Below are 70,434 nucleotides of genomic sequence, written 5' to 3' on the forward strand. Positions count from 1 at the left end.
ACTCCTTAACAATGCCTGGATAACAGAAGAGATCAGAGAAGAAATAAAGCATTTCCTACAACTCAATGAAAATGAAAACACCTCACAAAGAAACTTGTGGGACACAGCAAAAGCAGTCCTGAGGGGAAAATTTATTGCCCTCAGTGCCCACATCAAGAGAATGGAGACAGACCAAGTAAATAATCTCATGTTGCAATTAAAACAGCTAGAAAAACAAGAAAAAATGGGACCTAAAGCTACTAGACGAAGCCAGATAACCAAATTAAAAGCAGAAATTAACCAATTAGAAAATCAGAAAACCATAACCAAAATAAACCAAACAAAAAGCTGGTTCTTTGAAAAAATAAACAAAATTGATGGCCCATTGGCTAGATTAATTTAAAAAAGAAGAGAGGAAACCCATATTAATAGGATTAGGGATGCCACGGGAAACATCACAACACGTACCCAAGATATCCAAACAATTCTAACAGACTACTTTCAAAAGCTATACTCTCTAAAGGAAGAAAATCGGGCAGAAATGGATGCATTTTTAGAGAAATACAAGTTGCCCAAACTGAGCAAAGAAGAAGTTAACCAATTAAATAAGCCAATATCCTATAATGAGATACAGGAAGCTATCAAAAGTCTTCCAACAAAAAAAAGCCCAGGACCAGATGGATTCACAGCAGAATTCTATAAGACTTTTAAACAAGAACTAATACCCATACTCCTCAAGCTCTTCAGAGAAACAGAGAAGGAGGGAGCTATCCCAAACTCATTCTACGAAGCCAATATCACACTCATCCCCAAACCAGGCAAAGACCCAACCAAAAAGGAGAATTACAGGCCAATCTCCTTGATGAACACAGATGCAAAGATCCTTAACAAGATTCTAGCTAACAGAATCCAGAAACACATAAAAAAAATAATTCACTATGACCAGGTAGGCTTCATCCCAGAGACACAGGGATGGTTTAACATACGTAAGTCAATAAATGTAATCCAACATATCAACAGAGCCAAGGTCAAGAATCACATGATTATCGCCACAGATGCAGAAAAGGCCTTTGACAAAATTCAACATTCATTCATGCTAAAAGCTCTGGAGAAAATAGGAATAGAAGGAACATTTCTAAAAACAATAAAAGCCATTTATGACAGACCAATAGCCAATATTATACTTAATGGGGAAAAGCTACAACCAATTCTCCTAAAATCAGGAACAAGGCAAGGATGCCCACTGTCTCCACTCCTCTTCAATATAGTCCTAGAACCCTTAGCCAGGGCAATAAGGCAAGAAAAAGACATTAAAGGGATCCGCATAGGGAAAGAAGAAGTTAAGCTATCCCTTTTTGCAGACGACATGATACTATACCTCCACGATCCCAAAAACTCCATCCCCAAACTCTTAGAAATCATAAATCACTTCGGCAAAATAGCAGGATACAAAATAAACCCACAAAAATCAGTTGCCTTCCTATACACTGATAATGTACAGGAAGAGAGGGAAATAAAGGGAGCAACCCCATTCACAATAACCTCCCGAAAAATAAAATATTTAGGAATTAACCTAACCAAAGATGTAAAAGAACTATTTAATGAGAACTATAAAAAGTTAAAGAAAGAAATTGCAGAAGACACTAGGAAATGGAAAGACCTCCCATGCTCTTGGATAGGCCGACTTAATATAGTAAAGATGGTAATACTTCCAAAACTAATATACAAATTCAACGCAATTCCTATTAAAATCCCAATGACGTACATCACTGAAATACAGAAAACAGTCCAAAAATTCATATGGAACAACAAAAGACCTAGAATAGCCAAAACAATTCTAGGGGATAAAGACAATATGGGAGGGCTATCCATGCCGAACTTCAAACTCTACTACAGAGCTATAATAACAAAGACAGCATGGTACTGGCACAAAAACAGACCCGAAGACCAATGGAACAGAATAGAAGATCCAGAAATAAATCCACAGGCCTACAGCCAGCTGATATTCGACAAAGGAGCCAAAGACATACAATGGAAGAAACACAGCCTCTTCAACCGCTGGTGCTGGGAAAACTGGGCAGCCACATGCAGAAAACTAAAAGTGGACCCCAGCCTATCACTATGCACCAACATCAACTCAAAATGGATTAAAGACCTTAACATTAAACCTGAATCTCTGAAACTACTGCAGGACAGAGTAGGAGAGACACTTGAACTAATAGGCACAGGAAGGAACTTCCTGAACAGAGTCCCAGGGTCACAACAAATTGGAGAGAGCCTCGACAAATGGGACTACCTTGAAATAAAAAGCTTCTGCACAGATAAAGCTATTGCAACCAAGCTAGAAAGACAACCAACTAATTGGGAAAAAAATATTTACCAGCAATATATCAGACAAGGGGTTAACATCCTGTATATACAGGGAACTCAAGAAACTAATCCCTCCCAAACCTAACAAACCAATTACTAAATGGGCAAGGGAACTAAAGAGGGACTTCTCAAATGAAGAAATAAAAATGGCAAAGAAACACATGAGGAAATGTTCATCATCCCTGGTGGTGAAGGAAATGCAAATAAAGACAACCCTGAGATACCACCTTACCCCAGTCAGAATGTCCCACATCCACAAATCAGCCAACGACAAATGCTGGAGGGGATGTGGAGAACGAGGAACGCTATTACACTGCTGGTGGGAATGTACACTCATACAACCACTTTGGAAAGCAGTCTGGAGGGTCCTTAGAAAGCTAAAGATTGACCTCCCTTACGACCCAGTCATACCACTTCTAGGCATCTACCCTGAACAACAGGAACCAATATACAAGGACACGTGCACCTCCATGTTTATTGCAGCACTGTTCGCAATAGCTAGGATATGGAAACAACCTAGATGCCCCACCACAGATGAATGGATCCAAAAATTGTGGTATCTATACACAATGGAATATTATGCAGCCATTAGAAATGACAAAATAATGGCATTTGCAGGGAAATGGATGGAGCTAGAAGGAATCATATTGAGCGAGGTAAGCCAAGAACGAAGAGACAAACAGTACATGGTCTCCCTGATAAGTGGATGATAAATTCAAAATGTTAGGTGATATGACAAAACTAACAGGACTTAAGAAACAAAGAACTCCCACTCATCTGGTTGAACCACTACCAAATATCCCCATGCTGCTGATCACATATATGGTATATAACATGTGAGCACCGTTATATATTACAGACTGTGATAGACAATTTGCTCCAGGAAAGTTAGAATGAACTTGTGACTTTAAACGAGCATCATTATTCCACAATACTGTGAATTACCGGAAATTAAGTAATCACTTAATCACAATAAAAAAAAAAAAGAACCTTGGGGAAGGGAGGGAGGGAGGGGATGGTAGGGGGAAAACAATGGAGGGGGTAACAATGCTCAAGAGGAAGTGTACTCATTACCTCACTCATGTAACTGTAACCCTCTGTATAGTATCTTTACAATAAAAAAATTAAAAAAAAAATTTCTGCAGTGGTCTTTCTTCTGTCTCTGCCTGTGCTCTTCAGCTACTAATAACCCATCCTCCTTTTCCTCTCTCCCTCCCCCTCCCTCTCTCCCTCCCTCCCTTCTTTCCTCCCTTCCTTCCTCCCTCCCTCCCCTCTCTTGTTCCCTCCCTCCTCTCTCTTGTTCCCTCCCTCCTCTCTCTTGTTCCCTTCTCTCCCCTCCCTCCCTTTTCTCTTTTCTTCCCTTCTTTCTCTCCCTCCCTCCCTCTTTCTCTCTCCCTTTTCCTTCTCTCCCTCTTCTCTCATACTCCCTTTCTCTCTTCCTCCACTCCATTCCTCTTTCTTCCTTTCTCTTTTGTCTTTCCATTTTTCTCTCTATACTCCTTTCCCTTCCTCCATCCCTCTCTCTCTTCTCTTCCCTCCCTCTCTCCCTCTCTCTCTTCCCCCTACTCCCATCTCTTACACACACACACACATACTCACACACCCTGGCTAGCCACATGGGCCGTCATGCCTGGAGGCCAGGCTGAGAGAATGGTCCCATTGTTTCTGAGCGGAATTCCCATATCCAGCAGGTATGTGTTGACTGGGCTGTCCAGTGCCCAGGAGCTGGCCACAGCTGGTGGGGACATACTCTTCTTCCTTCCCCAGAGAGAGGAGAGGGAAGGGCCCCAGTTCCTCCTGGATGTGGGCAGGGGGAGCCAGAGGACCCCCTTCACCCTCCACTCTGCCTCTGTCTCTTTAAAGTGTGTGTGTGTGGGGGGTCCTGTCCACGATGGTCTCCAACTGGCACCTCTAAGCCGAGAAGCTGAATCAGGCCACGAATGGGCCCAGGTGAGCAAAGGCACCATTTGTGCCTGCTAGTCCCTTCACTCCCTTGCTGGAGTGGGTGTGGATGTCTCAGCAGAGGGGGCAGTGGAGGCAGCCCCTAGGGGAGGGCAGAGTAGCAGCTCCCCGCCAGATCCACTCCCCCCCCTGGTGTTCAGACTCCCAGTGGTATGTGCATGTGTGCGTGTGCGTGTGCTGGCATTCTATTGAAGCTGATCAGCCTGCTGAGCTTCAGGATTCCTTAACCAGGCCTCAGGGATGCCTGGAGTCTTTGCCTCCAGATCGCCCACATCTGATGCCTGCTATTATTCCCAGGGAACATTCTAGAACAGCCTTCTCTTCCCCAGCCAGGGCTGTGGAAAGGATCTCCAGGAAGAAAGGCCCCCATGAGCAAGAGGCAGTGAGGGACTGAGGTAGTAGAGCAGGATGGGGCCGGGTAGGCCGGGGAGGGGGGCTAGCTGGTGAGGGCTGATCACTTAAGAGGCCCAATGAGCTTCAGGCTGCTCCAGGTAGCTTGTCTCTCTGGAGTACAGGCCAGAGCTCTGGTGGCCTCTTACACAGTCCCAGGACCCACAGAGATAGCCTCCCTCCCTATTCCTGACCACAGGTCTGGGAAAGGAGGTCCGGGGCCTTGCCTTGGCCCTTGCAGGCTCTGAGCTGGACCGTATGTGCTGCTCAGAAAGGTCTAGTGCAGGCCAGGGGCTTCTGTGGGCAGGGGCACGCACGGGAGGGAGCCAGCCCTGCCAGGAAGCAGCCTCCTCGCCATGGAAACAGCTCTGCAGAGGCCTGGGAATTCCCCAGGATGAGAATTTTAATTGCAGCCCACGGGTCCTGTGCTGCTGTCCGCCCCCAAATTCCATCACCTCCTCAGCCCTGGGGCCTGCAAGATGCTCAGTGTATGCAGCCTTCTGTGACTCAGGTCACTGTGTCTACCTCCTCGGGCCCCTGAGGACAGGGATTCTGGATCTGTCATGGTGGGAGGAGGGAGGGAACAGCAAGGGGTCAAGAGGAAAGGGAAGTTAGGGGCTGCTCAAATTGGAGCTGGGACAAAGGCCCACCACTCTGCAGCTCCTGGGTCCCGAGGACACCCACAGATGGCCCTCGCTAGGTCTGTGTGCTCTCAGGCCACAGGGCCAGCATCTGGGGATGGTTCACTTCAGAGGTTGGCACAAACACCCTTCGCAGAGGGAAGTGGACATCTGGCCTGATTCAATCCCTCTTTTCTCCTGGGATCTGCTGGGCTTGGCCAAGACTCACCACCGCCAGAGCTGGCTGGATAACGGAAACTGGAGGAAGGAAGGTGGAACCCGGAGAAGTGGGGAGCTTCTCTGCCCATCACCGACATGCTACCTTCCCACCAGGCCAAGAAAGGCCAAGAGCTGACTGGCCAGGACAGTCTGGGAAGCAGGCCCGTCATGTGGGGGTTCAGATCCTGGCCTGAAGGGAAGAGGGTCCCCCCAATTAGTACCTGGAGCCTCTGCTTTACCTGGAGGAGTGTCCACAGGAGATGAATAGTGAAGACAGAATGCATCTCGAACTTACCTCTGGACTTGGATTGGAGGCTGGGTTAGAGCTCACAGACACAAACAGAAAAGCTGTGTGTGTGTGTAGGTGTGTGTAGGGGTGTGTGTGTGTGTGTGTGTGTGTGTGTGTGTGTGTGTGTGTACTCTAAAGACCGAGGGCCTGTGTCCCTGCTTTGGGGTTTTTTTTCCTAGGATGCTGGTGAGGGAGAAGGGGGGGTCCTTCATGTAGCCTCCTCTGTTTTGCTTTGGTTCTTCCTTCCCTTCCTTCCCTTCCTTCCTTCCTTCCTTCCTTCCTTCCTTCCTTCCTTCCTTCCTTCCTTCCTTCCTCCCTCCCTCCCTCCTTTCCTTCCTTCCTTCTTTCCTTCCTTCTCTCTCCCTCTCCCTCTCCCTCTCCCCCCCTCCTTCCCTCCCCACCTTTCTTTCTTTCATTGGTACTGGGACTTGAATTCAGGACTTTGAGCTTTTGTGCTCAAGGCTGGCACTCTACCACTTGAGCCACAGCTCCACTTCTGGCTTTTGGGTAGTGAGGTGGAGATAAGAGTCTCATGGCATTTCCTGCCTGAACCTCAATCCTCAGATCTCAGCCTCCTGAGTAGCCTAACCCCTTCCCCCCACTTTTTTTGGTGACAGTCATTATGTAGCTGGTCTTGAACCCTCCATCCTCCTGCCTCTGCTTCCTGAGTACTGGATCACAGGCTTGGGTGGCAAGGCCTGGGCCCTTTGGCAGAGCACGTGAGAAAGGGCCACTTCTGGGGAATGGGCAGGGCTGGGAGCCACAGGAGGTATACTCTGAGTTATTCACCAGAGCCCCTGCAGGGGGAGTAGGAGGCTGCTTTCCCAAAGCCTTGCCCAGAGGACCTGAGGGGCAGGAAAGGGCTTTCGGGAACAGACCTGGGCCTCTGAAGCCTCATGCAGAGGGAGGCCTCGCACACAACCTCTGGACTCAGTGACAAGACATGGCCTTTTGCATATCTGAAGGTACACTGTGTTAGAGGTAAGGCCTCAAAACCTTGTTTCATTTCGGCCACAAAGAGACCCATGCCCCTTGATTTACCCAGAAGGGCAATTCATCTCTAACAGGGCAGAAGAGAGGGACAGGAGGATGTAAGAGACCTTTTACTCAGGAAGCTGGAATCTCCACCTGTGTGGCCTTGGATCAGTGACTTGACCTCTCTGAGCCCTGACATGCTCACCAAAGCACTCTCTTACCGAGTGCTCTTCCTGGAGGCTCCCTTTATCACTGGTGGGCTAGGCCTGCTGGCCTGGCTGCCCTGACCCAGGCTTTTCAGCCTGGAACTTTCTGTACATGTACTGGGTTCTGGGGCTGCCTCACAACAGCCAGGACCTATACCCTCTGGCCCCTTGATCCTTGGGAGACTGCAGAACTGAGGACTATAACAGCAGATCTCAAGCCCAAGCTTGGGACTGAAATGAACAAGGTAGCTGGCCTAGTCAGCCAGCACTGAACGGTAGGAGGATATCAAAAAGCTACAACCCCCAAGACCCCATATCTATAACAAATCCCTAACTGCCCCAGGGCCCTGCATGCTGGAGGAGGAGAAAGAAGGTCTCATTTCAGACCTCTGGGAGGACCAGGGGCGGCTAAAGTCCCCTTCTGCCTACCTGCCTCCTTCCTGCCCCTCCCCACAGGAATCCCCTCCCTGGGGTCAGGCTGGACCCATGGGGCTCTGTGGGAGCAGCTGGTGTGCCCCTGGCTCCACAAACCCCCGGCAAGTTGGTGTAATCCATTTGCCACTCGGTTTTTCCGTCTGTGAAATGGGAATGGCAGTACCTACCGGACAAGTGTTGTTTAGTGAGTCAAAGAAAGTAATCCTTTCCAAGCAAGGAGCCCAGAGCTAGGCTCAAGGTGAGGCAGGCCCACAGGGGCCTGTCACGAGCGAGTCCCATCAAGCCCTCGTCTCTTTGTGTGTGGGGGCCAGTCCTGGGGTGTGAACTCAGGGCCTAGGTGCTGTCCCTGAGCTTTCGTGTTCAAGGCTAGTGCTCTACCACTTTGAGGCACAGTGCCATTTCCAGCTTTTTGGTAGTTAATTGGAGAATAGAGTCCCATGGACTTTCCTGCCTGGGCTGGCTTTGAACCATGATCCTCAGACCTCAGCCTCCTGAGCAGCTAGGATTATGGGCGTGAGCCACTGGTGCCCCAGTGCTCTTTTCCTTGTATGTTCCATCCTTCTGGTAAGCTCGCCAACTTCTGCCTCTTCCTCCAGGAAACCTTTCCAGAATGTTCGGGGTGGGGGGCGGGGGCAGCCTCTGCCTTCAGTTTTGAAGGCTCTGCTTTTTTCTTCTTCTGGTGTCTGATCCCATTCTCAGTAGCCATCATTTGCGGCTTCGTTGTGTGGGAATACAGTCTTTCCCTCCTGCCCACCCCCTTGTACCTTTTGGTGCGAGGCACACAGTAGGTATGTCAGCAACACTTGTGCTTGCTCTGTGGGGACCCCGCCCTCCCCCCCAAAAAACCTACACCACACTGGAAACAGAATCCTGGCACTCCTGAGACTGGATCTTTTGTCTATTTTTAGAGTTTAAATGTTCCTCCAGGAAAAAAAAATCCCTGGTTCCACTCCATCTTTACATTACAACCACACCATTTTTTTTTTTTTATGTCAGCCAGATGTACATTTCCCTCCTCTCCACCCGAAATACACCAGAATTTGAAAAATGAGGCGCTGGATCTGAGAGTAGGGAGATAGAGGCTGCTCTCTAAACCCTGACTATTCTTGTCAGGCTGAAACTTGGACAGGATTAGCGCTGGATGAAGGAGAAGGTTCTGGCTTGCCTGGGGTGGTTAGAGCTGGGGCTTTCTATGGAAGGATAGGCAGGCTTGCAAACTGAAGTTCTGGAAGGTCATTGCTCTCCCTGGGCATCTGGGAGCATGGCCACTCTGTGTGTGTGTGTGTGTGTGTGTGTGTGTGTGTGTGTGTGTGTGTGTGTGTGTGTGTGTGTGTGTGACAGATCTGGGCACCTAGAGGTGAGGATGAGGGCTCTGGCTGCAGTGGGTGGGGCAACTGCTATAGGCAAGCATGTTGAGGCCCTGTTGGCTGCTCCAGCTGTCTGGGGCTTGGCTACTGGCTCCCAGGAAATCGTGGGAGAGAGAGTTTGTGATTATGAGTTTGCAACTGTGACCAAGATAAATGAACATTAGGGGCTTCTGGGACCCGTGGATCAGGGAACTTCATGCCATGTGATTCTGGGTGAAGGGAGATTCTTCCGATCATGTGAACTCCTGGCCCACTAGAAGCACAAGATAGCATGCTCTCCTCTTGGTGAATGAGAGATCTTCTCCCAGTACACCAACCAGTCAGTCACCCACGCTAACAACATGGTGCAATCATTAAGCACTTACTGTGTGCCAGACACTGTGGTGAGTGCTTTTCATCATTTTTTACCATCTGGTGTTCAACACCCCCCCCCCCAGGAGGTAAGGACCAGTATCTCTGTCTTCCTGACAAGGAAATAGGCACAGACAGGTTGCATCCTTCACAGGAAGTCACACAGCACACTATGCAGGCTCCTCTGTGCCTGCCCACGGTGGTCAGTCTGCCACATGAGAGGCAGCTGCTGGCTCTCATGCAGTGAGGAGGCTTTTCCTGATGTGGTCCAGGAGCCATGGGCAGACAGACTGTGGCTGCTGGGGAGAATCCATAGCGGAGCTGGCTGCTCTGCGGCCTCAGGGACCATTTCCTGGTCAGACCTCAGGCAGCAGAGATCTGGCTTGGCAAACCATCCTCCCATTCTCCTAACGGACAAACAGCCCCCCAGGGGATGCTACTGGCCCAATTCAGGGGTTGTGATGAAGGACCCTTGCCCTCTTGTCCAGCCCAGGGGCTACGGATCGCAGGGCATGGCTGTGTCTGTTTACCTTGCTTCTCCTCTGCCTCTCTAGGAGGGCAGGGGTCCCGTTGATGGGAGAGGGTTGGGGGGAGGAGAGGAGGGATGCTCAGTGAATATTGGCGCTGGGCCTCTGGGGTCTGCTGTGGTCTCCGCACACAGGGCGGCTCCTGGGCAGTGGCGCACCCCGGTGGGCCAGCGGCAGAAGACATCGGATGCCCACCCGGCCACCACCCCTTGACCCTATTCAGGAGCAACAACTGCATGCAGGCAAATGATTCATTTCCACACTGGGCCAGAGAAGGCGCCGGGCGGCTGGGTCCGGGGCCCGGCCGGGGCTGCAGTAGCACTTTGGGGGCTGGAAACGGGGAGCTCAGGTAGAAGAAGGTTTTGGCTGCCGAGAGCGCCGTGCCTAGATGAGGGGAGGGGAGCATAGGGAGGAAGGCGCCCGTGGGCGGCCCGCCTCCTCGCCTGGGGTGGGCGTGGCCGCCCCCCCCCCCGGCCCCAGGGGGGTGTTGGGAGGGGGGGCAGCCCCGCCGGAGGTGTCCCGGGCGCTCGCGCTGCTGGGGCAGCCGGGAGGCGGGCGGGGAGCTGGGGGAGGGGGCGGGCGGCGCTGGGGGCGGAGCCGGGGCCGCGGCGCCCGCCGAGCGCAAGGCACTGGAGGAGCCGCGGCCGCCGCGGCCGCTGCTTTGCGCTCTGGGCTCGGGGACGCGAGGCGGGCGCTCTCCTCCGGCTCCCGGCTCCTGGTACTGCGGCGCCCCGGGTCCCAGCTCCTGGCCCCGGCGCCTCTCGGTGGGAGGAGGGGGGTAGGGGGACCCGCGCTTGGGCCCCGGTCCCGCGCCCTGCCCCAGACCACGCACGCCGAAGCTCCAGCCGCGCCGGGCTTGCGCCCCCGGGCCATGCAGAGGGGCCGGTGAGGGGCGCGCGGAGGCGGAGGAAGAAGGAGGGAGGCCGAGGAGGAGGCCGAGGAGGAGAAGGAGGGCGCGGGAGGCGGAGGATGTCGCCGCCGCCGCCACCGCCACCCCGGGGCCCCCGGCGAGCCTGACTCCAGACCCCAGGATGGAGCCAGTGCCGGGCGCTGCAGCGGCTCCCCGCACGCCCCCGACCAGGTATCGGCCGGGCCCCCGGAGTCCCCCGGGCGGGCGGGACCGGAGGGGCGCGGGCGGGGTGGAGACGCCCCTCAGTTGGGGTGGGGTGGGGATCGTGGCGGGGACACCGGCGGTGTGGTGGGCGCAGGAAGGAGCTGCCGGGGGCTGGGGGGCGGGGGACGGGGGCGAACGCCGCGATCACCCCAGCCCTCCCCGCCCTCCCCCCCCCCGCAGGGGAGGGCGCAAACTTGGGGCGCACGGCAGCCGGGAGGTGCCTGGCTGCGGAGCGCACTCGGGGGCTGCGGAAAAGCCTGGAGACCCCGAGATCCCCGCGCCCGCTCCAACTTTCCAAACCAGGGCTGCACCCTGAGGCCGGGGCTGCCCGGGCCGCGTCTATAGCTCCGGATCCTGCCCTGCAACCGACTGTGCTATAATGACCGGACCCCGTTGGGGATGGAGCTCCCCGAAGGTGCAGAGCCCCCCACCCCCGCCCCACGAAGCCACATAACCCCCTCCTGTTCTCTCAGTAGGATGGGAGAGCACCCCCTCCCAGGCTTCCTTCCCCCCTCAGTGCTTGCTTTCACGGGACAAGCCCTACAACAGATGCCGGGGGTTAAAAGGCCAAGCCGCAGGGAGGAAGGTGAGACCCCAGGGGCCTCTTGTGGGGGCCCTTGGCCTGATGTCAGATGCCACCGTGTGGTGTCACCTCTCTCCACCCCAGGCCTGCCCTTCCTCTGGATGAGCTTCTTCAGCTCTGGCTGGTTCCCTCCGAATAGACGTAAGACACTATTCCCAAGCAGGAGGCTTCCCGGAGGTCTGTGCCCGGGGCACGGTGACCAGGGGACATCATCTGGCCATCACCTGACAAGTGGACACCAGAGTTGGGCAGGTGGATGCCCACTGAAGGACAGAAATTCAGCCCCAAACGTAGTCTGGAGGGCTGGCAGGAGCCTGAGGGGCAGCGGTGGAGGCCGGAGATGGAGGCTGGCGCCGGGGCTGGGAAGATAGCGTTTTTTTAAGGCAGGACCAGGATCTGTAAGAGGCAAGCAGGTGGGGTCCCAAGTACCAGGTAGCTACCTGCTGGGGTCCTGCTGCCCCTTGGGTGAGGTCGGCTGTCTCAGGCAGACCTCACCTGGCAGGCAGCGCTCAGGCTCCATTCTTTAGCAGCGGGGAGACACAGGCAACTCATGACCCTATTTCTCTTTTCCAAGTGCTCTCACCGTCATGACTCACCCTGGATTCACTGGGGAGGTGTCAAGTTTTCACCCCATTCCATTCCCCCCCCAACTCTTGGGTCTCCAGGGAGCTGCTGGGGGAAAGGTGGTGTGTGTGTGTAGGGGGGTGCTTTCCCTCGGGCCTCAGACCCCTGCAGGAGTCTGCTGCTGGCTGCTGTAACTTTTACTGCCTGCTGCTGTCCAGGATCATGGTGGGTGATGGCTCAAGGCCAGGTCAAGGTGGCCTCCAGGAGGGGAAGGGAGGGGTGCACAAGTGACAGGAAGCCTCTGCTAATTACCCTCCTAACTCCACCGGGCCTTTGAAGCCACACCTCCCTGCCCCTTCATGTAACAGCTTCCATACTTCAGTGCCAGGCCCCCCTTTCCCCCCATCCCCAAGTCTACCCTCCCCCTCCATTTGCCTCTTTGCTGGGCAGTGTCAATGCTTGGGCCCCATGATCTCCCCCCTCCCCCCCAAACACACTCTGGAAGTGTGAGCTCCAGGGCAGAACTCTACCTGGTCCCTGAACCACCACTGCCACCTCTGCCAGGTACAGGCTCCTGTTCAGAGGAGGGGTGCACGTTCCCTGTTCTCCCCACAGAACTGTAGCTCTGGAGGAGCGTGGGGCTGAGGATATGGATGGAGGTGTGTGTGTCAGGTCACCCTGGAGGAGCGGTTCATCTTTTGATTCACTGAGTCTGGAGGGACCCCAGTGCCAGGCCCTCAGAAGCCAGGGGAGGGGGGAAGGTCTGTGCCCTCTAGGTTCCTCTTGTCCATTCATGCTGTGGATCTTTCTGTACTTTCCCAACTCCACTCTGCACTGGTGTAGGGTAGGGAGCATTTGAGATTCATAATCTGGTTCAGAGAAGGTCCCGAAGCCCTGAGTCACTGTATGGTTTCCATGGAAACAGACTTGTTCAGAGGACTCGGTGCAGCGAGGCGGTGGTGGTGGTAGGGGGAGAAGGCAAACGTTCAGGAAGATCAGGATCACAAGTGTGGCAGGAGTTGGATCAAGTCCCCTCGGTGGGGACCATGGGTGGCCAAGGCTGTGACCTCTTCAGAGGAGAGATGGCCTTTTCTCCCTCTGCCTCAGCCTCCCCAGGAGTTGCTCCTCTCATGGACTTTCCAACTGGGTACCGAGGCTCAGGGCCATCTCTCAATGCCTCCGTTTCTTCTTCTTGTGACACGGGGATCACATAGGCTTATGAAGGTCAAGTGTGTTCATACGCGGAACACTCCTAGAAGAGAACCACACTGAACGTTGGGTGAGTGTTTGCAGGAACAAACCTTCTACATCCAGGTAGACAGGTGACTTCAGCTTTAGCCCCATCGGGGAGCACTGGTCACTGAGCCCCTTGGGATCAGAGTTGAGGAGGTGCAGTCAGAGATGGGCCTTCTCTGACAAAGAGAAGGGGTTGGGGTGGGGCAGGCCATCTTTGGTCCTGGAGATGCTGGACAGATCAGCCAGGAGTCAAGGAGTCCTGGCCAAGCCCCCCCCCCCCCGGAGGGCAGCAACCTCTACTGTCTATTCAGTCGATGGGTTACTGCTTGCAGGTCAGGGAACAGGCTCATGCCACCAGTGCCAGGCCCAGCAGCCCTGGGGAGCATGGCCTGGGGAGATTTGGGGTGCCAGTGATTGCTCAGTCTGTCTTCCTCCCCAGTCCTTTCCATCACAGCCCTCTGCTCCACAGCCTGTGGCCTCCCCCACCCCAGCTCTCCTGTAAGATGGCATCAGCTCCGAGCTCCTTAACCCTCCTGCCCGTTGTCACTGCCACCTGTCAGGTGGCAAAGCTTCTCTTTGATGGATGGGACCGTGAGATTCTTGGGGTTTGCCTGTTCAGCCGGAACCTGAGCTTAGCTGTGTGCTCTTTCGGTCCCACCCCAGTCCCAGGGATGGCCTGGGAGCCTGGAACTTTCTTCCTCGATTCTCCAAGAAGCCCTGCTGCTGCCCAGCACACCCCTGCCAGCTCTGTGCCTGCCAAGGCTCTCCTCTGGTCTCTCTGGACCACTTTGCTTTCCTCATTGGTGCTTACAGCACCTTCCAATTTAATCTCCTCTGCAAACTCCATTAGCGGACTGTTTACTCCTTCTCCCAGGATCATTAATGAAGATGTTAGATAAGGTGTGACCCGCAGCAGGGGCTGGGCAGCTCTGTTCCCACTTACCGCCCCCCCCCCCCAGACCTGCTCCTCTGGGCTTTTAGGTTCCATGACAACTGCTTGGGGCCAAGTCTGTTTGAATTAATTTTATAAGAATACTCAAGGTGCTGTATCAAATGCTTTGCTAAAAAAAAAAAAGTCAAGATATATTACCCTGCCTGCATTCCCTTCATCTACCCATCTTGTAATTCTATCAAGAAAACCATCAAGTTTGTCAGGCATGATTTGTTCTTTATAAATCCCCACGGTGCTGCGTGGGGGTACAGGGCTCCCCGTGTTTTCTAAATGTTTAGAGGTCTTCTCTTAGGTGTTGGCTTCTTCATGGGAACTGTGGGCTGGGAATGGCTGGGAAGGCTGGCTCCTTCACAGAGGTGGGGAGGAAGGCTGAGCCTCATCTCTCTCACTCTCCAGATGGAGTCTCTGTGGTCCCTGTAGTATGCTGGGGAGGGGGCAGGGTGGACCCTAGGAAACTGGAGGAAGGGGCCTGTGGTGCTGTTCTTTAAGGATCTACAGATTAGTCCCCTGCTGCTGGTATTCTGAAGGTAGGTAGTGTCCATGGGGAGATAGTTTGGCCCCAGTCACCACTGCCAAGATTTTTCTGAGCCTGATCTTTCTTTGAGTCCTGGAGCTGGGTATGGCTTCTGCTTCCCGAGTGCTGGGACACCCAGAAGATAAGGATTCCCAGGGCTGCAGGTCCAGAATTGCTACCTGCTGTGATTCTCCAGATCCCAGGTCATTCCATGCAGGGTCTGCGGAGCTGAGTGGGTGGATCAGCTGTTGCCAGACAAGGGAATGGATGAAAACCTGCAGGAAAGCGTGGGTCAAGGGAGGACTCACACTCACATGCCCCACTGCTGGAATCCAGTTCTTTACTGTGTCCTCTCTGGGCCCAAGTCACTCAGCCTTTCTGAGCCCTCACCTGTGAAGTGGACATGCCTGGGTTGGTACCCTAGGTTTGCAGAGGGTCCCTAGGCTTGCATGACAGGTCCTCACCACAGTGCACAGGGAGACAGCTGCACTGTCTCATTTCAGAAGTCCCCTGGCCGTGTGCCCATGGGTCGCTTGTGGCCCTCCCTTATGCTTATCATCCAGGACAGAGGGCCAGTGCTGCTGTGGTAGTCTGGCCTGGGTGTGTCCTTGGGACCAGCTACTGGCTGGTCGTAGGGTCTGGGCAGTGTGCAGCAGGAAGCCTTAGCTGGACCTTAAACCCAAACCCTGTGTTCTATTCCAGACTGTTTAGGGCCAGGTGATTTATCAAGAGAGACTAGGGGTCCTCTGGCTGCAGATGATCAGGGCATTTCTGGATTCCTTGGCCACCAGCCTCCTCGCATGTCCCTCTACTTGCTTAGCTAGCCCCAGAGCCCCGTGCGGGGCCCTGTGTTTGGGCAGTCCCCTGCCTGTTAAGGTGGACATGGATCCCAAGTCCATTTGTGATCAGCAGGGAGGGATGAGCCCTAGAAAGTGGTGAGACAGCACAGACCCATCTGTGGGCCAGGGGGTGCCAGCAGGAAGGGCCCCGGCTCCCAACCCCACCAGGAGACCCTGTTATCCCCGGCCATCCCTCCCCCCACTCCATCCTCAGAGATGCTCAGTAGGTATTGAATGAGCTGATACCTGGGTTGGCAGTGGGTGTTGAGGTCAAGACTGGCACCAGGGTGGCTGGGGACCTTGGGGGGCCACCTTGGCACTGATGCTCCCTGCCCCTTCCCTTCCTGTGTCCCTGGTACTGGGCGATGCCCCTGCTCTCAGATGGCCTGAGCTTAACCTCTGAGTTTGGGGTCCTCACAGCAGAATTGGAATTCTGGCCTCAATGCAGACTATTCCTGCTGGGACACAGGCCACACTTGTCCGGGGCCATTCTGTCCTCACGTGGGAGAGGTGGCCATGAGACGAGGAGCTGTGTGTGTGTGTGTGTGTGTGTGTGTGTGTGTGTGTGTGTGTGTGTGTGTGTGTCTGTCTGTCTGTCTTGGGATGTTGGCTCCTGCGGCCTCACCATCCCATGCAATCCATGTGAGACACCAGTGTCCCCAGCCTCCCTGCCTCTACCTGCCATCAGGTAAGCCTTATGTAGTTGATCCAGGGGGCAGGTGGCCCCTCTCCCAGTATCTAGCAGCAGCTGCAGCAGCTGGGAGCCAGTGCCCCTTCCTCCCTCCTCCTGTTGATGTTTTCCCATCCTTGAAGTGGGAAGGATGGCTGAGGCTCCAGGATCCAGGGGGTGGGGCCTCAGTACTATTCCGACTGCCTGTGGCTGTTGGGTTGGGTTGGGGGTGGGGGGGTGAGAGGGGGGAGAGACAGGAAACCGGGGCCTTTCCGCCCTGTGCTGGGGCAGCAGAGTCCCACCTACCGCAGGCTGGCCAAGGCATGGATCGGCCTTCTGACTCATCCCTCCACAGGAGCCAGCACACTGGGGCCTTGTGTGAGGCCAGGAGGGCAAATCGCTCCTCATTCCTAGGAGGATTTTTCCTGCCCAGCCAGGCAGGGGCAGGACAGCAAGGTATCTGCAGGCGAGCGGGCATGCAGGCCAGGGAGCATCTGGGGAAAGGAGGCTGCAGTAGGCTGTGAGCCTTTCCTGGCCCAGGACTGCCTGGGACCCAGGGCCAGTGACTCTGGTGGTTTCTCGGGAATTCACTAGTGATGTTCAAAGGAGATTTGGTTCTATCCCTGAGTCCAGGGATGTGAGGCCCAGGGACTCTACAGGCCTGTGTATGAGGCTCGTACACTTGTTGAGGCTTTAGTGGTGGTAGGTGTGGCTCCAAAGAAGTACTTGTGCTTTCTGTGGCCCCAACCCCAGCTTCTCCAGATCATCCCCTCTTTAAGGCACGAGGCTGGTTACATGTGGGCACACTGCCCACACTGAAGTCCGCAGCCCTGTGAAACTTACCTGGGTGTTTTATTAGGAGATCTGGAAGTTGTGGCTCATAGTAGAGACATCTTGTACTGGGTTCAGTCTTAGAAATAGCCAAATGGCTCTGAAGCAGATGCTTTCCTCTTTATCTTATGAAGCCCATGAATCATGTAGATGAAATATTTCTCTTTTCTCATCGACTGCCGGGAAACTCTGATCCAGATGTGTAGTCTACAAGTTGCTGGGCTCTTATATGCTAATCTTGTTCCTGTGTCTCTCAGATTTTATATTCTTGTTTTCCCCTGGCCTCTTATTTATCACCTTGTTTTCCTTGGGAGAGGAAAAAAAAAAAGCTCTTGCTGTTGCTAGTGTGTGTGTGTGTGTGTGTGTGTGTGTGTGTGTGTGTGTGTGTGTGTGTGTGTGTGTGTGTGTGTGTGTGTGTGTGTGTGTGTGTGTGTTAGTCTTAACTAAACAAACATCTATGGTGGATTAGGGTTGGCCACTGCTGACCTGGGATTAGGCATTTCCTCCCCTGCAGTCTCCATCCAGCCAACTCCTCCCTCCCTGTCATGTCCCTCCCCCTCCCCCCCCCCCTTCGCTCTGATGCTTGGCCCCCCAGGCCAGAGGACCTCTCATCTCAGCTCCCAGTCTTACCAGAAAGACCAGAAAGCTGAAGTTCAGCTTTCCTCTGCTCTCCCTCCCTCCCTTCACCTCCTGTTTGTTTGTTTTTTTAGAAAAATACTTTAGAGAGAAAAGGCTAGGACAGGAGTGGTTTTCCCAAATGGACCTTCAGCTCCCTTTTGTTGGCTTTGGGGTCTCTTTTGGGGTCCTGCCTGCCCCTTCTCTGTCTCAACAGCCTGCAGCCCCTACTCTGTCCCTCTGCCCCCCTCCCCCCGCAGGGGGAGCGCAACTCCAGGGGACAGCCCGGTGCTTTGAAAGCAGGGAGGGGAGGATGCAGCCGAGCTGAGCCCTCACTGCCCCACGCTGGCCTCAGCTGCCTCTCCAGCTCTTGCACAGGGGTGGCTTCACTGAAGATGCTACACTGAGAGCCCCAAAAGTTGTGTGTAAACTGGCAAGGGCTTTCAGTGTTCGATTGTGTGTGCAATATATAAATGTACCCCCTCCTTCTTTCTCTATTTTTTTTTTAACAAAGCAATAATGGCAGCCACTCACCTCCTGCTCTCTGGCTCTAGCTTCGTGCCCCTGTCACCCTTGTCTGCCTGTCTACACCGGCCTATCTCTAGCCAGCTAAAGGACCAAGAAGGTCAAGAAGGAAAGGGGGTCAGGCCTCTAGGGAAGAGAGGAGGGGCCATACCTGGGCTCCAGGAGGCCCAGGACACTTCTGGATATTGTGTGTGTGTGTGTGTGTGTGTGTGTGTGTGTGTGTGTGTGTGTGTGTGTGTGTGATTGTGAGCATAAGGAATAGTCTTTTGGGGGAAGAGGGATTGTGTTTCTAAGGGGTGGGGCATGGAGAAGAGGAGGAACCACGTGGGGCTCCTTGGGGAGCAGTCACAGATCAGGCTGAGGGAGACAGAGATACCGATTTCTTTAGAAACTGTTAATGTAGGGTTCCCCATTTTCGGTGACGGTAGTGGGTGGCCGAGGCCTTCATCACTGGTTCTATGGAAAGAGCTAGAAATGGGAGGTTGGCAGCTGAGCCCAAGGTCAGATCACTCCGTCTGTCAGGGGCAGGCCGAGGCTGGGGCGCTTCTTGCTGGTGATTCAGTTCAGCGCTCTCTCCCTTGCCGAGAAGGCCAGGCTGCCTGTTGCTGCTCTCCTTTTGATGTGGGGCTGAGGAGGTCCCCGGGGCTGCACAGAGCAGAGGCCATAGCCCAGGTGGGCATGCCATTGTCACACCACACTGCCACCTGCAACATCAGTCCCTACCTTTCTACCCTACTTCAGGTTGCAGCCACCAAGCCAGGAATTTAAACACAGCAGAGGCGCAGGGCTAGGAAGCTCACTATAGCATATGGCCACCAGAGGGCAGCAGGAAAACCACTGCAATGGCCCAGCACAGAAAGGAAAACACCTAAGGGAGAGGGCCCTGGGCAGAAGGAAGGGAGAGGAGAGACAGGGCACCGGTCTGGCTCACTGTCAGATCTCACCGTGTGGGCTGCAGGATGACTAGTTCTGAGATGTTTCTCCAAGACAAGCAAAGCTGTCACCAGTGATGATAACATCAACGGATTGCTTGCTTATCCTGTGCCAGGCCCTGCATTAGCTAACTAGTTGTTAAACAGCCTGGTTTTAATGAAACCCATTTTTTTTTCAGATGTGAAAACAGAGGCCTAAATTAAGAAAATCTAGCTGAAGTCCCTTAGCTTATACATGGTTGAGCTGCTGGGATCGACAAAGCTGGTGCCAGAACCCATGACTGAACCATGAGATTGTTGGTATTCCTTCTAGTTGTTGGCTATTGACCTAGTTCTTACCAGCTCAACTAGGAGTGTAATCCCTCTTTGGATAGGGAAGCAAGCTCAAAGACAGCAGGTCCGTCACCCAGGTGCGCATACCTGCTGAGAGACAGAGCCCTGGATTCTGAATTCCAGTTTTCCAATGTAGCGCTTACACCCTGAGGACTACCGGAAGTCCGAGCCTTCTCCTGGGAGTTCACCAGTTCCCCCACCTTCCAACAGAAAAGACACATTTGGGGCTTCTGTGACCATGCTTTGATCTACCAAGGTAGCAGGAGGCCAGGGAAGAGGTTGCTGGAAACCCAGAAAAGGGCCTGGGCTCCACAGCCTGACCTAGAGGGTCAGTCTGACCACAGCATTAAAGAGTCTTATTCAATGGCCAAGTCTCCGCTGGGAACCACAGGACCTGGGAAGTCCCGGGGGCCGCTGGTTTCCAGGGCAGATGCCTTGAGCATAACAAAGACACTTGGCCAGCCCCAGGCCTAGCTCTGCCAGGCTGGCAGAACAGCAGGGGCACTTCCAGGAGATCCTGACTTCCCCCACCTTCCCTTCCCTGTGCCCTGGCTTTGCCCTCCCTGGGAGGCAGATGGCAGCCTGTGGCTCGGCCTTCATCCTCCTCTCCAAGGTGCCTGAGCTGTGCCCTGTGAAGTGGAGCCTGGCTGTTGTAAAGGGGCTGAGGTTACCGATCAGAGCAGCAGCTTGTATCCTAGCCTTCTGCTTTTCTAGGTTGGGCAAAATAGGGAAATTAGGGGTGTCCTCCTGGACAAGGTGTTTTGTTTGTTTTTTGTTGTTGTTGGTTGTGGATCTGGACTCTGGGCCTGGGGACTGTCCCTCAGCTCTTCAGCTCAAGGCTAGCACTCTACCACTTGAGCCACAGCACCATTTCTGACTTTTTCTGCTTACGTGGTGCTGAAGCATCGAACCCAGGGCCTCATGCATGCAAGGCAAGCGCTGTACCACTGAGCCACCTTCCCAGCCCAAAGTAGGTTTTTGTGAAGAAAATCCAGGGTGTGTTCTGTCTTTGGAACTAGAACCTTACAGTTCGGGGAAGAATCTAAGGGTTCATTTTTTGTCTTGGGGGTGGGAGAGCAAGGGGCTGAAATACCAATGGAACCAGATTGTACATCCAGCAGATAAATGATCTGGGGCTTCACAGCCTGTGGTGAGGGTGGGGTGAGAGCATGTCTGGCCTTCCCTGGTTTTCTTTTCTCTGCAGTGTGTGGGCCCGGGCCTGACATCTTGGATAGCTGACAGGTCTCTGTGGGTAAAGATGTCAGAACACAATTGTTACTGACCCTGCTATTGCAGGCATTTGCTGCCTGTTTTGCTTCTGGATGGGCTCTGGTGTTTATCCCTGGTCACGTGGGTATGGCAGGCCTGTGCTTGGTAGTGGGGGGGCAGGAATCAAGCAGAGAGGCTCTTTCCAACCCCACCTTAGGGGAGCAGCCTCCTCTGCTGCCGTGGGCTAAGTCAGGGTGGGCTGGGGTGGACTACACATCGAGACTGCCCCCTTCTCTGTTTGTACCACTTGGTAACCCGGTACCAGTTCCTGTAGATGACCAAGTTTCCAATCATAGACAGGACCCATTGCTATCTCTGCCCAGACTCTGCGCCCTCTGCAAGGTGGCAAAGGCTGCACTTGGCACATTCAGCTGTTGGTAGAGAGACCAAAGCCTCGGCCTGGATCTGACCCAGACAGACTCTAGTCTCTGCCGGTTCTTATTTGTTTATACCTATTTGTTTAGTTTCTGGGCCTTAATTTCTCTATCCAAACAATGGGACCGAAGACCTTGGTACTAGACGCTGAGGGAGCTGATCCAGGCAGCTGTACAGGTTTGGGGAGTGAGGATGCACTCAGCTGGCTCCCAAGGGGTCACAGCAAACCATAAGTCATGGGAAGGATATTTGCGAAGTACCTAAGTTTATCCTTCATGAACTAATGAAGGCTCAGACCACATAGCATGGGGGCAGAACAGACTCGGAGTCTCAGACAGGCTCAGCTCCCGCCTTTTGATGTTCCATGCTCTCACATGGATTCACTAGTGGGCTGTGGGGCCATGCATTACATGCATGTTTAAAGGTTAAGGAACAGAAAGCCTTGGAGAAAGAAAATGGGCTCTGTTGGGGGTGAAAGCAGATGGGAAAGCCAGGTGGTGGTGGCTCCTGTCTGTAATCCTGACTACTCAAGAGGCTGAGACCTAGAGGATATCCATCTAGGGCTGGGAAGGTGGCTCAGTGATGGAGCGCTTGCCTTGCATGCATGAGGCCCTGGGTTTGATTTCTCAGCACCACATAGGCAGAAAAAGCTGAAAGTGACACTGTAGCTCAAGTGGTAGAGTGCTAGCCTTGAGCTGAAGAGCTGAGGGACAGCGCCCAGGCCCAGAGTTCAGGCCCCAGGACTGACCCACCCCCCCAAAAAATGTTGGAGGATATCCATCCAAAGCTAGTTGGGGCAGAAAAGATCTTGAGACTCCATCACCAACTAACCAGCAAAAGCTAGGCTTAGAAACATGGCTCAAGTGGTAGAGTGCCAGTTGTGAACAAGAAAGCTGAGCACCGTGGGAGGCTGAGTTCAAAATCTTGGTACACATACACGCACACGCACAAACACACACAAACACACAGAGCACATACACACACACGCACACACACACAGAGCAGGTGGTGAGCTCAGGCAGGCCCTCTTACCATGCCATATAGATTTTGAGGAAAGACATCAGCTAACAGAGATAAAATGCTCAATAAATATTAGTGTTAGTAGTAGGGTTTGAATTCAGACCCCTGGGCTTACTAGGCAGGTGGTTTACCACCAGAACCACACACCCCAGCCATCCTGGTCTTCTCAGACTTGGCAAAGCGTTTCAGGGTCAGGAATGCCTCCAGTTCATTTCTTGCATCTGATTTTAGGTAGCTGCTGTCTTCTCTTCGGTGTGGTTGGAAGAAGCCCTCTGGCTAGCTGTCTTTTCAAAGTCTCCCTTTGGACCTGGAAATCTAGGGTGAGCCCTCCCACACCCACCATCCCCAAGTCACTGAACAAGTTGAATTCTAAAAAGCCTGGCTTGTTTTGTTGATTTCAAATGCAATACTGATCTAGGCTTTCATGATGGGTCAACTGAGCATGCAGGCCAGCCAGCTCCTGCCCACCGGGCCCAGGTGTGAGCAGCAGGACTGTGGTTTGTTGGGAGGTGGAGAAGAGGGATATAGTCTATGGTTTGGGAGGCCAGGTTCAGGGACAGACATGGCACTGAGTTGGTTGGCATCCTGAGTTATTGATAAATCTGGGGGGAAGCAGAGGAGGTAAGATCCTCATTGCCTAACACTGGGGGCAGACTGTAGGCAGCAGAGTGCAGAAGAGAAGGCTTGGAGAGGGGGACACAGAACCCAAACCTGCCCTCATAGCCCTGCCTCTGTCTCTGTAGCCTGCTGACCCCAGGGCTGCTGCACAGGCTTGCAGTGCTGGATGGCTGCCTGCTAGACCAAGGGAACTGGCAGCAGAGACTCTCCGGCGTGGAGCGGCCCCTCTTTGGTAAGTGTTGAACCTCCTGGCATTCAGCAATGAGAACCACCCTGGTGCTTTCTCAGATCCTGGCAGCTGAGCTTCTCCACGTGGGGGACACCTGCAGAATGCCCTGGAGTCCTGATCTGAACTTCCCTGTCCTGCTCTAGGAAAAGTCTCTTCCTGTCTTCCTTTCTGTGGCTAGATGGGCTGTAGGGCCAAGAACAGGAGGACTGGCAAGGAGGAGTGAGGTCTCAATTCCCTGGACTAAGAGATCTTTTCAGGCCAGGTCACTATGCTGGAAGGAAGCATCTGACTCCCTCTTCCCCACAGGGACTAACCCTGCTTGTGGGGAGGGTTGCTCCTCGTGGCCCAGGGACCCCACCCTTGCTCTAAGACCCAGTAGGAGCCCAGCAGCCCACTTCCGGAAATGTGCACCCTCTGTCACACATTGGAGGGTGCTTGGCACAAATGGCCTACCATCTCTGGTCTAGCTAGCATGGATGAGCTGCTGCTGCTGGCTGCTCACCAACCCTGGGGTGCAGAGGTGCATGCTGCCTGGGGACTTGGGATCACAAAGGACCAGGTGGGTCCTCTTCTTCCCTCGGGCTAAGCAGAGGACAGAGAAGATGTCCACCTGGGGAAGTAGGTAGCAGGTGGTAGCCAAAGGGAAGGTTGAGTTGAGGGAGTGTCAGCAAGAGTGCAAGGGATCAGTTTGTTCAAATGCTTGAAGCTTCCAAGAGTCCTGCAGGGAACGGCAGTCAGCCCAGTGGAGAAGCTGCCTGGTCAGGCCTTCAGGGACGCGTGTGGGGTTTCTGAGCAGGAGTGGGGAGACAGCTGTTTTGCTAGGTCTTTCCCAGATCCTTGGCTGGTGAGAGACCCCACCCACCCTGACCCCTTTCCTCCCCACCGCCCCCTCCTGCCCACAGACCTCAAGATCTGGAGTGGCAGCCCCATGAAGGTGCCCAGCCATGCAATGTTCCTGGAAGGCCGTCCTCCTCCTCGCCTTGGCCTCCATTGCCATCCAGTACACGGCCATCCGCACCTTCACGGCCAAGTCTTTCCACACCTGCCCGGGGCTGGCCGAGGCCGGGGTGACCGAGCGGCTATGCGAGGAGGGCCCCACCTTCTATAACCTGTCCCGCAAGACCCACGTCCTCATCCTGGCCACCACCCGCAGTGGCTCTTCCTTCGTGGGCCAGCTCTTCAACCAGCACCTGGACGTCTTCTACCTGTTCGAGCCCCTCTACCACGTCCAGAACACCCTCATCCCGCGCTTCACCCAGGGCAAGAGCCCCGCGGACCGGCGCGTCATGCTGGGGGCCAGCCGCGACCTCCTGAGGAGCCTCTACGACTGTGACCTCCACTTCTTGGAGAATTACATCAAGCCCCCTCCCGTCAATCACACCACCGACCGGGTCTTCCGCCGCGGGGCCAGCCGGGTCCTGTGCTCACGCCCGGTGTGCGACCCCCCGGGCTCCCCGGACCAGGTCCTGGAGGAAGGCGACTGTGTGCGCAAGTGCGGCCTGCTGAACTTGACGGTGGCCGCCGAGGCCTGCCGGGAGCGCAGCCACGTGGCCATCAAGACGGTGCGCGTGCCCGAGGTGAACGACCTGCGCGCGCTGGTGGAGGACCCGCGCTTGAACCTCAAGGTCATCCAGCTGGTCCGGGACCCGCGGGGCATCCTGGCTTCCCGGAGCGAGACCTTCCGCGACACCTACCGGCTGTGGCGACTGTGGTACGGCACGGGGCGCAAACCCTACAACCTGGACGCGTCGCAGCTGACCACGGTGTGCGAGGACTTCTCCAACTCCGTGTCCACCGGCCTCATGCGCCCGGCCTGGCTCAAGGGCAAGTACATGCTGGTGCGCTACGAGGACCTGGCCAGGAACCCCATGAAGAAGACCGAGGAGATCTACGGCTTCCTGGGCATCCCCTTGGACAGCCACGTGGCCCGCTGGATCCAGAACAACACGCGGGGCGACCCCGCCTTGGGCAAGCACAAATACGGCACCGTGCGCAACTCGGCGGCCACCGCGGAGAAGTGGCGCTTCCGCCTCTCCTACGACATCGTGGCCTTCGCCCAGAACGCCTGCCGGCAGGTGCTGGCCCAGCTCGGGTACAGGATGGCCGCCTCGGAGGAGGAGCTCAAGAACCCCGCCGTCAGCCTGGTGGAGGAGCGGGACTTCCGCCCCTTCTTGTGACCCGGGTGCGGGGCGGGGGGCCGGGGGCACCGGGAGGGGGTGCGCGTGGGGGGCGCGGTGCGGCGCCGGGTTGGATCACACGGACCATTTTTAACTGTTGCCTTATTATCCCCGCTCCCCGGCCCCCTCTGTACCCCACTCCCACTCCGCCCATCCTGCCTTTTGTGTCTCTTCCCCACCCCTGCCCTGGGGAGGGGGGAGTCCTTCTCCCCTTTCCCCCCCTCCCCATTCCTCCCCCTTTTTTTGTCTCTGAAATTTGCACTATGTCTCTGGAGGGCCCCTGCGAAGTAGGGGTACGGCCCCACCCCGCCCCGTTCAGACGCAAGGGTGTGGGGGGCTCGGTGTGGACCATGTTTACAAGCTCCCCCTGCCCACGTTCACAGGGGCACGAGGGGAGAGGCACCCCAACACAACGTGAGCTCTTTTTGTGTGGATGAGTGGTTCGGGGGTGTTTTGTAGTTTTGCGAGCAAAGGACCACCTCTTCTCTAGTTTCCGGAAAGGGGTCTATCCTCCCCTGCCCTCCTCCCCCCCATCCCCCCACCCCAGTCTGGCTTCCTGTTCCTGACTTCCCACTTTCTCCCCTGGAGCAGAGCAGCTGCCCCTCCTGCCCACCCTTGCCTGTCGGTGAGCAGGTTTTTACTGTGAGGTGAACGTGGACTTATGTTGATTTTTATTTTATTTTATTATTATTATTATTTGTTTTTGCCAGTCTGTGATGATGCTGTTTGTTTGTCTGAGTCTTGTGGCTGCCCTGGAGCCAGTGGTGACTGCTGAATCTTTTTAAGTTTCTGATTGATCTTGGGGGTCCATCTGTAATATTTCTTTGTGCCAAAAAAAGAAAAAAAGAAAAAGAAAAAAAAAGTGGATCAGTTTGCTAAAATGAACATTGCAATGCTTTATCTGTGTTTTCTGTAAATAAAAGTGTGCAATAATGTCTGAGTGTGACAGTGCAGATGATCCCTATGAACCAGAGTGGCCCAGGGCTGGGCAAGAGGAGGAAGGCGGTAACCATGAATAAGCCTCATCAATTCACACTGATTTTTTTTTTTTTTGAAGGGGGGGGGCGCGGAGTTCATGTTCAGGTTCCCTTCTTGTCAGCTGAGACCATTTACCTGCTAGCCAGGGTGATCTAAGTGTTTACCAAGTGGCAGGGAGCACGGGAATAGAAAGGCTTGAGGACTTCCTGAGCCAATAGGTTCCTTCCTCAGGTGGGTGATCTGGGGCAGGGTAGCTGGGAGGGGTGGGGGGAGAGGAGAACAATAGGGCAGGGTGTGGCTCAAATCAGAGGATTATCATCAACAATTCCAATCTCCGTCTCTCTCTGTCTCTCTGTCTCTTTTCTTTCTGTACCAGGGTTTGAACTGAGGGCCTTGCCAGGTAGATACCCTATCATTTGAGCTCTGCCTCCAGCCTTTTTCTTCTTTGTTGTTGTTTTTTTGAACAGGCTCTTGACATTTTGGCCTAGACTACTCTGGATTACAATCCTCCTATGTACACTTGCCACATAGCTGGGATTACAGGCACACATCACCATGCCAGGTTTTTTGTTTTTTGTTTTAATTGATTGAGATGATATTTCCTGAACATTTTGCTTGGCCTTGAGCTTGAATCCTCCAGATCTCTGCCTCTGGAGGTTTGTAGGTCTGAGCCACTCTGCCTGATGTATGTTGGTATTTTAACAAATGGGATGATTTTTCCTGGTTTCCTGGGCAGGTGAAGTATCTGTTGTGTTGACTGCTCTCCCAGCCTTTGGCAAGACTATCAGGTTCAGCCGAACAGCTTCAACATCTCCTTTTCCAAGAAAAACAGCTGGTCACTGAGGTATTGGAGATCACAGCTTTGTTGGCTGGAATAAGGGAGTGCCTGGTCATGGCAGCTTGGGAGACCGGCTCAGTCCTCAGAAAGGCTTTCTGAGGACACAGGCTCCTGGGATCTCTTTTATGAGCCAAGAGGACGTTGATTTGGCTGAGGGAAGAGATGCCTTAGCTAATAGGAGCTTAATTAAGGTAGGCCATTTCCTTTTTGTATTTGCAATTGTGGTAAAATATGCATAACATGCTACTGTAGCCATTTTAAGTGTACAGTTAATGAAATACATTCCCAATATTGTATGACTATCACCACTTCTCATCTTGATAGCTCTTTGAAAGTCTGTGCCCTTGAAACAGTACCTCTCCATTCCCCACTCCTCCATATTGGTTTTACAGCTCCTTGGGTACCTGTGGTCAGTTTTTGTACCCACAGCTCTCAATTCGTTCATGTCTCCCTGTACCACATTAGCAGTAGCATTCTCCCACACTGTACTCTACGCTTAGCCATGGGTCTTACCTTGTGACTGGAGCAAATGTGAATCAAGCTGCCTCTTGGATGCTTCTGACTGCTATAGGCAAGAAACCCAAGGCGGCCTGCTGGAGAACCAAAGACCACAAGCCTAGGCACCAACGAGCCTTACCCAATGCCAACCACAACTTAGCCTAGGTGGTTGGAGGCACCTGACTCAGCCCACAGAGATTCCTGACCCTCAGCATTAAAACTGGTGGTTATTTTAAGCCACTGAGATTTGGAGTGACTTGTTACGCAGCAAAAGCTAACTGATACATGGGCCATTTTTCCATCCTGCAGTGGGGTCTGTTCATAGACTCTTCCTTCATGCCTGAGTTGTTCCTATTCCTCTCTTGGCCTAGTTAGTGTCTATTCATTCTTTGGATCTCAATAATCAAAACTGCCTTGGTTTTACCAGGTTATCTCCATCAGGGATCCTTATTGAGCTGGTTATCTAGCTTATAAGTCTGGATTATAGGCTCGTATAGTACCATGTACATCTCCTTTACTGAGTTTATCACAGTTGTAATCACCCCGTTTACAACAGGACCTGCCACACAATAGCTGTCCAATAAACACTGGTTGGCTGGCTACACAAATGAATAACATAAATCAGGTATTCCTGCCTGATAAAAGACTTGCTTGTCTCTGGGGCCTTCATGCGGCACAGGTACAGCCTCTAATGGGGTCTGAACGAGACCCAAGGCTGCTTAAAGCCCTCACAGGCTCATTCCGATACATTAGAGGAGGCTAAGCTGAATTTTGTCCCAAGAATCCACATCTTTCCCTCAGCAGTGCCTCTGCACACCAGTTGTCACTGTCACCACCTGCCCTGTCACTTGTTATCATTTCCAAGACTGACACTCACTCGGAGAATGGTCAGCGGACACGTGTACTTAATCGACCATTTACAAAGCTTCCTCCTCTGCCTGTTAGTTACCCAGCTGTTTCCTGTAGACCAAGGCCCCTTTTTCTAGGCAGGAAACAGATCACATACCATGGAGGCAGGAATGGTCTCACCCCCCCTCTCTGTTGTGTGTCCTGCCAGATGGCTGGGGTTCTCAGGCCTGTAGGAGTAACTCCCGGTCCTGGGCCCTGTCCCCAGATTCAGGGCAGTTCTCACCTTCAGGTCCAGGGCTGCCTGCATCCTGGCTTTCATCTGTATCACGTACTTCCTATTTGTACGGTCAAGGCAAACTTTTGCCTCTTTCGTTGTCAACCACAAATACATTGGCTTCCCAGCCCTATTCCCTCTGATGCTGGGGTGCTTTCCCGTTTCCTACCATGCCATTAAGTACTGTTGAGGGACAAACTTACCTTCCGGTTGGTCTCCCAGGCAGGAAATGGGTTGCCAGAGGGGATTCTTCCTGTGGGATGTCTTTCCTGGTGGGGACTGCTCCAATTCCAGATGTGAGAGAAACACCTTCTTGGCTCTCAGGGGAAATCTACAAGCCTCAGTTTCCCCAGGGCTAGAGGACAGGTTTGGATCTAGTCCTCGTGGACACATGGGTAAGGTCAGGGCCCACCATGGAGTATGTAGCGGAAGCCATCGGCAGCATGGTCACAGCAGCAGGCTGTGTGTATGGTGTGTGTGTGTGTGTGTGTGTGTGTGTGTGTGTGTGTGTGTGTGTGTGTGTGTGTGTGTGTGTGTGTGTGTGTGTGTGTGTGTGTGTGTGTGTGTGTGTGTGTGTGTGTGTGTGTGTGTAGTTGGGAAATTCACTCCCATGTCAGCGGTCTGGCTGTCTGCCACCCATGACACGCACAGGACAATCACCAGGGCTCTGTGAGAACACTGACACTGCTGGCCCTGGACGTGTCCTCATGGTGCTTTCTGCATTTTGCTGTTGTGACCTGCTGGCAGCTTGTGGTTGAGTCAGGACCTGCTCATCCAGTGCATGTCTGAGCTTGGGCAGGTCACTCAGCCTCGGTGAGCCTCCCTCACCCGCCTCAGACGCTGCTGAGAAGACTGCAAAGGAAGGGCGATGCTTTTTTAAATTCAATTTAATTTTTAATTTTCGGCAGGACTGAAGTTTGAACTCAGGTCCTACCTGAGTTTTACCCCAGCGTTTTTTTAAACTTTAGTTATTATTGTTATTATTTTTAGATAGGATCTCAGATGAAGATCTTCTCCCCTACATGTTCTGTTTAGCATACCCCATGCCTGGCTTGGCTTTTAAGATGGGGTCTTGATAACTATTTGCTTAGACTAGCCTGAAACCACAATATCCTGCATCCAAAGCCATCAGCATTATGGCTTGAAGCCTTGTTCCTGCAAGGTAATGTATTTAAGTGCACAGAATGGTGCCTGGCACACAGTGAAGGCTCAGCCAATGCTAACCACCACCATCATTCGCATCACTCTCACCATCATCAAGATCACCATCATCTTCATCACCATCACCACCACGATCACCATCACCATTATCATTTTCATCACGACCACCACCATCATCTCTGTCATCCATCATCCCCATCATCATCATCATCACTATGACTCTATCCATAGTGCATAACAACCACCTGGAACATAAGCCGGTCCATGAACAAACACGCATTTTATTCTTGGATTCTAATCGGAACTGCTGTCACTGCAGAGTTACACTTGAACTGAATAATGTAGCAAACATAGAACCCCTCTTTAGTGCAGACCTGGAACTGAGGGCTGGGGGAAGAGAAGTGGGGTCAGCCCACAGAATAATTGCTAAGCACGGAGACAGCCTGGCTCATCCACAGCTCTCTGAAGGCTCCAGGCACCCTTGGATGAATAACCCTAAGGGTAGACACTAGCCAAATAAAACTGCCACTCATGGCCATATGCCTGAGCCAGTCCAACCTCCTGGACAAATGACTTCCTCTGCCCCTAAGTGGCCTGCTGTGCTGCTGCAGCTAGGTCAAAGGATGTAGGATGTAAGCTTCCTGCCCCTTGTGTTTGTGCTGCTTTTCTATTCATAAAGACCATTTTTAATGTGGTGCCCTGAACATTGTTCTCCTCTCTAAGGCCCAGGGGAGTCCCCTGTCTAAGGTGGCCAATGAGGGAAGATATAGCATTTCCTTAAGCTTGGCTTTCCCACATTCTTGCTCTGGGGCAGCCAAGAGCAAGCTGATCCCACCCAGCTACTGGGACTTCCTCCTCACACTCTAGCAGTCCAGAGGGATGCTGCTCTGCCTGCATTGCTTCCTGCTTTCTTCCTTCCTTGGTTACCCCCAGCCTTCAGTCACCCTGGCCAAGTTGGCTTTGGGAAGCTGGGTGTGGCTTCCAAAAACAAGCTTTGCAGGGGTGGGGTGGAGGGGGTTGCAGGAAGCATTTACAACTATCCAGATTGAGTGGAAAATCAGTGATTTAGGTGACAAGAGATTCCAGTGAGACTTTGTTCCTCTGTATCTTGCTGGACAAATCAGTAATCTCCCCAGAGTCTCATTGTTCTAGTTCTAGCCTCGGAGAATAAGGGAAAAGATCGCGGTTACTGTGGTAATTGGATGTAATGGGTGACATAGGAGCCTCCAGTTGGATTAAGCCTGTTGACCAAATAGCTCTCCTGAAACAATCTATTCTTTTCATCACTGAGAAAGTATGTTAGGTCACCTCACACTATGATTGTGGATTTAGCTGTTTCCCCATATAGTTCTGTCATTTTTTTGCTTTGTAAGTTTGAGACCCTATTTTTAGGTGCAAGTAAGTCTGACGTTGTTAAGTAAACAACCTTTTATCATTATGAAGCATTCCTATTTACTCTATGCTATAGTTTGAATGCTCCAAGTCCCATGGGTTGGGGGCTTGATCTCTTGGGATACTGCTAGTGGGAAGATAGTAGAAATGTTAAAAGGGAAGGCCTAGTGGGAGGGAGGCCTTTAAGTCATTGGTGGTGTGCTCTAGAAGGAGAGTCCAGTCTCTTCCTCTCTCTCTAGCTATAAGGTGAAGCGTTTTCCTCCACCACGTACCTTTTCACTTTCAGGAAATCAAATTCCACTGTGATATGCCATCGCGGACTCAGAACAATGGGCCAGCCCACCCTGGACTTGGAGGTTGTGAGCCCAAATGAACATTGTTTTGCTTTCTAAGTTGCCTAGCTCAGATATTTATCATAGTGATAGAAAACTGATAAACACAATGATAAACTGATAAGACTGATAAACACACTTTTCTCTCACAGTCTATTTTATTTAAGGCCAATACTGACTGAAAGAGGTGGATCCCACCCATCCGTCCCAGGGGACCACGCATAGGCAGGCAGACACAGGAGAAAGATGATTAAAAGGTTTATTAGAGGAGCCATATGTCCCCCAAGAGGGAGCACGTGGGCCTCCATCCCCATCCAGGTAGCCGGAGGGGGCTGAGGGATAGGAAGTGAGGTAGATGGGAGTTCAGGTGGGTCTGGGCGGAGAGAGGGCCAGCTGTATGGCGGGAACTCCAGGAATGGGAGGGGACCCAAGTGTGGGTGGAGCTGAGAACCAAAGGTGAGCATAATACTAACACTGACAACACCAGGCTTTTTGGATTAGAATTTGTGTGATTTGTGATTGCATTTTTAGAGTCATCATGTGAGAGTTTGTAATCCCCCTCCCCCACTTTTGTAGTACTAAGTTTTGAACTCAGGGTCTCATGCTTATGAGGCAGATACTCTGACACTTCAGCCACTCTGTCAACTCCCTTTTGCACTGGTTATTTTTGAGACAGGGTCTCACTTTACACCGGGGCTGCTCCGGACTGTGCTCCTTATATTTGCATTTCCATCTGTGGCTGGGATGACAGGTATGCATCACTGTACCCAAGCCATTGTGCATCCCCTAGAGTTTGGGATGATAGATGTATGCCATTGTTCAGGCCCCTTTATTGAGATGGAATCCAATGAACATTTTTCTTTTTCTTATTCATTTTTTTGTGGGGAAGGGGTGGAGGGTGGGGGTCAAGGGTGGCCTTCAACCTTGATCCTCTGGTCTCCACTTCCCAAATAACTAGGATTACAGGCTTGAGCTACCTGTGCCCCACTTGTCTTGTGATTTCTCATGTGTCCATATTTATGGATGGCTACTGCTCACTTTGTGATTCCTATTTATCTCACCCGTTTTGTGCCTCCCACCCTAGTCTCTTTTTTGACTCAACATGTCTTGTTATTATAGCATTTGTATCTCCACTAATTAAAAAAATGATGAATCTGTTTCTGGCTCATCAGGGGAAACCTTAGGAATTACAAATTCCTTTCTCAGTGTATCTGCACCTAAAATTAATCAATAACTTTACCCTTCCTTTGAAAAACACACTTAATACCTTAATGCAAGTTAATTCCATTCACCTTCGCCTACATTTCTATGTTGTGGTGGTGGTGCATTTTAAAAACAAATGCACGATTTATTTGGCTTAAAGACTACAAGTTGTGTGTGTGTGTGTGTGTGTGTGTGTGTGTGTGTGTGTGTGTGTGTGTGTTGCTGAGGTTTGAACTTGGGGCCTTATGCTTGCTAGGTAAATGCTTGATGCCACTTGAGCCATGATACCATCCTCTTATTCATATTTATTTTAAAATAATCCACTTAATTAGAGCAGCATCCACACACAATTTGATTCACTCATTTAAAATATACTGTCTGATAGAGTCTGACCAATGCATATTTACAAAAATGGTCCCAGAAGGGAGACTCTGAATGTCTCTTTCAATCCCCTAATTCTCTCTTATCTCTTTGTAGATGGCAATGTTCCCCCACCCACAGTCCCTGGCAACGGTGGACTGCTTCCCACCACTGCAGTTTGGCTTTTTCAGGATTTGGTATAAATGCCATTATACAATCTGTAGCCTCTCCTGCCGGCTTCTCTCCATGAGAAGGCTCTCAAGGCCATGATGTGGAAACTACTAAGAGGCTCTTTCTTTCCCTTCTTCAGCACTCTTCATTCCTTTGTGTGGACCCAAATTTCCACATATCGTCCCTTTCCTTCTGCCTAAAGAACTCTATTTTACATCTTCAAAGTGTGGGATGGCTGATGATTAATTCCCACCCTCCCCACACTGCCCTAACTTTGTCCAAAAGTCTTTACTTGTGAAAGGTATTTTCAGCATGATTTTCATTCAGTTGCTTCAAAGGTTTTTGATTGTTTTCTGACTTGCGTTGTTTTGGATGAGAAATCTGCTGTGCTTCTCTTTCCCTTGCTCTATAATCGGTCCTGTCACACGTGGCTCTGTATCACGAGTTCTTTCCCCCAGGGATTTTGATTATGATGTATTTTGTTAGGGTTTCCTTATCTTTATCCTGCTTGGGATTTGTGGAGATGTTAGTATCTGTGGGTTCATCATGTTCATCAAATTGGGAAAGTTTCAGCCATGTTTTTTTTTATTTCCTGTCTCTCCTCTAAAGTCCCACCTGAGACTCTACTAGCACTCACCTTGATGTTTTTCTACTTATCTTGGCATTGTTCTAGTGATCTGTTACCAGGGTCCAGCTGGTGACAGCTGATCTCCCTATAGGGTGGCCTAGAGGCACAATTGGAAGCCTGTCTCCACATGACTGTCACCCAAGGCAGAAAGCTACTCCTCAATCTGTGGGCTTTTGGGATAAACCATTTTCACATGGGAGATATTTTTCTTTTCTGCTTTCTGGCTGATTTGTTTGAGACTGTAGGCTGCAAATTTTCTCCCACAGTGATGGAGAACTGTCTATGGAGACTCTATACTGAGAGCCAAACCTGTGAAACCTAAACTAGGGTGCATGGACCAGCAGCAGCCATATCACTGGAAACTTGTGAGAAATGTAGCTGGGGGCTCCTCTCTCCTCCCACTCCCTTTTATAGCCAGACATAGTAGCACATGCCTGTAATCTCAAGATTTGGCTGAGGCAGCAGAATCTTGAGTTCAAGGCTACTCAGGGTTGTATAGTGAGACCATGTTTGAAAAAGCCAAAATCCAAACTGAAAACAAAAAACAATCCACCAAAAAATTTTGTTTGTGTGTGGGGTAAACTCGGGACCTTACACTTGATAGGTAGGCACTTAACCATTTGAGCCACACCTCTTCATTTTGTAAATTTAACTAACTAAATTAATTAAGTTTTGGTCTAGTTCTGGAGTTTGAAACTTGGAATCTGGGTGCTGCCCCTGAGTTTTTCTTTTTTGCTCATGGCTAACACTCTACTGCTTGAACCACAGCCACACTTGTGGCTTTTTGGTGATGAATTGGAGATAAGGGTCACATAGATTTTCCTGCCCAGGCCGGCTTTGAACAGTGATCTTCAGATCTTAGCCTCTTAAGTTAGTATTACAAGCAAGAGCTACCTATGCCTGGAGAATTTATGTTTAACTGACCATAAGCACATGAAAGCTATTCATATTTGTGGGGTAAAGTGATGTTTTGAAACATGTATATATGGTGTAACATTTAGATTAGAATAAATATAACCATCTCCTTCAGCATTGAGCATCTCAGTATGGTGAAAATATTTTCTTCTAGCTCTTTGAAATGTACAGTCCATCATCATTATCTATAGTTACCCTATGGTGTAACAGCACATGGGAACTTTTTGCTTCTATCTAGCTGTAATTAGTACCTGTAAGGCCAACTATCGGGCCTACATAACTCCACTTTGTATCTGAACCCTATTTTGTACAGACTTCTGACTACCTTCATTTTTATTTTTCAGACCCAGCTAGGAAGATTGAAATCATGCCTCTGGACCAAATAGCACCATGTCAGTCTAATCAGAAGATAAACTCTATCCTCTCCACAGGGACTAATGACTGTCCTTTCCAACCCCACCCCTAATGACCTTTTCAACCCCATCCTACAACCCTCCTACGACCTTCCCCCTTAAAAGCTTCCCAGCCAACCCCTATAGTTGGCCCCTTTCTTACCTTAGAAAGTGAATAAAACTTTGCTTCCTTTCTTGTCCTCTGACTCTTGGTGGATTTTTTTTTCTTACCGGTATCATCACCAGCCCAAGTCTCTAGATCTAACAGTGCCCATTGATCAACCTCTTCTTGTCTTTTTTTTTTTTCCCATCCAGTCCTGAGGCTTGAACGCAGGCTTGGGCTTTGTTCGTGAGTGTCCTCTGCTCAAGGCTAGCACCCTACCACCTGAGCTACAGTGCCACTTCTGGCCTTTTGGAGATGGACTTTCTCGCTGGCTTCGAAGGCTGGCTTTGAACCATGATCCTCAGATCACAGCCGCCTGAGTAGCTAGGACTATAAGCATGAGCTACAGGCACCTGCTCATAGTGATGAGCTCGTGGAACTGAGGAACAGTGCTGTAACAGCATGTGTGTTCTGGGACTAAGGATGAGTATGCAGTAAGTGTGGCCTCCTGGGAGGCCACAGAAAATCCCTTTCTTGAAAAACATCTCAATCCAAGGCCAGTGTGGCCAGATAAACCTGGACTTCCTAGGTCTCAGGGGAAATGGAGCATGTCCCATCCCATCCCAGTGGGCTTCGCGATGAGCAGCCACACCTGGCACCATATCAGGATGATCATGAATAACCAGGTGTTCTGTCAGATGGACACACCTGTGTCAGAGCATTTTCTATGGCTTTCACAAAATACCCGAGATGGGGTAATTTAACAATAATAAAGTTTTTTTTTTTTTGGCTCATGCTTCTGAAATTCCCAGTCTGAGAAATTCCAGATTGGGCAGCTACATCTGGTGAAGGACGTTACATCTGCAGAGTCCCAAAGTGGCTCAGGCTATCACATAGCAACTGGCATACAGGAGACAGAACACCCCCTCCCCCGCCCCCAACCCCGAGCTGCCTTTTATACAAGACCCATTCTGAGGACACGAAGCCACAAATGAAGCCATTCATTCAAGGAGGCAGAGCCCATCTGACATGCAGAGCTGTTGTGAGTGGTAGAATGGGGTAGAAGGGGTTGAATGACTCTAGAACAAGGTTCCAATTCCCCTTCCTGCCCTAAGTGGCAGCTTAGGGCCATAGGTAGACTATGCACCTAGGTGGTGATATTTGTGTTAGCTAAAGAAAGGGGGATTCTCACGACCCAAAGACTCTGCATATGAAAACTTTCCACTGTTTGAAATACTTGATCGAAAACGTTTGGTTGTATTCCTAATCCATTCTCATCACCAGAAATTTCAACATTCCATTTGTCAGAGAGAGAGAGAGAGAGAGAGAGAGAGAGAGAGAGAGAGAGAGAGAGAGAGAGAGAGAGAGGAAAGAGCTGTTAAGAATCTTTTCATAAAATTTCAAGTGTTACACAATTTTTTAGTGACTATAAAATGGTCTTACTTTTAAAAAAAATCTTGTACTTGGATGAACAAAAGTTTTTGTTTTTGTTTTTTTGGTCAGTCATGACTCTCAAGAGGCCATCATCAAACAGCTTTGATCAGGAATTACATATGGCCATTTCATGCAGAAAAACTGATATTTAAAAAAATCATGTTCATGGAAGAAAGCTCATTTCTCACCAAGTTTATGTGAAAAGAATTTTATTGGGAGGTTTTATACATATTCAAAATTTAATATTCTCCCTATGATTTTGCACTTACCTTTCTTATCAAAATTATATTAAAAATGTACTTTGTTTTTGTTTTGTTTTATTTTGCTGTGTTCTCTAGAGATGCTCCCAAATGAGTGCATTTTTGAGTTCAGTTTACTCCAATGAGCTGTGCAAGTGTTATCATTTTTCTGTGTACTAAGGTGAGAAGCACCTGGGATAGCTTGCTTTAGTCTTCAGCTTGCTCCATTCTCTGACCCACTGGAGAAGAGAATAAATCAAATCACCACCTGGTCCAGGAATCTCCCTTCCTCTCCAGGCCCATCTCCCCTTTCATCTCTGCCAAAGACTCCTTCAGTGAAAAATCTCCATAGCTCCAAATGGTTGCTATGGCAACCCTGGTGCTGGGAGGAGCAGAATGGGCCTGCCTTTGGGACCGCAGATTCTCCTCTTTAGAGCACAGTTAAACTGGAGGGAAGGTGGGGTCAGAGCACTGGGAGCCAACCCAACCTCCCTAAGTCTCCCACCAAAGATACATCCTGGCCTGGGGTCCCTTAAACACTTGACTCTCATGTTTTATGGAAGGCCTCCAGGTGGATAATTTGTTATAAAGATACACTTTGACTTTACCTGGCCTTTCTTCTAGGGTCCTAGGGCTGTATCATGCCTCATTCCCTGCACTCTTAGCAGTTTCCACCAGACTTGTGCCTTCACCTTGGGTAGTCTATGGTATGGGGCCTGTGCTCAGACTTTGGAATCAGGACATGGGTTCAAATCTGCCTGTGTTGCTTACTAGGGCAAGTCATTTCACCAAGATGAGACTGGTTCTTGCCAACCTATGATGCACCATGTCCCATGTGACTTGATACCTTGTCAAGCTCTCAGTCTAGAGCTTAATTAATAAGGATGCTTAGTTAATGAGGACTGATGTTGTAATTATTTCACCCTCATCTTGATTGATTCCTTCCTTCCATCCTTGTTTCCTTCCTTTCTTTTCTCCCTCCCTCCTTCCTTCCTTTCCTCTTCCTTCCTACGTGGTAATGGGTGATTTAGAATCACCTAGGCTCTCAAGCTAACTCAATAGCACTGGACCACACTGTTCTGTTTTTCTCTGGTTATTTCTGGGATCAAATGTCACTTCCTGCTCAGGCTCACGCATGAGCCGTGATCGCCTACCTTTAGGATTTCTATTGTGTCCAGAATGGCACATAGAATCCGGCTTCCTTCATGGAGACAAGCCTCTGGACTTTTCTGTACTGTGACCCTCCCAATCTTAGTCTCCCAGATATCTTGGAATGACAGGTGCATACCACTGCTCTTAGCTATGGGTTAAGATGGAGTTCCCTGAACTTTTCTACTCAGCCTGACGTGGAACTTCAAGCTTCCTGCTCTTAGTCTCCCAGGTAGCTAGGATTACAGGAGTGAGACTCTGGTCCCTGACTTTGTTTCATAAAATACAACCAAATCCTGCCTGGGGGCCAGATTGTTGTGAATTTCTTTAGCTCTTTTTTTTTTTTTTAAACTTGACTCTCTAAGTAAGATCCTAAATCAGAATAAAACCTAAACTTTGAGCATATAAATAATTCTGATGATTGTGAGGGCAATTAATAAATGAAACCACGAGGAGCTACTCAAAAGAGCCTATGACAGAAATAACAAGGAAACTTACCTGTTATCCAGAGCCATATATACTCCACTGGGGCTTCTGAAGTTGAATTTTCTTGGTGTGTGTGGGGGGTGTTCAACCACATTTGATGACTGACTCTTTGCCTATTTTTATACTATGTTATATTATGGTGGGAGGAAAATTGAAACTGACTGTTTTGACGTTTGAAATATCTTGGCAGCAGACTAATAATTACTAACTAGACGATAACAAACAACACTGATAGTTTAGTTCTTTTGCTGTTTTCGAAGCTATTCTAAACATAGGAAGCGATGTTTTGAGTTGGATTCTCTGAGAAGCAGGCTCTGAGGAAAGGTTAGTATGTGGGATTGTTATGAAAAGTGTCCAATGGAAAAAATCTCCTCCACCCTAGAGGAGGTTGAGGAAGCAGGGGGCTGAGCAGAGGGGGAATCAAATGGGTATAGACAGCCCAGACTACCTCATGAGGGCGGGGTAGTCCCCAGCTCTGTCCATTGGAGGCATTCAAATGATCCAAGATGGCCAGGCTTTCTTACAGTGGGAACATCAAGCCCTTCCCTAAAGGGGGGGTGGGCTGCATATTTGGGGGACTCACAGAAGGTAAACCAAAGCTTTTTTGGAAGCTTGACATTTTGCCTGGTCATTCAGAATCTTCAGCATGTCTGTGGAAACACCAAGGTTAGCAACGTTCCTCCTTCCCAAATACTTCAACCTTCTTTCTTTTGATGAGCCAGCCTAAGCTCAGCTTGGAGCGATCCTGCACTTTATGGACAGTCCCTCAGGCAGACTGACTCCTTCTAGTCCCAGACTACATCCTGACCTCCAGCAAGAGCTGTGGACTTGGACAGCAGCTTCTGTATGTAACCCCACGTCTTCTCCATCCACCGCCCAGGCCATCTTGAGGCTGGGCCGCTTTTCACAGCTGTCTCTGGGCTGGATATGCAGCTTGTGTGCAGCCCATGTGCTGCACAGGTGGTGAACGTCGGTGGTAGACCTTTTTTTTTTGCTGGATCCCATCAGTGCTTGTTGGACATTTCTGTCATGCCACAGGCATTTGTGAGGGTTGCGCATATGCTACTCATTAAATCCACATAAGAAAGCTCTGTGTGTGCGCTATGCTGAGGGAGGAATCAATAAATGAGTGAATGAATGAACTGATCCACTGAGAGTCCTCCATAGCTTGGCCTCTTGTTAGTCAGGTAGGAGAGAAACAGGACTTTTTCTTCTTCAGTCCCTGGATCCTCCTCCCTTGATCCCTCACTCAGTTCCTGATCACTCAGTCTTCCCAGACCCAGTCTCAGGATTTCAGCATTGCTTGAAGCAGTGCTTTCTGCTCCCACCACCATCATTGGTCCAGGTGAGGATGGAGACACAGGTGCAGTTCTCTCTAACCTCCTGCCCATCCTTCCAGGCTCCTTCTACACCCAGTGTGCCTTGTCTTTCTATGACTACATGGAGCCAATCTGATTTGTCTGTGCATCTGCTTTAGTCTATGTAACTAGCATTGTGATGAAGGCCTGGTTCCATCTTTTTGCTAGGCATTATGTTGTTAAAGATGGAGCCAATCTCTGCAACAAGCCTCTAGGCTGTTGCTTCTAATCGTGGTACCCACCATTTATCCATCCCCAGCCATGAAGGCCTAGGAGGTTTCTAAATTTCATCTTCCCTCTCAACTAGCCCTGGGATAGAGAGCCTTGTAATTTCCTTATAGATCTGCACCATGGTTTCTCTTGGATCGGTATCCAGAAGGGAATTACTGGTAATGGCTTACAGGCATATTTAATTCGACTAAACAGACTTACACTTTCTACTCTTAAAGGGGCCTACACTCCTCAAACTCTGTGACTCATTGTGAAACCTCTCAATTCTAAACTGTCAAAGGAATACATATTTTTAAAAATTTATCTGGGTGCTGGTAGTTTATGCCTATAGTCCTAGCTATTAGGGAGTTGGAAATCTAATGATTGCATTTTGAAGCCAGTCTGGGTAGGACTCCAAAACAAGAATTGGAGTTATGGCTCAAGTAGTAAAGCATCAGCCTTGAGCAAAAGAGTTCAACAGCCAAGGCCCTGGGTTCAAACCCAAGTGCTGGCGCGCACACACACACACACACACACACACACACACACACACACACACACACACACACACACACACACACACACACACACACACACACACACAGAGCTTCAGTACTTATTAGTCAAACAAAATTCATGGAATGGATGAAGCCCTCTGGTCTCCAGTTGACAAAGTAGGAATTGGAGGCCTAGATTAGATCTAGCCCCAACCTTGACCTTCTTGTCTGTGCCTCTCCAGGCAAGAGCAGGATTCAGATTAAGTCTTGAACAAAATGTGATCCTCCTCAACCAGCCTCTTGTCAGACTCTGACCCAGGCTTTTGGTGAGTTCTGTGGGTCACGGGCAAGGTCACTAGCCACCCAAGTGATCTTGCCTTTCTCCTCTCATCCAGTGCTTCAGGTCCAGTCCCCTGTCAGAACAGAGGTGCTCCCTACCTGTGCTCCCCCAGACAGCTCCAGCACCCTGCCCAGCACGCCTCAGAAGATCAGCAAGAGTGAGAGAAGGCCAGGGAAGGGGATGGTCTTCCTTCAGGCTACTATAACAAAATGCTAAAAACCTGGTGGCTTTTAAACAAAACTTTTCCCCTCACAGTTCAGGAGGCTGGAAATCCAAGATCGTGGTGCTGCCATGGTTGGGGTATGGTGAGAGCCCCCTTTTCAGTTGCAAACTGGAACTGGTGTCCACACTTGGCAAAAAGAAAGCGAGAGAGCTCTTTGGGCTCCTTTCTCTTCCAAAAGGACATTAATCCCATTCATCAAGGGCTCTCCCTTCATGACCAGTCTACCTCCCAAAGGCCTGGCCTCTAACCTGGGGATTCAATTTCAGCCTAGGAATTCTGGGGGACACAGTCGGTGTATAAAATCCCTGGTGTGTGTTTCAGTTCTTCCAGCAAGAGTGGAGACTGTGCTGGGCACCATCATACATATCTAATTCCAGCAACCAGGAGGTGGAGGCTGAGTTTGAGGTAGCCTGTCCCTACTCCCCCCGCCCACTCCCACACCTACACAAAAGAATGGGCATTGTTGTGGCTTAGGTCTGCCTCAGTGAGTGAGAAAGCATTCCACAGGGAAGAACGTCCCAACCATTGTGTGGCCCCAGACAATGACCACAGGAGTCCCGAGAGTCTTGAACATTTGTTTTTAGAAAAGTATAATAGCTTTATGTTTTCTTGATGTAAATCAGAGCACCTGGACCTCTAGCCTGGCCAACCATGAATTCCCAAATCTCTAGTGGGGCTTCTGGAAGTTGGCTGCATCCCTGCTGATTTTTAGCTTCCTGAAGCCAGAAGCTGGGGGAAGGGAAGGGGAAGGAAAGAGCAGAAGTTCAGCTTCTGAAGGCATCTGGTCCTGGTGGTCAGCCTGACTGGGCTACTTCCTGGCCATGGCTGTGGACAAGCTGCTTCTTGTGCTCAAAGTCTCCGATTCTTCAGTTGGTAGTCACTGATGGTGTCATCCTTTCTTGGTCCTCCTGGAGTTTGCCTCAGGAACTCAGGGAGTGAAAAGGAATAAGGAGAAGCCAGGCTTAGCACACTGTGGCCTTTTCTCCCAGCTCTGGCGTGAACAGTGATTTGTGTTTATTTGCCAAATAGCTACTGAACTGCAAATACTGGAATGTACTATGCATAGTTTAAGCAGGAAGAGACCTTCTTAGACTCTGAGCTATATTGCAAAGAATTTTGGGGAGGTAGGAGAGAGACGAGGTAAGGCTTCTAAGAGCAGTGAGCAGAGCCACCTGGGAGAGTTGGGCTGCCATGGGCTGGAGGGGCTTGGAGCCAGCTTTCCTGCTACCATGGTGGCTTTGGTCTTTGGAGGTTGACCTTGAATCACAGCCACACCCTGTGAGAAGCTGTCTCGTGTCTGTCTGCTTCCTCATGGGGTAGCATGAGGAAGCAGCATCTGCATCTGGTGCTCTCAGGTCAGTGTTTGATTGGTAGATTCAAGTCACATGTCAGTGTCCTAGCTGCAAGGGAACCTGGGAATTGAGTTCTGAACTGCACTTGGTGGATGATGCTTACTGAGAGGGAGTTTCCTGAGCTGGGGCCTGGCGGCATGGTGGTACATGTTTTCTGTAGCATAGAATTTGGGGATGCTGAGGCAGGAGGATCTTGAATTGAGGCCAGCCTGGAGAGGGGGAGGGGGATGAGGGAGAGAGGAAAAGGAGAGGGAGAGGTATCACAGGAAAACCTCCCCAGAGGATGATGAAATATGTTCATGTCCAGACCCTAATGAAGTACTTTGTGGAGATGTAGGGAGATGCAAGGTGGTCAGAGCCACCATGCCCAGGTGTTCCTGTTGAGCAGGGTAGGTGTATTTCCCTGAAGTAATGTTACAGGTGAATATAGGGGCTCATCCAGTCCTGGCCCATCCTGTACCCACTGAATGTACAGCTCCATGGCCAGCTGGTAAGAGACAGGGATTCTAGAACCTTCTTTCCAGGAGTGATATAGAACCATGGAGGGGGCAGAGTTAGCTAGCCTAGGATCAAGTCCCAACTCTTCCACTAGTTATGGTTTTCTTGACTCTTCTGAGCCTCTGTACCTTTGCTTGTACCACAGGGATCTGCACCCATTGCCCGGGGTCTGGCATTCACACTGGTGGTAAAGTTCAATATTGGCGATTAGTGCTAGACTTGACTCTCTTTTGCTTGGAGTTTGCTTTCTTGATCTTACATGAATAAAGAGGATATGCTGAAATCTCCTGCTATAATTGAGGACCTGCCAATTTTTCATCACACTTGTAAGAGTTCATGCTTAATATATTTTCATGCGATGGTCCCTGGGACATTAAAGTTCATGGACCAGACTATGACTTCATTATTGATCATAACTTTTATCAGAATCAAACGACTCTCCCTGCCCTAGTTAAAGCAGGGTGCCCTGAATTTCACATTGTCCACAGGAGCACCCATCTCTTGTTCTTGCTTATCATTTTCCTGGAATAACTGTGCTTAGGTCTGACAGAGCTGGAGGAAGATGGAATAAAATTATCCTAGGGTGGACTGAATTCCTCACCTCCTGTTTTGTGCCCTTTCCTTCTGTTTGGACTGATGGGCAAAACATGGAAGTAGGGAAAGATAGGGGCATCACCTGAACTGGCTGTTGTTCTGAATGAGATCTTTGAGCCCCAAGAAGTGTTCAGGTAGGCCAATTCCTTCATGAATTCACGTGAAGTCATGCGACCCCTGTCTATCACTCTGCTTCTCAGAAGCGGGAGAGCGTGGGTTCTGAAGTGACATATCACAGGATGTTTCCCATTCCAGGCAGGCTTTATACCTGGAAAAGGAAGCAGCTGGAATTGAGACCTGGCATAAGCTTGCTAAGAACAAGTCTGGTCTAGTAACAGGACTTTTTCCTATGATAGACTTGCAAGACTTGAGCAAAGTTAAAAAATATTTTTTTTCTAACAAAGGGCTGGAGTGTGACTCGATGGTGGTAGAGCTCTAGGTTGGACCCCGAGTACCACAAATGAACAAAGAAAACCCCCCAAATTCAAAAGAAGTGAAGAAGGAAAGAGGGAAAGAAGGAAGGAAAAGGAGGAAGGATGGAGAGAAGGAAGGGAAGAATTCAAGAAAGGAGAGGAGAAATGGAAGGGAAGGAAGAAAGGAAGGAAGGAAAGAAGGAAGGGAGGAATGAAGGAGGAAAGGAAGGAAGAATGGAATGGAGGGAGGAAAGGGGGAAAGAAGGGAGGGAGGGAAGAAGGAGGCACAAGAAAGATTGTAACATCTATTTTATTGCTGTGTAACAAATATCCAGATGTAGCTGCTTGAGACAGCATATATTTCTTGTTTGTCCCAGAAAATGGTTTCTGTGGGTCAGGATCCAGAAATGGCTTGGCTGGGCAGTTCCGGCTTAGGATTTCTCATGAGACTATGATCAAGAAGTAGGCTAAGGCATGATGCACTGGGTCGGAGGATTCACTTCCAAGGCATATCTGGGGCTACTGTTAGAATACTTCTTTCCTTTCTGTGTGAACCTGTCCCTGAGGCCAGTTACTCAGTGGCTTTCTTCTCCCAGAGGGAATGGAAGGGGAGGAATGAGAGAAAAAGGAGAGTGAGGGAGAGGGAAGGGAGGGGGAGAGAGGAGAGAAAGAAGAAAAAAGGAGTAGAAAAGTGCAGGGGGGAAAAGTGCAGGATAGGAAAGGGCAGAGGGGAAAGGAGAGGGAGAGAGGAGGAGGAGGAAAGTGGGGACAGGAAGGGACGGAGGAGTGTGTGTGACTTGAAACTGCATGGATCACACTTGGTATGTGTAACACCAGGTAAGGTAGCTTGTGCTTGTCCTCCGGCCCTCATATTCCATTACTGCAACACTTCATCATCCTCCTGGGGCAAGAAAAGTTGAGAGAGACAGCTAGGGAGGCCTTGGCTTAGGCTTAGGAAGGTGTGTGTGTGTGTGTGTGTGAGAGAGAGAGAGACAGAGAGAGACAGAGACAGAGAGATAGAGAAAGAGAGCATGCGCTTGCGCGCATGTGTACATGTGTATCATGAGCTAGGAGGAACATGGCAGAGAGGGGGTACCACTGGAGCCTCCTATGGGCCTTTTCCTCAATTCAAATTGCTCTGTGGACTCTGTCCTGCCCTGAATGAAAGCTATCCCCTTAAGACACTGGCCAGTTGCCTTGGTCAGTGTCTCGTTGCCAGGCCTCAATGGGCCTGTTTGGACATCAGGTGTGTGTTGTGAAACCTGTGATACAAAGAAGGGCTTGTGCCACCAGTCCTGATCTGCAGGAGAGGGAGTGACTCTGTGAGGGGCTCTGTGGGTGGGCTGCAGTGGGAGGAGCTCAGCTCCAGTGGGTCCAACTTGCTCTGCCTCTTAGCAGCTCGGGACCCCTGTCATCCACAGCGGCAGGTCTGCAGGGCCCATATTGTTCTTCATTGATCATTGCTGCCTCCCCTCCCCCACCCCTCCCAGGTATGCGGTTACCTTATCTTAATAAGTTAGAGGCCTCTGGTTTATTTCAGGTGACAGTCCCCAAGGGCTCGCACCTGTGGGGTGGTGATGGTGGCGGGCTCTCCCACTGTAGATCCTTTCACTTGCTGAGATGCTATTTGATATTCCTCTTTGTGTCTGCTCAAGGGAGAAAGAAGTAGGTGACTAGCTGGGAGAGCCCAGTTACACGAATGACATGAAACATCAGGAAAGAATTATCTATTTATGCATCCATGCAGCCATTACCAATCACCCACCTAACCATTCATCATCCATGAATTCATGTATCGATGAACCCGCCCATCCATCATTCATGCATCTGTGCATCCACCCACCTATTTATCCACCCATCCATCATCCAGACACTCATTTGCCTAACCATCTTTCCATCCATCCATCCATTCATCCATCATTCAGGTATCTATTCATCCAATCATCCGTTCATGTCTCTATGAACCCATCCTCTCTCCATCCAACCATCCATCCCAGCCAATCCTGCCTTTATTCATCGCCCTCATCCATCATCTCCATTGAGGTGGACACTATGCCACATTGTCCAGATTCCCTTCTATGCAGGACTTCCTGCCCCTTCAGCTAGGAGTGCTGGTGTCAAAGGACATTTTGTGGTCTCAGCTGCAGAGAGGCCTCTTGCATATCCCTTCCCAAGGCAGCCCATCTTCATGATGGTTGTGCTAGTCAGCAGGCCTAGTGCCAATGGCCTATTAGGATGACTCTGGCCACTGACCTCACTCCTGACTCCTCACGATGCCAGTCCAGGCTGTGGTTGGGTCTGCATTGCAGCTTGACTTCCCCTCTGCAGATTCCTGCTTCTTTCCTCTCCTTCCACAGGTGTGGATCCCAAGGGCTCTTTAATAAACATCCTGGCTCGCCATCTACTTCCTGAGGACTCAACCATCCTTCCATGCATAAATACATCCCTCCATCCAGATGGAAGTCAGGTTATTGGGTCAATGGACTCTATGTGTGAATTCTTATGAGTTGGGCATTACTGGGATCACAGCTATGACTTAAATATGAGTTTTGCCTCCATGAAGCTCACAGTCTAACAGGAATGATCAGACCTCTCTTAGGTCTGATTAAATGATCTGATGGCTCTTAGAAGGAAGAGGCAGGCAGCGTGTCATCAGCTCAGATAACTTCCTCTAAGTGTCCTCAGCTCAGACAACTTCCCTCTGGACTGGGAAGTTGGATGGCTTCACGGAGGGAGTAGCGCTTGAGATGGCCATGATGGATGGGGGATGGGAATCAGAATTTGGGTACGTGGAAATGGGCAGGAAGTGGCTTTCTATGGAGTCTGCACACAGCAGGCAATGTGACTGAGAATCACCTAGTGGAAGGAAAGAGCAGGTGTGACTGCCAGACACAGCTGTGCCTTGGATGACCTCCTGACACTCACTTCCTCCACTCCCCACCAGGCTTGTCTCCCACAGAGTCCTTCCTCTACTTCTAGCTCTTCCTCCCACCTGCCTCTCCTCTGTCCTTACCGGAAGTGTGGCTTGCGCACCAGCCAAAGCCTTGTGGTATAACCACAAGGTGGTGGTGAGGGAGGCAGGGCCACGCAGAGAGGCTGGCAGAGGCCCTCCTGGCTTCAGGGAAAGGAGGTGACTGCCTTTCTAGCGAGCTCTTTCACCAGGGTGCTCAGTCCTTAGGTATCTGCCTCCTCCACCTCACTTTTGGACTAATAAGAAGCCAGATGGGCCCAGCTGGTGAGTGAGAGCTGTGTGCTAACAAGGCCAAGGTTGTAGCATGACCCCTGAAAGAGCCTGGAAGCTTAACACGCAGAGAGGCTGTTCATAGATCTCTGACCCAGGCCCAGATGGTTACCTTGACCTTCACTGGCTACCACAGCTCCTGGCTCCTGTCACTGACGAATCTGTGACCCTGAGCACAGGCTGAGTAGGTGGCTGGCTGCAGAATGAGCCCTGAACACCAATCAATCAGTGAATCAGCCATCTGACAGCTCTATATGGAAGTGTCTAGCAGGGCTGGGTGTTGTGGCAAGCTGCTGGGTTGTGGTCTGCATGAGCTGTGGTTCTGTGGGCACAGCTACCAGGCTCTGCATAGGCCTAGGTGGTGTACCTGGGGCTGGGGGGAGGCACGCTCAAGGATGAGGGCTCTGCTCAGCACCTCAGTGAAACCTTCTACCTGTCCCCTCTACCTGGAAATGTGCAGCCACACACAACCCTTCAGGTAGTGAGTGAGCTCCCCAGGAGAGGAAGTACCTACCAGGTGGGGCCTTCATCAGACCCACCGTTTGCTCATGCATGACCATGCCTCCCCTTCCTTTCCCTTCCCTTGTTTTCTTTATCTGTGTGTGCTGGTACTGGGCCTTGATGGATCTTGCATTCTTGCTCAGCTTTCACTCAACAGTAGCACTCTACCATTTGAGCCATATCTCTATTTCCAGCTTTTTGCTGGCTTATTGGAGATAAGAGTCTCTTAGACTTTCCTGCCTGGTCTGACTTGTCAAATCTCAGCCTTCAGAGTAGCTAGCATTACAGGCATGTGCCACCACTGACTGCCTAATACTTGGTTTTCTCAGTTTTAGCAGGTGTGTCATTGGAATAGGAATGAGGAAGTATGTGTCCCTGGCCATGTAGGGAAGTCCCAATGGGACTGTGTGTAAGGCTCTCTGATTATCCACAGCAAGAAGGCTCTGGGACTTTTGTGTTTCAGACATATGAGAAGAGTCTCAGTGAATCCTGTCCCCCTTCACAGATGGCCATGGTGAGGGGTACAACCTGTGACCTGGCCAGGGCAGCTGTGGATTCCCAGGCTTGCTTCTCTTCCCAGTGTGCTCCTTACAAAGCCCCAAGGCTCCTTGGACTTAATCTCAGCAGGTGAGAGGGCCAGGGAACTCCACCCATGCAGAACACCAGAAAATACTTTGCTTCCTCCAGACTGGATTAATGCCATTCTGCAGCCTCAGCAAGTCTTTGGTTACCATGGCAACTCTGCACGGTGGGGAGGAGCCAGACCTGCCCTGGCTTGGGGATGGGGAGCCTCAGTTTCTAAGGTAGCACCCACCTGAGGCTTGCTGTGCTTTGGGATCCTTGGAGGAGCAGAGAGGACTGGTGACAGAGACGTCCTAAGTCCTGGACCTCTTCAACTCCACGTCCTCCAGCCTCTTGCCATTGGCCTTCACAGAATCTGTCATTGGGCTCCTGGCTCTGACCTGTCTGTCCTCTGGCCTAATCTCTGCTCTCTTCTCTCTGGCTTGGGCTATCTCTGACTCTCTCCTGCTAAAGACATAGTCAGAGAAGGAAGCTGAGGGACAGAATGAGTTTAATGGAATTCTGATGCAATCCAGCCACTGCTATTTAACAACCTTCAATGGCTCCCCAGTCCCCTCAGGATACAAGCCAAACCCTCTATCAAAGCTTACAAGGCTCTTGTGCTCCCTGTCACCCTCCTCTCCTTTCCAGCTGAGGTCCCTTCCTCCAGGGCCCCCTCCACACCAGGAGTCTTTGCAGTTTCTGAGGCCCCCCCCACCCCCCTCCCCAATCTGGCCTCTGCTATCTCCTCCTGGACACCTGGCTCTGCTTACCTAGTTGATTCTATTTGTTCATTCTTCCTTAGCCTACATGGTATGGTGTGTTCTGGGGGAAGCTCAGGCCACGAAAGAGAGCCTGTCTGTACCCAAGTGCTGTCCTGTGATCAAAGCAGAGAACCTGTGGGTCTGAGCTGCCCATCTGCCTGCTGTCCTGTGCTTCTGGGGCATAGCTTGACCAATGGAAGGAAGAGAGGAAAAGAGGAAGGAAGGAAGGAAGGAAGGGAGAGAAGGAGAGAGGGAGGGAGGTAGGGAGGGAAGGAGGGTGGGAGGGAGGGAGGGAGGGGGGACTCACATATTTTGGGCCAGTTTTCCTTTGGGAATCTGACACCTCTTGGGAGTGAGGGAACAGTGGCAGAGAAGTCACTGTCCTGAGAGTTCAGTTCATCAAGCTTCAGGAAACCAAATCAGACCAGACCAAACCAAACCAGTTGGGACCCTGGCAGCTTCAAAGAACTGGAACCCTTAGCATCCAAAAACTGGCACATCACATGGAATCTGCTGGTTCTGGGAGGAGCTGGGTGATGATTGCAGAGCTCCCCAGGAAAGAAAACAGGAGCCCCGAAAATTACAGCCAGAATACTGTAGGAGAAGGTCCACATGGTTAGTGCTCTACCACTTGAACCACAGCTCCACTTCTGTCCTTTTTGCTGGTTAATTGGAGATAAGAGTCTCATGGACTTTCCTGCCTGGGCTGGTTTTGAACTGTGATCCTTAGACCTCAGCCTCCTGAATTGCTAGGATGACAGGAGTGAGCTACTGGCATCTGGCCTCTACTCTTTTTATCTATTTTTTTTTTTTTTTTTAAAGACAGGCTCTGTCTCAGGAAAGGCGTCCCCTAGTGGGTTTTCTGATGGGAGACTGACCGTAGTCCACAGCGTCCCTGGCCTCTGAGGAAACAAACCCTGGCCTGTGCCTCCTGTCCCAGAGCCGGCCCTGCTTTGAGTTCCCTCCTTTCTGCCCCTCTGTCTCATTCTGGTTAGCCCCCACCCCCCATCTTCCCAGAAGGCAATTGGCCTCTGAGACTCATTTGAGCTGTCTATTCCCTTTGGGTCTGGCCCCAGCCCTGGCTCCTGGAGCCCTGGGGGAGGGAGACCTTGTTGTCCTGACATCACGGTAGTACATCCTTCCCCTCTGGGGTGTGTGGAAAGGGGAGAGCTTGGGGGAAGGGCCTCACTTCCTGCCCTGTATCCTAGCTTGCCACAGTCTCAGTATTTCCCATTTCCTCATAGGCGGAGTCCTTGCTGCAGACCCAACAGGCAGCTCTTCCCTAGGGGCTGAGTTCTTGTGGCTTCTGAATAGGGTCACTTAGGGACAGTGAGCCTCTGTGTCAGATGGGGGGGGGGTGTTTGGGGACACAAGGCCGGCTTGCCCTACCAGATCATCCACAAAGGAGCTGTGGGGTGACTTTTACTTTCTTCTTTACGTTAGTTTGATCTTTTCCCTAGTGATCTATAATACATGTTTCCTTTTAGAATAAAAAAATACAACACAACAAACTCAAAAATCTATTTAAGAGTCTCATCGTGTCCACGTTGAACAGCTTCTATTCTGCCTATCTCACAACCAGCCTAGGTCAGGGCAAGCAACTGGTGGGAGATTTGAACTCAGAGCCTTCCTTAGTGTCCTTCCAAGAGTGCGTAGAACACACTGTGGTGCACGTGGACTCCACTGTGCCCCGCTGAGATCACTGACTCCTGGGTTCCCACGCTATATGCATGCATCGTATCTATGTCTGGGTTCTTTTGAAAGCAAAAACAGTTAAGTGCTCTGCTGTTTCAGGGCAGCTTGCCTTTGCCAGGGTGTGCAGATGTGCAGTGCTGTGACCGTGTGCGGAGGGAAGATGGGTGGTTTCACACTTCTGTAGGTGCCCAGTACCTACAGAATTCACATCTCCATGAGCAGCATGGCAGGGCTACTGTGTGGAATTCAAACTCCAGACAATGGAAGGAACAAACACTTTGCAAGTTTGGGGAAAATGATATTCCTACATATCAGGACAGTACAATAAACCTAAAGTAGACCACACACATGTGCACTTACACACACATACACACGCAACTATCATAATTACATTTCTAAACACTGGTGAGAAAGAAGAATCATCAAAGCAATTGAAGAATCCAAAGAGATAATGGAGACTTCTTGTCAGAAATCTATAGTAACTTTGTCAATTAAGAATTCTACAGTCATTGAATATATCCTTCAGAAATGAAGGCATAATGAAGTCTCTTCTAGGTGAACAAGAGGTAGAGAATCTGTGTTCACAACACCTGCACTAGGAGAGGTATTAAAACATTGAAGGAGCCGGGTACCAATGGCTCACTCCTAGCTACTCAGGAGGCTGAGATCTGAGGATCGTGGTTTGAAGTCAGCCCAGGCAAGAAACTCTGAGTCTCTTACTTCCAATTAATCAGCAAAATGCAGGAAGTAGAGCTGTGGCTCAAGTAGTAGAGTGCTAGCCCTGAGCAAAATAGTTCAGAGAGAGTACTCAGGCTCTGAGTTCAAGCTTCACTACTTGCATACAAAGAAACAAATAAACAAGGCAAAATGTTGAAGGAAGTTTTGCAGGCAAAATCAGGGAGAAATCAAACTGCCAGACTGCACAAGGATCTTCACTGTGCCCAGTGAGAGAGTCAATGGCAGGAGGAAAGAGATTATATAGGGGAGGGGGAGGAGAGGGGGCGTAGCTACAGTGGATGTGGAGGTGACCTCAGAGGAGGGAAATGACCTCAGAGCCTGGATACCTCCCACTGCCCCCAGGCATATCAACTGCCTGGGTTACAGTGCTAGGTGGGGACTTCTTGGGTGCACGGGGAGAAAACAAAGGGAAGGAGCCACTTCTTCAGGGTGGACCTAACATTCCAGTCTTTTGGTAGTTAGAAAGGGGGCACTGACTCTCTTTGGCTACTTCCTGATGACAGGGGCATCGATGACATTAGGAATAGAAGGTGTCCATCCGTCTGGGAGCAGGCAGCAGTAACAGTTCCTTGGTAGTGAATGCATGTCTGTGTCTTTGGATGAAATCTGAAAGAAGTCTTACAAGACAGGGGCTGAACAGTAAGAAAAGAAAAAAAGATTAGAAAAGAAAAAAATTGAATGACTTGGAGACAAAAGGAACGAGGTGGAGAGGGAGAGAGAGGAGAGCAGTCAGCTTGGCATTCCTTACTCTCATGATCTTCAGGGGTGCAAGACAGCTTTACCTTGTAGGTCAGAGAGAAGAGCAGGCATATCTTGGAGTCAGTGTCTGTATAGAAGGGGCACAAGCAGGAGCCTTTTATATTCTTGACAGATGAAACCATTGTGGCTGTCCGTTGGGCTTAACTGTGGTGGGAGTGGTCAGCAGGACCTGGTGAGGGCCTGTCCACTTAGGATGTAAACCAGATGGATTAAAGGTCTTGAGAAAGACTTGATCCCCAGGCAATATTGGGAGGGAAGGGCCTTGATGAGGCTGGGGGGAGGCATTCGTCAGCACGTTGACATAATGTATATCTAAGGAAAGTTAGGGCAGGAAGATAATCCATTAGTGGAGTCGTTGGATCGTTAGCAGGGAAATTTCCCAGGGGAAAAGGTCTTCCATACATTAATTCAAAGGGGCTAAGAAAAGAAGGGCTGCAGGGGAGGCGCATATGTGTGTGAGTGCAAGAGGTAACAGTGGGTGCTGGCCAGGGTTGCTGGAGTTCCAAAGAGAGTTTGGTAAGTTGTGTTTTAAGGAGCGAATTAACTCTTTCAACCTTTCCAGAAGACTGAGGTCTATAAAGGATGTAAAGGTTCCTCTGGACATTGAAAGAGGCTGCCACCTGTTGGGTCACTTTGGAGATGAAGGCAGGTCCCTTGTCAGATTGGAATGACCTGGGTAAGCCGAACCTAGGAGCAATTTCTTCTAGTAAGACGGAAGTAACAGTGTTGGCAGTCTCTGATGTTGTGGGCTAGGCTTCCATCCATCCTGAAAAAGTACCTACCATCAGTAAAAGGTATTTTTGCTGTTCATGTGAGTGAAATCTATCTGCCAGTCTTCCCCCTGGGGTATGTCCCTGGACTTGATGTGTGGGAAATGCAGCTGGTTGGAGACCACCTGATGGGGACGTAAGGGAATAAGTGGGGCAGGTCTGGGTAATAGCTTTTAGTCGGGCAGTTAGGCCAGGGCAATAGAGTGAGGATTTAAGAAGGTGGGAGAGAGGCTTGTATCCGATGTGCAGTGCCTGGTACACGTGGGAAAGAAAGCTGTCTGCTTGTGTTTTGGGAAGAACGAGTTGTCCTCCCAAGGACTGGCTGTGCTTCCTGGGAGGCTCCCCAGGGGGTAAGTTCCTCAAGCTCCTGTGGGGTATGAGGCTTGGACTGGAAGGTACTCCAGGAGAAAAGGAGCCGGAAGTTGTCTCTGGGCCGCTAGCTTGGCCTCCTGGTCTGCCTTTGAGTTACCTCCTCTGATAACATACATTTCTGTCTGATGTCCCCGACAGTGAATGATGGCTGCCTGTTGAGGAAGGGAAGCTGCTTCCAAGAGCTTAAGAATAAGTGGAGCATTAATAATGGGGGTCTCTTTTGTAGACAGGAAACCATCCTTCCAGATGGCTGCACATGAATAGAAAATATGATAGGCATAGTATGAACATTAATCCTCTGACCCCTGGCTAAGGTTAAGCCCCTAGTTAAGGCTATAAGTTCCACCTTTTGTGAGGTAGTGCCAGGGGGCAGGATAAAGGTGCAGTTATTAAGGATGACATAGCCTAAGACCCGACTACCCGAGGAGATAGGCATGGAACTGCCATGCATGTACCAGGTGTCTTCCAGGTTAGGAAGAGGGGTGTCCAAGACACCTGTAAAGAGGGGTGTGAGTTCTGCTAAGTTCTCTGTACAGGAGTGGAAAAGAGGGTTAGAGTTGTATGGAAGTAAAGTGGCTGGATTGAGAGGAGGGCAACTTGGGATTGTCAATAAAAGTAACATGAAATAGTTGTAGGCGGGAAGGGGAAACAGAAAACAGGGCTTTGTGAGATAAAAGGTCCTTTAGTCTATGGGGAGAACACATGGTGGTGGGCTCACCCAAAGTGAGTTTTGTGCTCTCCTGGGCCAGCGTAGCTACTGCTGCCAGAGCTCAAGGCAGGCTGGCCAGCTTTTTACCATTGTGTCCAGTTGTTTTGAGAGGTAGGCCACGGGTTTGAAAAAAGGGCCTGACATTTGTCCAAGAGCCCTGAGGCCAATTCCCTATCTTTGTGACATCAAGTAGTAAGGGTTTTTTAGGGTTGGGTAGAGCCAGTGTTGGGGTCTGAAGAAGTTCCTGTTTCGATTCTTTAAACGGGGTGTCAGCGGGCTTTGTGAGGTCCAGGGGCTCTTGTAGGGGGTCCTTGGCCAACTCATAAAGAGGTTCGGCCAGGGTAGCAAAGCCAGGTATCCAAATTCGAAGAAAGCCCTTAAGTCCCAAGAAAAACAAAATGTCCTCCTTGGTCTATGGCATAAAGGGAGACTCAATATAGGCTTTACTATCAAGAGTAATTTTTCTTTCCATCTGGGTTATGGACAGACCTAAATATATTACTTCTAGTCTTGTTATTTTGGGTCTTGGATGGGGAGACCCTATATCCACTGGCCAATAAGAAATTAAAGTCAACTGTGTGTCGGTAAGTCAGGCCAAAGGCAGAGCAAGAGATCATCAACATATGGAAGGATGACACTAGGGGACACCTGAAGAGAACAGAGATCCTTTGCTAATGCTTGTCCAAAAAAAAATGGGGGCTGTCCCGAAGCCTGAGAGAGGACTGTCCAGGTGAGCTGTCGTGCCTTAGAGGTGTCTGTGCCCACCCAGGTAAAAGCAAAGAGGTCCTGACAGTCCAGGTATAAGGGAAATGTAAAGAAAGCATCTTAGATCCAGTACCGAGAAGTGGGTGGTGCCAGTAAGTATTCGTGAGAGTATGCAGGTTAGGCACTACTGGATGGATAGGAAAGACTGCAGCATTGATAATGCACAGGTCCCATACTAGACCATAGGATCCATTGGGTTTAATCGGTTTGTAATTGCGTTTAGTCCACTGGGTTTAATCACTGGTAAGATGGGGATGTTAAAGGGGGAGTTAGTAGTCTGAGAAGTTGTTGTTTAAGAAGGTAGAGGATGATGGGTTTTAAACCTTGCCTATGTTGAAGGGAAATGGGGTATTGGGGTGTGTTGGGAAATAGGTAGGATCTTTAAGCTTAATGAGGACAGGAGTATGGTGTCAAACAATAGTAGGTGAGGAAATGTCCCAGATAAGAGGATTAACAAGATCAGGAGGGAGGAGGAAAGGGTCCTATTGGGGGCCATTAGTGGAGATTTATGTTAGGACAAGAGTAAAATGGGTGTTGGCTGTCTTGGAACTTGGAATGAAAGGGAGGCTTGGAATTTAGAGAGTAAGTCCCTTCCTAGAAGGGGTGTGGGACAGCAGGGTAAGATTAGAAAGGAATGTGAAAAAGGAAAGTTATCAATTCTATAAGGGATTGTTCCATTCCAGTAGTTGCAGGTCAAGTAGGAAGGCCATCTACACCACCACCAAGATCTGAGAGGGAAAGACAGTTATACAGATAACACTGATAAGTGGCTCCCTTATCCAAAAGAAAGGATATAAGTTTACCTACAACCTGAAGAGATATCCTGAGCCCTCCATTGTGATGTTTGTGGGATCTAGTGGCTCTGGACACCATCAGTCGAGTATCTCGGATAAATTGGGCTTCGGTGGGCATGCGGCTGGGGAGGGGCTGGCTCACCTTCACCTTGTAGAGAAGAGGAGGGACAGTCAACTTCCCAGTGTCCTGGTTGTCCACACCTTGGGCAGAGGCAGATGGTGGATGAGGAGTAGGGTGGCTTTCCTTGCCATACTTGAAGCACGGTCCGGGTGGTGTGCCTGGGGCGCCTCTTCTTTGAAGAGCCCAGAGGACAGCTGCCAGTAGCTGGCGATTTTCCCTACCATAGGCAGCCTTATCAGCTTTTTCCTGTTCCTGCCGGTTGTTGAAAATCTTAAAGGTCATGTTCACCAGATCTTGTTGTGGGGTTTTGAGGGTCATCCTCAGCCTTTTTAAACTTTTTTTCTTTTTTATATCAGGAGCTGATTGGGAGATAAAATGGATATCAAGAAGTACTGTACCTTCCTTTGACTCTGGGTCCAGCTTAGTATAACACTGGAGTGCCACCGTGAGGTAATGGAGAAATTCGGCTGGGTTTTCAGTGGGTCTCTGGGTAACCTCCCTTAGTTTATCTTAGTTGACCATGCGGTGGGTTGCCTTCTAGAGGCAGCCGCTAGGCAGGTTAGCATCCTATTTCTGTTTCACTTTGCAGGGGCATTACTTTGGTATTCCCAATTGGGCTCTGCCCTGGGCACAGCCATCACCCCTACCAGGAAGATATTGTCTAGGCAGTGAGTCGGCAGGTGCCTAGGCTGCAACTCAAACCCTTTCCTTTTCCTCAGGGGTAAGGGTGGAGGACAGGATTGCATATAAGTCATGCCAAATGAGGTCATATGCCGGAATGAAGTATTTAGACTCTTTGGTATAATTACTAGAGTCTTGGAAGTATGATCCCAGTTGCTTCTCCATCTGGGAAAGAGACCTCCACCTTACAGTGGAGACTGTAAGCCACCAGTATGGGATCTGGTGTGAGTCTTGGGAGGTGAGTAAAAAAGAGACAAAGGAGGAGGAGAAGGAGCAGAAGGTTCAGCTTGGGGAGGGGAACAGAGTCTTCAATGTCAAATAGGGGATCAGATACTTCAGGAAGAGGCTTCAGGCTCTGAGGTAATTTGGCAGGGACAGGCTGCCCCTGTGCCAGGAGGATAGGGAAAGTTGGGCAGGATTGGCAGAGAGAAGGACAAGCATGGAGAACAAAGAAAGCCTGAACATGTAGAACCTCTGCCCATCTACCATTGCATTGGCAGAAATTGTCCAAATTCCTGGGAATATTATAAGCCAAAATCCCGTTTTGGAGCATTGAGACTGTCTAGCCTAAACTGTGGCCAGACTCGATTGCAATAAAAAGAGAAGGCGTTTTGGCTTTATGGAGGCCTTGAGTAAAGGAGTATCTAGACAGCATAAAAGACATCCAAAGTGGGTATCCCTGTGTGGAGGAGAGGAGTCTGTAAAGATGAAGAGGGCGGAGTCAGTGAGGATGTAGGAGGAGGAGTCTGTAAGATCAAAGAGGGGCGGAGTCAGTGAGGATGTAGGAGGTGGAGTCTGTAAGAACGAAGAGGGGTGGAGTCAATGAGGCTGTAGGAGGAAGAGTCTGTAAAGATGAAGAGGGGCGGAGTCAGTGAGGATGTAGGAGGAGTCTGTAAGAAGGAAGAGGGGTGGAGTCAGTGAGGATGGAGGAGGAGTCTGTAAGAAGGAAGAGGGGCGGAGTCAGTGAGGATGTAGAAGGAGTCTGTAAGAACGAAGAGGGGCGGAGTCAGTGAGGATGTAGGAGGAGGAGTCTGTGAAAATGAAGAGGGGCGGAGTCAGTGAGGATGTAGGAGGAGGAGTCTGTGAGAATGAAGAGGGGCGGAGTCAGTGAGGATGTAGGAGGAGGAGTCTGTGAGAATGAAGAGGGGCGGAGTCAGTGAGGATGTAGGAGGAGGAGTCTGTGAGAAGGAAGAGGGGCGGAGTCAGTGAGGATGAAGAGGGTGGAGTCTGTGAGAACGAAGAGGGGCGGAGTCAGTGAGGATGTAGAGGGTGGAGTCTGTGAGAATGAAGAGGGGCGGAGTCAGTGAGGATGGAGGAGGAGTCTGTAAGAAGGAAGAGGGGCGGAGTCAGTGAGGATGTAGGAGGAGGAGTCTGTGAGAAGAGGGGCGGAGTCAGTGAGGATGTAGGAGGAGTCTGTAAGAAGGAAGAGGGGTGGAGTCAGTGAGGATGGAGGAGGAGTCTGTAAGAACGAAGAGGGGCGGAGTCAGTGAGGATGTAGGAGGAGGAGTCTGTGAGAATGAAGAGGGGCGGAGTCAGTGAGGATGTAGGAGGAGGAGTCTGTGAGAATGAAGAGGGGCGGAGTCAGTGAGGATGGAGGAAGAGTCTGTGAGAACGAAGAGGGGCGGAGTCAGTGAGGATGTAGAGGGTGGAGTCTGTGAGAATGAAGAGGGGCGGAGTCAGTGAGGATGTAGGAGGAGGAGTCTGTGAGAAGGAAGAGGGGCGGAGTCAGTGAGGATGTAGGAGGTGGAGTCTGTGAGAATGAAGAGGGGCGGAGTCAGTGAGGATGGAGGAGGAGTCTGTAAGAAGGAAGAGGGGCGGAGTCAGTGAGGATGTAGGAGGAGGAGTCTGTGAGAAGGAAGAGGGGCGGAGTCAGTGAGGATGTAGGAGGAGTCTGTAAGAAGGAAGAGGGGTGGAGTCAGTGAGGATGGAGGAGGAGTCTGTAAGAACGAAGAGGGGCGGAGTCAGTGAGGATGTAGGAGGAGGAGTCTGTGAGAATGAAGAGGGGCGGAGTCAGTGAGGATGTAGGAGGAGGAGTCTGTGAGAATGAAGAGGGGCGGAGTCAGTGAGGATGGAGGAAGAGTCTGTGAGAACGAAGAGGGGCGGAGTCAGTGAGGATGTAGAGGGTGGAGTCTGTGAGAATGAAGAGGGGCGGAGTCAGTGAGGATGTAGAGCCGGGGAGTGGGGCATCAAGGGCCGGAGGCGTGGGTGAAGGAGACAGAGGGCCAGTAGGTAAGACTCACTTACCGGATATAGACAGGAAGCAGGGTAGCAAATGCACGGCCGGCAGTGGTAAAGCTGAGGCCTGGCATGGCGTTCCTTCCTTCAGCAGTCTGGGTTCGAGGCAGGTGGGCAGGAGGCACACTAACCTCTGAAGGAGAAGCAGAGAGCACCCAGAGACTCCTGTCACTACTCTCCCCTCTTGGGTAAGGGTGGCGGGAAGGAAGCGCTCACCTGGTTCTGGGGAAGAGAGTTTATTAGAAGAGGGAGAAACCAAACTGCTGACCTGCACAAGATGGAGGTCTGCAGAGCGAGGAAGCTTAGGGCAAGATGGGAGGGATTCTATGAGGGAGGGAGGAAGGGGCGTGGCCACACCAGGTGGGGCGGTGACGTCAGGGCCTGCGGACCTCCCACTGCCCCAGGCATGCCAGTGGCCTGGGCTATAGGTGCTGGGCAGGGAATTCTGGGGGTACAAGTGGGGAGAAAGCAAAGAGAAGGGACCATTTCTCCCAGATATGGGATGTAAAACTGAATGTACATAAAAAGCCAGAGTGCCACATGTGGTAAAAACATGGGTCAACTCAAGGGACTGTTTTCTCATTTAAAAATGTTCCCAAGCAGATGTGAAGATACACACCTGGAATCTCAGCACTGGGCTGTGGAGGCAAAAGGATCCTGAGTCTGAGGCCAGCTTGGGCATCATAACTGAGCCCCTATCCCCCCAAACAAAACAAAAAGAACAACCAAGCAAAAAGATCTTGTTCTAAGATAATTGGATTGTGAGGCTTGTAATACAAATAGAAGTAAAAATGTATAAGACACCAGGGAGAAGAATAGGAAGAAGAAGTTTCCTCAGCAAACTAAAGACGCCCATTTTAAAGTCAGAACAATCACTGAGAACAAAGACCCATAGCTAATAAACCAGAGACAAAATAGAATAAAAGAAAATCAATCCAAAAGAAGGCAAGAAAAGAGGAAACAAACAGATGGGCTAAGTAGAAAACACATACCAAGATGGTAAGTTTAAGCCAAACATGTCAATGATCATAAAGAAAATGAATGGTCTAAATATTTCAGTTAAAAGGCAGACACTGCCAGAATGGATAAGCAATCAAAAGCCCAAAGCTATAAAAAAAAAATCCTCATTTTAAGTATGAGTTAAATTTAAATAAGTTAATCACAAAAAAAGGAACAAGTATATACCATTTAAACACTAATCTTAAAAATGTCAGAACGGCTACATTCATATCATATGCAGTAGAGGAATATTACCAAGGATGGAAGAGGGATATGATGATGATGATGAAGGTTTGATTCTCATCTCTGCTACTTTCTATCCAGCTGGATAATAAGGAGCCTGTCCCTTACTCCTTTGAGTTCCACATTCCTGTTTTACAACAGGCTCTGTGAATGCCTTCCTTGTAGAGTCATTACTGAGTATAAAGCACCCAGTACTGAGCCTGGCTTCATGTGACCACCATGATGTTTGCTGTCATAGGCAAACCCTGGATGCTGTGGCCCCCTTTCCAGGGCACAGAACCCACTCTGGGCTGCTTGACAAAATTATTTGGGCCAGTGTTACTCCTGGGCACCCTAACAAGAGGCCATTGACCTTGTTACTAACCTTAAAGAGACTCTCCCATAGAATTCTAGGTTTGCTAGTTCAGATCAAGCTGGTCCCTGGCAGGGAAGACTGGCTTGTGAATGTCTGGTTATGGAAAGAACTTTGGGGATACATCATTTACTCCTTATGAGGACCTCCAAAGGGACACCCTTCAGTGTTCAAGTGTGTTTTCTAGGTTATTTCTAGACCTGGATCCTTGGCTTGAAACAAGAGTTTCTCTGTATGATGCTTCAAGATTACATCAAAGGACTTCCCCATCAAGGAATCATTTGCCACTAAGTTTTTACAAATGTCAGAAGAAGGCTGCTTGTGGTGCCCTGGGCTTGTAAGTTGTGCAGGACTAGATAAAATTTCTGGCCTTGCTATCACATTCATTTATTCTCTGAGTATTTCAGAGCAAGTCTGCATCCTGTAGGGACTGGAGACATACTGAAGGGAGACAGCAGCGATGGAGTTTATACTCTAGAGCAGAGACAATAAATAAAGATGTGGACATGCTGCTTTGGTTTGAACATGCCCCCAAGTTTCAGACATTGGTCCCCAAGGTAGCAGTGCAGGGAGGAGGGATGTTTGGAATGGATTTGTGACTGCCTAAGTGTACCCACAAATTGATCAATGCATGGGTTAACATAGGATTGGTTTTGGTATAAAAGTGTGCTCTCTCTAGGGTAACTGCTATTTCTCCTCATGATTCCCTTAGCCATGGACTACACAGCAATAAGACTACACCAGGTACTGGAGCCAGACTCTTGGACTTCCTAACCTATAGAATTATGAGCTAAACTTTTTTTTTTTGTCATATCTGGCCTCAAGTACCTTAGTATGGCAACTGAAAACAGCAAGACATAAACTAAATAGACATTCTATGGAGTGATAAGGGTCACAAAGAAAATTGAGCAAATAAATGTGATAGACATGTGGGTAAATGGAGAGGAGGAAGGGCAACTTCCTGAAAGTGTAAGTAAGGAGTTGCGAGACCTGAATAAAGGAGGATTCCACCAGGAAAAAAAAGAGAGATGAGGATGAGCATTCCAAGCAGGGAAAACAGCAAGTGCAAAGGCTCTGGGGTGACTGAAGTACTGTGTGAGGAGGTGAGTGGAAGATAAGATCAGAGAGGTAAGGAGAGGTCTAGTCAACACTTAGACCCTTGTAGGCATGTTAGGTATGCACTGAGACGATCCTGGAGGATTGGAAGGAGGGTTCCATCTCACTGGAGCATTCTCAGAACTTTCAGAAGGAAAGGGGAGTTGTAAAGGGAGAGAAAACGTTTGCAGCATTACTCCAATATGAAGATAAAGTGTCTTGGAAATTGTGTTGTAAATCATTGCCGAAATAGGATTCCATTTATAAAAATTCAATTTGAGTGCAATTTTCTCGGGAACACATACTTACTGTGCAGAGTAAGGTCAACTTACTCTCTGGCGAGAGCTCTCCTGCAGCTCAGCCTCTGGGGCCGAAGCCATCTGAGTCCCCTCCGTGTAAGAGCTCAATAATCTCCCTCTGGCTGAAGACACCCCACCCCGTCACCCCCAGGCTTGGGGCCAGGCGGAGCAGAATGAGAGGAAAACCTGTCAGGAAGTGGGGAGCTCTCAGGAAGGCCTGGCCCCCAAGGATCCATGGGGGAACCCTCAGATGCAGCCCTGTGGAACCCTAGGGGACCCAGAACTCACCACAGAGCCCTGCTTCCGGTTGACCTCCTTCTCCCTGACCTCCATTTCCTGCTGACCTGAGCTGCAGCCTCCGCATCCTTTGCAGCTACATCCAGGCAGTTGCTGCCAGGTGACGGCAGTTGACAGATGATTCTGCCTCTTTGCCATCCCTGATCTGGTCTTACTTCAGATGTAGCACACAAAGGCTCAGAGAGGGGAAGGAATGTGCCCAAGGACACACAGCTCACCGATGGCAGAGCCTGGTCTCCTGGTTTTCTCTGTCTTCTGTTGGCTCCCAGGTGGGAGAGGCCATGATTGGCTGCTTCTGAGAGGGCAGCCATGTGGATTGGCCAGGAGAACTAACAAGGGCTTCTGGGATTGTGGTCTTGACTCCCAGTTTTAGCATTAATAGGATGGCATTACTTTCTCCTTTCATAACCAACAGTGTCCTTGTGTGCTGAGATGTGGTTTGGAGGACTCAATGGTTCCTACCATCTTCAAGGGCAGACCACCAGACAAATGGTGGATCTCTTCTCCATGGCCACAGGGTTAGTTCATGGTGAACAGTTAAGTAAATCAAGGCCAAGGAGCTGCTATGCCAGCATAATCTCTGGCTTTGATCTTGCTGGCCACCAACACACTGCGATAGAACCAATGGCTTCTCTCTGGGCCTGTAGCCCCCACACTTCAAAGAAGTGTGTGTGTGTGTGTGTGTGTGTGTGCAAGGACCTGAGGTCCGGCATCACTACAGCCTCCTAGAAGTCCCTGGGTTCCCCTGCGTTTCCTCCGGCAGCTGTCATGGGCTCCCTTCATCACCTCCATTCAGCAGGAAGTAGCCAGAACAGAGCTCATGTCCTGACAACAGTTGGGGAAAACTCAGAGTAGGGGAAATGAATGAAAACATCAGGCAGCTTGCTCAGGCCAGCTTGCCTACGGGTGGCCACCACCTAGGGCAGGGTTTTGGGTCCTGCTGTAACCCAGGCCAGCCCTTCTGGAAGCCACCACCCAGAGGAGGGTCAAACTTGTTTCATATACACCAATCACCATCAGACAAATTGCCATGATGGAGGAGAAAAAGTTGGGGAGGGACAACACAAAATAGCCACAAGACGAGGGAAGACAACTGGCTTCCAGATCTCACTGTTCGCTCTCCCAGTGGCCTTTTCTTTCTCTTTACTAAATGTTTTCTAAGTAAACTATAACTATGTGTGTTGTGGGGGTGGTCTGGGGGGAAGGAAGATGTGTCCCTGTCCACTCATTGGCAAGATTGTGGGTCTTCCACTGAGGTTGATGGCCTGGGATCATCTCACTTCCTGAACACTTCTCTTACACAGACCTGCTCTTCCCATTTGAGCTTTTGATGAAGGTTTGGTTGGGAGAAAGGAGCATCTGGGAGCCCTAGGGAGAGGTGATGTCACAGACTCATCTACCTTCTCCTGTCCTCAAACATTGCAGAACCCCTGGGTCTGCACAGAGCCATCTTTTGGTTGGACATACTGTTTTCCAAAAAGCATTTATTCACTAAGTACTTATGGGTGTGTGTGTGTGTGTGTGTGTGTGTGTGTGTGTGTGTGTGTGTGTGTGTGTGTGTGTGTGTGTGTGTGTGTGTGTGAGACAGTCCTGGGGCTTGAAACTCAGGGCCTGGGCATTGTCCTTGAGCTCCTTTGCTCAAGACTAGCACTTTACCACTTGAGTCACAGTTCTACTGGCTTTTTTGGTGGTTAATTGGAGATAAGAATCTCACAGGCTCTCCTGCATGGGCTGTCTTGGAACCATGATTCTCAGATCTCAACCTCCTAAGTAGACAGGATTATAGGAGTGAGCCACAGGTGCTCAGCCTGTGGGGTCTTTCTAACATGATATACTTGTTTAGAAAGAATATTGAAACATGGACGTGCTCGGTGGGTGATAATAGAAAAATCACAAAGAAATAGTTAAATCCAAGCCAGGCACCTGATGGCTCACTCCTGTAATCCTAGCTACTGGGAAGGCTGAGATCTGAGGATTGAGGTTTGAAGCCAGTTCCTGGTAAGAAAGTCTATGCGATTCTTATCTCCAATTAACCACCAAAAATCTGGAAGTGGAGCTGTGGCTCAAGTGGTAGAGCATTAGTCTTGAACCAGAAGGCTCGGACACAGCACCCAGTTCAAGCCTTGTTATCAGCACCAAAGCCAACCAACAACCAACCGACCAAAAGAATTAGTCAAATCTATCAGTTTGAAGGCGATTGCACCAGAGGTAACTAGTGCTGAGGTAATGACCGCCCATTGCAGGGCATTGTAGGCATTGGGGGACTCTTGTAGGGCAACGTAATATGTGGAAGAAGGCCATCTTCAGGTGACCCTTGTCCACAGCACAGAAAACCAGAGTGGAGAGGGAATGTTGCACACCCAACACTGACAGAAGGAAGGCCTCTGTGGAGAGCAAGTTTGGAACCTGCTGTTTACAATTGCTCCCTTTGGAGGCACATGGTCCCTGCTAGCTTCTTAAATGTTCTGAGAAATCTTGCAATAATGGGTGTTGCTAAAACTTTTTTTTAAAATAAAATTCCCCATCTTCCAAGTGACAGACCCATTTTTGGAGCTGAAGTTGGTCCAAAGCCCTTCCTTCCTTGCAGGAAGGCTGAGGTCCAGAGCAGGCAGGGAGATACAAGGCCCAGATGGACCATTGCTCTGTGGCATGGACATTCCTTGTCTTTCTAGGCCTTGCTTTCTGGTCCTCTAGACTCCCATCTCTACCATCAGCAACGCCCTGATTCTGAGGTAAACCTGGGAAGATCATCACCACCCTGGAGTGCCACTTCTAAGTGGTCTAAGAGCAAATTTCCTTCACTGGTCTGGCTAGCTGTGGAATCAGCCCCAGTGAGGGGGTGTGGGAGGCAGCGAGGGAAGGAGGCGTGCAGCAGGTCAAGGCGTTGTTAGTATGTCCGTTCTATCAACCTTGGTTTCTTTCCTTTGAACATTTTGGTAAGCATCTGCTCTTATATTAAGTGGAAAATTATTCTTCTCCAGCCGTGATGGCAACTCCCTCAGATGTTTTTTAATAAAAAAAGATCTATCATTTTAATGCAGACAACTCAGCTAATAAAAATGATCTGTGCCATTAGTAATTATTCTACGAATACAATGTAAACTTAGTGAAGAGCCCTCCTGGGGGCTCGCTGTCTAGAGAGGTTTTTCTTCTGCCCAGAGAAGAGTGGGGTGTGGCTCACACCTGTGCAAGAACAGGTGGGGTTGAGGAGCGCAGAGCCAGAGATTCCAAGTCTGACACCAGGTAGAGAGCCTGGCAGGGCCTACAGCCATGATCTGGGAGTTAGAGCAGAGAGGTGTAGAAGAGGTAAGCCCACCCCCTCCCCCCACCTTAATCACAGGATGTCAGTTATTACCCTTTCCCCAGACCTTGCCTATAACTATGACCACCACCTTTCATTCTCCCAAGTGCCGTGTGGGAAAAACAGCTGGAGTGGCTCAGCCAGAGGTTGTAAACTTGAGTATCTCTGAGGGCCAGAGAGGTGATAGAAATGTCTAGAGGATTAAGGGTCTAAAGAAACTCGAATCGAATCTTTCAGCCTTTGCCAAACTGGAAGATACATTTCTCACTTCAAAACCTTTGAATTAAGACACACACACAGACACACAGACACACACACACAGACACACACACACACACACACAGAGTAAAACAGACTGGGTGAATTAAGAAGGTTGTCGGTTGCTTTCGCTGGACACCATCCGTCAGAGTCTTGGTCTGAGCCATGGCCTGCTCCTTTGTTGGGTAGAAGCTAAGCAGCAGTGGGCAGGGAGGCCTGGGTCTCTTCCACAGTCTTTCAGGCTGGGATGTCAAAGAAGTAAGGTGCAGGCAGGTGGGGTAGGAATCTTCATCCTAATGCTTGGGGTAAATGCACTTTGTACTCCAGGTTGGGGGGGGGGGACGACACTGAGAGGCAGACAGAGCTGATAGCAGGCCCCAGCCATGGAGCAAAATCAGGAATGGATCTTGAACCCAGTGTCTGTGGCTTCCTAAATCAGTCTTTCCAGACAATCTTAGGTTGGAATCACAACATGGGTAGAAGTGGGGAGGAAAAGGGAAGGGAGGTCCTTGGGTTTCAGGTTCAAGTTGAGCAGGGACCTCAGCTCTGTGACTTCGCAGAGCTGAATGAGTTCGTTTGAGTTCATTGAGTTACAGGAGGACATCCATCCAGCTGGCTTAAAGAAAAAGCTCCTGGGTGGGCTGGTGGAATGGGCTTGAAAAGAGGCCCACTTGATTGCAACCTCCTCCGTGCTGCCATTGGATTGACCTTTGTGGGGCTGTGGAGGGGGCTTAAGCTCTGAGGTCAGGCCCAAGGCTCTCCTCTCCTCTCTGGTCATCATGTCCATCACTCGGTCCAGCTGTGACAGTCCTGCACATCTCTCCCTGGCAGGCAGCTCCGGACTGGCGGGCAAGGGTGGGATAGAAAAGAGGATGCCCGACCCCCTTTCCCCTCTCCCCCTCGCCGCTTTCCAATCACACTGACAATTTCTCTCTGCATTGTTTCCAGTGCCATTAATATTCATAAGCGACTTTTCTATTGTGTTTGCAATTTTCCAGCAGACAGACAGGCCTGCACTCCCCCGTTCTAATAGGATGCAAAGCTCACCAGCTCAGATCTTATTAGCAAATCTCCATTAGATACTGGGCCCTTCTGGGCCGCCTGATAGGCGCGCTTCCCACCACGGGTGACAGCCAGAGCAGGTCTTAATCCAACATGACTTTCAGTCCCCGCTGCAGGGACAAACTGGAGGAGAAGCCTGGGCAGGTGCAGATCAGGCTGAGCTGGGCATTCTATTAAGAGGTGCAAATGGAGTCCCTGGGGTGTCCAGGGCAGAGGGGCCACCTGTGGACAGCTGCTTCTCTGCCAGGAAGAGCCACTGCAGCTGTCTATTCTTTCCATCAGTCGCTTTTCTGTTTTATTCAATGAAGTAATCATCCAGTGCAGTGCATCCGAGGCAGGCCTGAGCTGGGTGCTGCAATGTGGGGGTCATGTTTCCTCCCTCCCGAGCTCTCTGGCTAGTTGGGAGACAGCTGTACGTTTGGACATTGTTCGTTGGTGGGTTCTGTGGAGGGGGAAAGTCATGGGTCTTGGATCCCCAGAGAGAGAGACAGCTAAATCAAGCAGGGGTTGATTAACAGCTCAGCCGAACTAATGTGGCTGGGCAAAGAAGCTGGGCATCGTTGTACAAGCTCAGGTCCATCTTGGACCTTGGCCAAGCCTCTCCACCTCTTTGTGCATCAGCTTTTCCCCAGCCTTAAAGTAAGAATAAAATCCCCTGCTCTGGAGTTGCTATGAGGTCAGCTGGAGCCTGGCACATGAAGAATAGTGTGTTTGCATAGCTGTCATTATTTATTGGGGTCTCCCGGGTCTCCCCAGATTACGCACCCCTCCCCTAGCTCTATGTTCTTCAATCCAAGCTCCAGTGTCTGTGTTGTGCAGAACTAGCCTGAAGCACAGGTAATCTGCTTCATCTGGGCATCTCTAGGCCTTGTTAGCAGTGTGGTTGCTTGTTATAAAGCCAGGAGATTGCCGGGTGCCCTTGACCCATGCCGATAATCCTAGCTACTCAGGAGGCTGAGATTTAAAGATTGAAGTTTGAAGCTAGTACAGACAGAAAAGTCTCTGAGATTCTTTATCTCCAGTTAGCCAGCAAAAAAAAGCTGGAAATGGAGTTGTGGCTCGGGTAGCAGAGTACCAGCCTTGATCAGAAAAGCTAAAAGCCAGCCCAGGCCCTGAGTTCAAGCCCCCCAGTACCAGCACAAAAGCAAGCAAGCAAGCTAGAAAGAAAGAAGAAAGAAAGAAAGAAAGACAGACAGACAGACAGACAGAAAGAAAGAAAGAAAGAAAGAATATAGATAGAAAGAAAGAAGATAGAAAGAAAGAGTCAGGAAACAGGGGCTCTAAGCTTCACCATTGGCTGCTGGGGTCACCTTTGTGTGAATGAGGCTCAGGTCCTGGCTGAAGGACTGTCACCATCTATGAAGTTGGAGTAATGTCAAGATGACTGTACAACATCTTCCTGCATCTGAAATTTGATGCCCTTAGCTACAAGGCCCAGACCCCACCTTCAAGTGTTGTAGCTGATGAGAAGCTCCCCATCAATGTGCTATGATACACCTGGCATCATGGACTGAGAATGGGGTCCTGGGGATGGGAGGGAGGCCCTGATGGCTGGGACCTTCCTGGAGGAGATGGCACTGGGCTGACACTGAGCTTCTAAGAAGGAGCAAGCATGCAGAGGGGCAGAAGGAAAGTGCCTGGGGGGAGGGGTGGCCATAAGAGTGGCCGCGACAAGTGGAAGGTACCAGACTCCCTTTTCCCCAGGCTTCAAAGCATCATGGGACTCTGCCAGCCATCTCCAAATGCCAGAGGACCGAGAATGGGAGCTAAGAAAAGATGTGTGAGAGGTGGAAAGGGACTGTGTAGGTGGGTTTCAGGGCCAAGTGTTTATGTTGCCTGTGAGTCTCCTTGTCCTCACTAGAGGCTGACAACTGGAGGCTCTGTGACTCTCTTGGGTCCAGGAGAGTTTGAAGTCACTTCCTAGTTTTTTAAAATGGAACTGGGTTTTCCAGGGACAGTGTGCTGTGGGGTGGGGTGGGGAGCAAGCTGAAAATGTGGGCTTTCTGAGTCAGTCAGCTGGCTTGGGACTCTCTCAGCTGTTGGATAGCTGTGTGGACCCTGAGCAAGCCCCATAACCTCTCTGAGCCACTCATGGGACTAGTTATTAGGACTAGGCGAGATAATGCGTACCAACTGCTTAGCAACGAGCCTGCCATCTAATAGACCTCCTCAACCGAAGAGAGCTGTGGTTTCCATTGCTGTTTATTTTGAGGCTGCCCTCACTGAGGCCTCAGATGGTGAACAGCTGAGCAACTCTATCTTTGTTAGAGTGGGTAGGGTCAGGACACTGACCTTTGACCATGGACGGGACAGAACTGAAAGATGTTCGCAGCCCAGAGCCATGATCTGGCAGCTGAGGGGAAAAGAGAAAACCTCAGTCTCCACAGGGTGCTGTATTGGACTGGCCATTTCCAGAAGGGCTGTAAGCTGGGCCACCCAGGAGCTCTCCCAGGGGGTCAAGGGTCATGCGGTTCTATGCAGAAGTGGAGCATGGAGAATGATCCAGCTGGCAGGCAGCTTGAGGGCCATCCTGGTAACCACCTTCATTTTTTTTTTTAACAGCTTGCTTTAGTTCTTTAATGTCACTTTATAAAATCAACACAGATTTATCCCATAGTTTTGGAGGTCAGAGACCTCAAATCTGTATCACTGGGCAGAAATCAAGGTCCCAGAGGCTCTGGGGAGGACCTGTTGCTCACCAGGTGGACAGGTGAGCGTGTAGGGGCTGCCAGTGACCCTTGGCTAGTGGCCGCATCACCCCAGTGTCTGCCTCTGTGATCACATTGCTTCCTCCTCTTCTGTCTGTTGCAGTTTCCTGTCTGACTTCATCTTCAAAGGGTCCAGGTGGCTCATTAGGGCCACTTCAACAGTCCAGGGTATGACCCCTACCTCGAGATTCTTAGCTATTTAGATCTACAAAGCCTTTCCCCCATTTTTTTTTTTTTTTGCTATATAAGGTAATAGTCACAAGTTCCAGGACTTAGGAAGTGAGTACTTCTGGGGACCAATATTCAGCCTATCACATCATTCATTTAAAAAAAAATAATTTTAGTCTTCATTAAGAGAAGCAGTGCTAACCCAAGTCCTAGGAACACTTCACCCAGTTTCTTCTTGGGTTCAAATTCCACAGAGTAAGAGGATATCTGTTAGAACTAGAAAATTAATCTTGTTACAATATTTGGAAATACATCTCACAACTTAATCTGATTTCCTCAGTTTCCCCATTTGTGTCCTTTTACTATTCCAGGGTCTAGCCTTCGACTTGGGTCATTTGGTACCCTTCCAGATTGACTATTAGGTATATATATATATATGTATATATATGATCTTCCCTCCCTCCCTCCCTCCTTTCCTTCCCTCCTTTCATCTTTTTCTTTCTTTCTTCTTTCCTCCTTCAGTGTTCTTCCTTCCTTATTTTCACCTTTTCAACCCCTAATTGTCTTCTGCAAGTATAACTCCAATCTCACTCCAGCCTTTCTGAGTGTGGCCTAAACAGGAGTGGTGATAGTGGGGAGGACAGAGGTAATCTCTCTCTCTCTCTCTCTCTCTCTCTCTCTCTCTCTCTCTCTTTCTCTCTCTCTCTCTCTCTCTCTCTCTCCCTCCTTCCCTCTCTCTCTTTTTCCCTTTCTCCTCCTCCCTCCCTCCCCCCCCCTCCAGTCCTGGGTGCTACTCTACTTCCAGGGTTTTTTTTTGTTTGTTTTTATAGTTTAGCAAAGATAAGGGTCTCATGGACTTTTTTTTTTCCTGAGCTGGCTTCTAACCATGGTTCTCGGATCTCAGCCTTCGGAGCAGCTAGGATTGCAACGCCTGGCTTTAGGTAATATCTTACTTCAGCATTTCCAGCACTTG

General features: G+C 50.2%; 1 protein-coding gene and 1 long non-coding RNA gene across 3 annotated transcripts; one reads left to right on the forward strand and one right to left on the reverse strand.

Moving 5' to 3' along the window:
* The first annotated feature begins 10,344 nt into the window (after nt 1-10,344).
* Nucleotides 10,345-35,192, forward strand: Chst1 (carbohydrate sulfotransferase 1). 2 transcript variants are annotated; one of them, XM_070032518.1, is made up of 5 exons: nt 10,345-10,771; nt 22,294-22,382; nt 22,806-22,912; nt 23,812-25,091; nt 35,030-35,192. In XM_070032518.1, the coding sequence occupies exon 4, from the start codon at nt 23,854-23,856 to the stop codon at nt 25,084-25,086; it is 1,233 nt and encodes a 410-aa protein (XP_069888619.1). In that variant the 5' UTR covers nt 10,345-10,771; nt 22,294-22,382; nt 22,806-22,912; nt 23,812-23,853; the 3' UTR covers nt 25,087-25,091; nt 35,030-35,192. The 2 variants fall into 2 exon arrangements, with proteins under 2 accessions (XP_069888619.1, XP_069888617.1); XM_070032516.1 differs by lacking the exon at nt 35,030-35,192 and having other exon boundaries at nt 23,812-26,021.
* Nucleotides 35,193-43,778: 8,586 nt separating this feature from the next.
* On the reverse strand, nt 43,779-52,333 carry LOC138833741 (uncharacterized). The gene is made up of 3 exons (XR_011373952.1): nt 52,256-52,333; nt 45,476-45,619; nt 43,779-43,828 (listed from the first exon to the last, which is right to left on the reverse strand). It is a non-coding gene; the product is annotated as an uncharacterized lncRNA (long non-coding RNA).
* Nucleotides 52,334-70,434: the final 18,101 nt, after the last annotated feature.

Source organism: Dipodomys merriami, unplaced genomic scaffold, assembly GCF_024711535.1.
Source record: "Dipodomys merriami isolate MVZ:Mamm:240054 unplaced genomic scaffold, mDipMer1.0.p SCAF_21, whole genome shotgun sequence".
NCBI classification, from domain to species: Eukaryota; Metazoa; Chordata; class Mammalia; order Rodentia; family Heteromyidae; genus Dipodomys; species Dipodomys merriami.

Bases quoted from the DNA above. Each gene is read 5' to 3' on its own strand.
- Chst1 (XM_070032518.1), top strand. From the start codon at position 23,854: ATGCAATGTTCCTGGAAGGCCGTCCTCCTCCTCGCCTTGGCCTCCATT.